The sequence below is a fragment of the Protopterus annectens genome, chromosome 16.part0 (assembly GCF_019279795.1).
Source record: "Protopterus annectens isolate FY-2018-M chromosome 16.part0, PAN1.0, whole genome shotgun sequence".
NCBI lineage: Eukaryota > Metazoa > Chordata > Ceratodontiformes > Protopteridae > Protopterus > Protopterus annectens.
In genome coordinates, this window is record NC_056750.1 from 86225955 (window position 1) to 86298043 (window position 72089).

The following is a 72089-nucleotide window of genomic DNA, read 5'->3' on the forward strand; positions in this document are numbered from 1 at the left end:
TACATATACACACATATTTGTGTATATATATATATATATATATATATATATATATATATATATATATATATATATGGGATCAGTACTAATTACCGAAGGAATTATTAACCAAAGCACAAACGGCCAGGCAGACTTCCGGAAAAGTGCTTTTTACTGAAAAACACTTTCGCTGAAGTATGCCTGCAGCTAGAGGGAGTCATGGGGGAATGACTGTTGCAGAGATCATACTATGGCGCGGATAAGAGAATATTCCCTTTTCCTCAGTGTAGTGCGATCTCATAGTGAGAATATTAAAGTAGGGAGCGTGTGGGGGTTGCAGGGGGCCTTGCCCCCCTGCTTACACTTGGTGGAAAGTGCTATGATTTATGTTGTTTAAACTCAGTATATGTATGATATGTGTTTTCAGTGTTTTGAGTTTCAGTGTTTTAAGTTTTTAAGATTTTGAAGTTTCAGTGTTTTGGTTTCAGTGTTTTAAGTTTCAGTGTTTGGAGTTTTCAGTGTTATGAAGTGAATATATATATATATATATATATATATATATATATATATATATATATATATTTTTTTTTTTTTTTGCATGGTTATACAACTGTGGAGAAAAAAGAAAAGCTGAGAACTCTGAATATCTGCCAGTGACCAATCAGAAAGTCTGCTGTCAGTAGAGATTTACTGTGGGGATGAGCAATCAATGAGTTCCATATCGGGGAACTGAATCTATGGAAATGAAACTTCATCCACTTTGTCAACTAAGGATAGACAAGCCAAGTCCCTCTGTACCCATCTTTGTGGGTAACATTCCCCCATGACCCCTTACTTTCATGTGCTGTTTCCATGATCATAAGACAATGTGGAAAGGGGAACACTCTGGGTGGGTGGAAACTGTAGCCCATGATCTCACAATCAATTCAATTAATAGCAAGAATATTTGCTGAAAGCAAGTTCAAGGAATAATCCTTGCGGAGGGAAAGGTGAACTAATTACTTTTTAATCACACATGTTGGACAACCAGCATAGGTGTTCTTTGGAACAACTTATTAGTTGTAAAATGTAAGCTGTGCTGCTGGAGTATCTTTTCACTTTCAAAGCAGGACTGCATTTACCCTTGTCCTTGTGGGTTGGTTGTAGTTAAAATGAGTCAATAAAGAGCAGCTCACAAAACTGGTTAACAAATTAATAAAAATATAATAATAAACTGAATTAAGAGTGTTTCCATTAAACTTTATTATAAAAAACATAACATTTATAAATATTCACTTAGTAATAGTCAAAACATAAGGAGTGTATCTTTTTACAATCAGCTTTTCTAAATAAAATGTTATGGGACAGTGTCCATCCATCATTACAGGCAGATAATATTTAGCAGTAACATTTCCATGGTGATTAGGTCAAGCTGAAACAGCTGCATCTTAAGGAAAACAAAGTATTGAAATATGAAAAATGAAGACAATAGCAGCGTATACTTGGACTAACTTGAAATGATTAATTAAAAAGTAGGAATTTGAAAATAAGTTACGACTGCTGTGAATGAGCAGTTAGGTTTCCAGAAAAGTATCGAGTGAGACGAGTATCTAGCCAGTCTCAGCAAAGGAAGATATGATATAACGCTCCTGAGGAGGAGTGTCCGTTATCCAACGTGCTTATATGATATAACGCTCCTGAGGAGGAGTGTCCGTTATCCAACGTGCTTATATGATATAACGCTCCTGAGGAGGAGTGTCCGTTATCCAACGTGCTTATATGATATAACGCTCCTGAGGAGGAGTGTCCGTTATCCAACGTGCTTATATGATATAACGCTCCTGATGAGGAGTGTCTGTTATCCAACGTGCTTATATGATATAACGCTCCTGAGGAGGAGTGTCTGTTATCCAACGTGCTTATATGATATAACGCTCCTGAGGAAGAGTGTCTGTTATCCAATGTGCTTATATGATATAACGCTCCTGAGGAGGAGTGTCTGTTATCCAATGTGCTTATATGATATAACGCTCCTGAGGAGGAGTGTCTGTTATCCAACGTGCTTATATGATATAACGCTCCTGAGGAGGAGTGTCCATTATCCAACGTGCTTATATGATATAACGCTCCTGAGGAGGAGTGTCTGTTATCCAACGTGCTTATATGATATAACGCTCCTGAGGAGGAGTGTCCGTTATCCAACGTGCTTATATGATATAACGCTCCTGAGGAGGAGTGTCTGTTATCCAACGTGCTTATATGATATAACGCTCCTGAGGAGGAGTGTCTGTTATCCAACGTGCTTGCCCAAAATTGAACTTTTAGTTTTAAGGACCACATTCTTTCTCAATAGAATTTGCTGTCACAAGGGATGAAATTCATAACAGCTCTGCTGAACCTGCCCTGCTCTATCATTTACTGTTTCATTGTCATGCACTGTCCACTGGATCAACATCTCATTAAGCATGACTTTGTTTGACTATTAATTTGTCATTTAGAGCACTTCTGCAATGCCCTCTAAAGCACCCAATCAATCAGCCAGCTTTCTGTAGCATTGCAGGTTCTAGTAGTAGCAGACTACTTAGATGCACACACACACACACACACACACACACACACACACACACACACACACACACACACACACACACACACACACACACTCACACACACACACACACACACACACACACACACACACACACACACACACACACACACACACACACACACACACACACACGCACACACGCACACACACACAAACACACACATACACACACACACACACACACACACACACACACACACTCATGCACGCACACACGTATTCACACACATGCACACATACTTACATTCACATAATTATTTGGGCAGACACTCACACACCCTTTCATACACACATACAGCCAGAGATTTAGCTCATCTAGGCACCCAGTGCTGTTCCCTAGTCTGACAGTCTTCAGCTCTAAGTTAAGGACAAAAAAGTGAAAAGGTCCGCATTCCCTGATCTGGCACTCCTTGAGCGTCTGTTTTCTGATGGCAGCCTTCAACTTTAAGTTGGGGATTTAAAAAAAAAGACTGTTCCCTTGTGTTGCAAAAAAAGTCTTCTCTCCATCTGTTGATTGCACTCACTAACACCTTGCTCCTGGGGCAGCTGCTCTTTTACCCCACCATAATAATTCTGTGTCTAACACCACTTACCTTCATCAGAAGAGTGAGTCGGGTGAGCCTGCCGTCCTCCATCCTATGCATGCTTGAGTGTCCTAACAAAGCAATACACTGAGGTAGGTAACATTTATCATTAGCATAGACCCCGCCCATTGACTATGGCTAGCATGTGGCTCTGAAAAAACTCGCTCATTAATGACAAGCAGTACTGAAGAGCAGTGACCTGCCTATGTACTGAAGAGCAGTGACCTGCCGCAGTACTAAAGAGCAGTGACCTGCCTATGTACTGAAGAGCAATGACCTGCCACAGTACTAAAGAGCAGTGACCTGCCTATGTACTAAAGAGCAGTGACCTGCCGCAGTACTAAAGAACAATGACCTGCCTATGTACTGAAAAGCAGTGACCTGCCACAGTACTAAAGAGCAGTGACCTGCCTATGTACTGAAGAGCAGTGATCTGCTGCAGTACTAAAGAGGAGTGACCTGCCTATGAACTGAAGAGCAGTGACCTGCCGCAGTACTAAAGAACAGTGACCTGCCTATGTACAAAAGAGCAGTGACCTACCTATATACTAAAGAGCCATGACCTGCCTATGTAGAGAAGAGCAGTGACCTGCCACAGTACTAAAGAGCAATGACCTGCCTATGTACTGAAGAGCAGTGACCTGCAACAGTACTAAAGAGCAGTGACCTAGCTATGTAATAAAGAGCAGTGACCTGCCTATGTACTGAAGAGCAGTGATCTACGTATGTACTGAAGAGTAGTGACCTGCCACAGTACTAAAGAGCAGTGACCTGCCAAGTTACTAAAGAGCAGTGACCTGCCACAGAATTAAAGAGGAGTGACGTGCCTATGTACTGAAAAGCAGTGACCTGCTGCAGTAATAAAGAACAGTGACCTGCCTATGTACTGAAGAACAGTGACCCGCCGCAGTACTAAAGAGCAGTGACATGCCTATGTACTGAAGAGCAGTGACCTGCTGCAGTACTGAAGAGCAGTGACCTGCCGCAGTACTAAAAAGCAGTGACCTGTCTATGTACTGAACAGCAGTGACCTGCCAATGTACTGAAGAGCAGTGACTTGCCTATGTACTGAAGAGCAGTGACCTACCTATGTACTGAAGAGCTGTGACCTGCCGCAGTACTAAAGAGCAGTGACTTGGCCATGTACTAAAGAGCAGTGACCTGCCACAGTACTAAAAAGCAGTGACATGCCTATGTACTGAAGAGCAGTGACCTGCTCATGTACTAAAGAGCAATGACCTGCCTATGTACTAAAGAGCAGTGACCTGCCACAGTACTATAGAGCAGTGACCTACCTATGTACTAAAGAGTAGTGACCTGCTGTAGTACTAAAGAGCAGTGACCTTCCTATGTAGCAAAGAGCAGTGACCTGCCACAGTACTAAAGAGCAGTGCCCTGCTGCAGTACTAAAGAGCAGTGACCTGGCTATGTACTAAAGAGCAGTGACTTGCCTATGTACTGAAGAGCAGTGACAAGCTGCAGTACTAAAGAACAGTGACCTGCCACAGTATTAAAGAGCAGTGACCTGCCTATGTACTAAACAGCAGTGACCTGCCTATGTACGGAACAGCAGTGACCTGCCGCAGTACTAAAGAGCAGTGACCTGCCACAGTACTAACAGCAGTGACCTGCCTATGTACTGATGAGCATTGACCTGCTTATGTACTAAAGAGCAGTGACCTGCCTATGTACTGAATAGCAATGACCTGCTGCAGTACTAAAGAGCAGTGACCTGCCTATGTACTGATGAGCAGTGACCTGCCTATGCACTAAAGAACAGTGACCTGCCTATGTACTGAAGAGCAGTGACCTGCCTATGTATAAAAGCGCAGTGACCTGCCTATGTACTAAAGAGCAAGGACCTGCCTATGTACTGAAGACCAGTGACAAGCCACAGTACTAAAGAACAGTGACCTGCCACAGTACTAAAGAGCAGTGACCTGCCTATGCACTAAAGAACAGTGACCTGCCTATGTACTGAAGAGCAGTGACCTGCCTATGTATAAAAGCGCAGTGACCTGCCTATGTACTAAAGAGCAAGGACCTGCCTATGTAATGAAGACCAGTGACAAGCCACAGTACTAAAGAGCAGTGACCTGCCACAGTACTAAAGAACAGTGACCTGCCGCAGTACTAAAGAGCAGTGACCTGCATATGTACTGAAGAACAGTGACCTGCCTATGTACTAAAGAGCAGTGACCTGCCACAGTACTAAACAGCAGTGACCTGCCTATGTACTAAAGAGCAGTGACCTGCCTATGTACTAAAGAGCAGTGACCTGCTGCAGTACTAAACAGCAGTGACCTGCCTATGTACTGATGAGCAGTGACCTGCCTATGCACTAAAGAGCAGTGACCTGCCTATGTACTAAAGAGCAGTGACCTGCCGCAGTACTAAACAGCAGTGACCTGCTTATGTACTGATGAGCAGTGACCTGCCTATGTTCTAAAGAGCAGTGACCTGCCTATGTACTAAAGAACAGTGACCTGCCTATGTACTAAAGAGCAGTGACCTGTCGCAGTACTAAACAGCAGTGACCTGCCTATGTACTGAAGAGCAATGACCTGCTGCAATACTAAAGAGCAGTGACCTGCCTATGTACTAAAGAGCAGTGACCTGCCCATGTACTGAAGAACAGTGACCTGCCTATGTACTAAAGAGCAGTGACCTGCCTATGTACTGATGAGTGGTGACCTGCCTATGTACTGAAGAGCAGTGACCTGCCTATGTACTGATGAGTAGTGCCCTACCTATGTACTAAAGAGCAGTGACCTGTGTATGTACTGATGAGCAGTGACCTGCCTATGTACTGATGAGTACTGACCTGCCTATGTACTAAAGAGCAGTGACCTGCCTATGTACTGAAGAGCAATGACCTGCTGCAGTACTAAAGAGAAGTGGCCTGCCTATGTACTGATGAGTAGTGACCTGCCTATGCACTAAAGAGCAGCAACCTGCCTATGTACTAAGGAGCAGTGATCTGCCTATGTACTGATGAGCAGTGACCTGCCTATGTACTAAAGAGCAGTGACCTGCCTATGTACTGATGAGCAGTGACCTGCCTATGTACTAAAGAGCAGTGACCTGCCTATGTACTAAAGAGCAGTGACCTGCCTATGTACTAAAGAGCATTGACCTGTTTATGACTTAGAAAAGACTTCCATGATATGCAAGGCACCTTGTCTTCCCATATGTAACATGTAACTTGACTAAGAATCCCTGCCTGCATGCAAAAACTCAGAACAGTAGTTGCGTTGCATGGAAAACCACTCCATGTGTTATCCTGCTCTACTCTTCCAATGTTGATTGAATCTGTTTACAGCAACAGCAGTGTCATCATCATCATCATCAGCCCCCACGCCTCATTTGTCATGCGTTACGGTGTTGTGCAAATGGTGACTTCTTCTTTTGTTTCACTGCTATTCTCCTAAATTCTTTGACAGTCATGTCTGACTGTCACAGGTCTTCTCTCATGAAATCCATGCACCTCTTAGCTGGATGTCCTTGTCTTACCTCACCTTCTTCCGTCTGTTTTAGATTTGCTTTACCAATTTGTCTTCTGCTTTCCTACACATGACCAATCACTGTAATCTATGTGTCTTGACCTACTTGACAACTGGGGCAGCTTTGGCTTCAGCTCTTAATGTCCTCATTTCTTTGTCTGTCCTACAGTGTGCATGCCTCCACCCATCTCAGTCACTTCATTTCCATCAGCTGAAGCTATACTACCTTCACTACCCAGGTTCTGTGCCATATAGAAGCCCTAGATGCACCACTGTTTTGTAAACCTTACTTTTAGCTTCTTCAACATTCTTTTATCACACTCTATCGCTGCCCATTTGTGTCACTTGGCTGTAGCACCCCTGAATCTAGCTTTGGCCTCTTCATTCAGATTTTCCTTTTCTGCAGTCACACTTCCCAGATAACTGAAGTTGCTAACCTGTTCCACCATTTTCCATTCTCTCTCAGTTTTTAGCTGCTTTGGATTTCTCCTATTACTGCCATGACCACTGTCTGTCTGTTCTAAGTTTCAACCTATGCCCCTTTAGTTTTTTATTCAAGTCCCTTATTATTTGCTGAAGTTCCTTTTCTGAGTTTGTCAGATTATTGACATAAAGCAGCTTTGCTATTCTGTCCCCTTTAACCTGATTGCTAATGTATCCCATCAGTAGTATGAACAGCAATGGACACAGAGCTGAATGCTGATGTGCACCCACTCTTACAGGGATCCCCTGTGGGTGTCAGACCACTGTTTGTGCTATTGTCGTTAGGTCCTTCTACATAGGTTGCACTAATTCAACTATTTCTGGGTCTTCATAAAATTGCAGGAAAGGGCAAATCAGCTTTAATTGGGACCTTGTCATATGCTTTCATTATATTTAGGAATGCTTATGTGGGCTCTTAATTTAGCCCTACCATCTTCTTCACCAGGTTTTGTACTTTCCACACCTTCAGATCTGATGGCAACTGTTATGGAGTCACCATATTTGACATGGAACATATTACTTCTAGGCAGATAGATCCCTGGGCACCCACAAACTTCGCTCATTCAACTATGCATCACTCTATATAGGATTAATTATTAACTAATAGCTTATTACAAATCACCTTCATTGTTCCCTGATGACCACATAAGCTCTAATTGATCTCTCTATTAGTAAAAACTCCATTATTTGGGAGGACTTTATCTTCAGTTCAATAAACTGGGACACCTACATCTCCAGTGTAAGATATGACCAAAATTCCTAGACTTAATAACCTTTGAGCAGTCAGTAAACAAACTTACTAGAGGCTACAGTATTCCTGACCTAATTCTTATACATATGGCCAACACTACTCTCTGGTATCTCCTTCCCAACCTTCTTCTTCAAACTCTCACAAATCATTGCAGTAAGGCCCATTGAATTTTACAAATGTGCTAGCCTCAACCTACTGTATGATGAAAGAAATTCACTTATGACTGTATCAAACCTGACTTTGGTACAGCAGCAAAGCTTTATTAAGAAATTCTACTTCAAAAAGGAAAGACGCATAAACTACCTGTCCCTACCAGACCCTGTCATTGGAAACTCAAAATAAACCATTAATAAATTCTACAACAAAATAATACAATTCATTAAATTATACAGCTAATCCAAAATCCATCTTCTCAAGGGAAATATCAAAACATTATAAAACAAAAGTGAAAAACATTATTAGATTCATGAAAGGAGGCCATGAACTTAAGTTTGCATCTGAATCCAAAGAAAATTAGAACTCTTTCTTTGGCTGTGCAAAAAAGAAAACCAGCAATACCCTAAATTGTTCTGAACTTAGTCATAGTAATATCTCTTATTTTGACCCTTTGGATATTTCCAACAACAAATTTAGTGCCTGAGATTTCTGCTTAAAACTCAAAATATATGAATCTCTTAATCCCACAATTATCACAAAGGTCATTTACTTAAAGAGGTACCCATCACCAAAAATACTTCTTCCATGAGATCTAAATATACCTGGCTGCTGAGTTATATATCTTAAGCATGTCCTTGCATACATACCCCTTAAACTGGTTAAACTAAGTTTAGCTACTAGTTTGATCCCTGAATCCCTGATGAGTGGAACAGTACAGTAAGCAATGCCTTTCCATAAGGGTGGTCTTACAACAGACCTAGATATTTACAGATCAAATCTGCAAAGCCATAGAACGTATTATAACTGACCTCATAAACTGCAATATCAAGAATATTATTAGATTTGACCCCTAAGAGTATGGCTTTTTGAAGGTCAGATCCTGTATATTGAATTTGGTAGATTTCCTTGAAAGGGTTGTGGAGACTATAGTTTACAGACCTGTGGTATTAATGGCATATCTTGACTTGGCCAAGGCCTTTATCAGCATTCCCAATACTGGCATCATAAAGAAGTGAAATATTTTAAAAGTATACCCAAAGTAAGATTGGTAGCAAACTGCCTGAAAGACAGAACACACATAATGCAAATTGCAGGCACCTCTTTAGTTTCATAGTTGTACACTAGGCTAACAACCGTTATGGCCCTTAAACACCTAGCCATGCAACCCAAATGTGACCCACAAATTTGATTTATATTTGATTTATATGGGTGATTTACTGACTGCCTTTGTCCATCAGAGACATAAAAGACAGACCACAGATTAACTTTTGATTAACCATCCATTGGTTCATATTATGCTTAAATAGGGATAGAGAGGAACTCTGCTTCATATGGATGGGAGCACGTTCCAGAGAATGGGAATTCTCAGAGAAACATATCTGCCTCTCCAACATGTCCTATTTATATTGCAAGCAAAATTTAGATCTTTTACTTTAGTAGTTCTGATGCCGTTTGTTTGTTGGATGTGCAAAAGATTCATCAAAACTGAGTCAATGGATAAGTTGTATGCCAGGCAAAGATCATCTCTCAGAACTGTTATGATACAGAGTAAAGAGACAGGGCTTTGATGTGATCAGCGTAGGACATTGTATTTACTCCCTGTATTCTTTCTGTAAGGAACCTTTGTGGACATTCCAGTTACAGCATGTGTCTGAACAGGTACATACCAAGGGAGCATTATACTCTATAATCGACCTGATGAGAGCCAAGTACAGTGAAACAATGACCTCTCTGGACAAAGATGCTATGCCCTTACTTATGCGTTGAGCTACACAAAAGGATTTCCTTACTATCGTGGGCACATGTTGATTGAAGGCTAGATTACTATTTACATCAATTGACAGATCCCTGACTAGTGAATTAACTTTTAAGGGTCTTGACAGAATCCCCAAAGGTACTATAATGTATTTCTTGGTACTGAGTTTTAAGCTATAACTTTGGCACCATGAGTTTTTCAGTATTAGACCTTCCTGAAGGATGTTCTCATCCTGTGGGGATTCAATGACTGCTCCCAGTTTGCAATCATCTGCGACTTAGTTAGCCAGAGGCCTTTGAAACTGGCTTTGTCATCTGAGAAATAGATGCCAAAGAGAATGAAAGTGGCCAGAGATGCCTTTCAGGACTCAATACTGGGACGTCTCCTTTTTTGGCCTTTACTTCTCAGCTCTCCAAGTAGAGAACAAGTATCTCTGGCTAACTGTTGGAAGATGACTGTAAAGTCAGAGTTAGTGGCAGCTTAAGTCTATCTTGGACAGATTTCAAGTTACGTACCTCCCACTCCCAAACACTTTTTTGGAGGGGACTGTGCATAAATGCAGATGTTCTCATGGATTTATTTTCCTGATTTATGACCATTCAAACTACTGTCTTTATAATCCACCAATGCCTACACCCATCAATTACAGCCACTTGACGTTTTGTTTCTGAAATGTCTGATTCTGATAAAAGATAGTCACAGTAAATAGTTACAGTAAAGTAATAAGTTCGTAATACGCTCTGGTGGCTTACAAGTTAACGCACACTTGTTCTTGAAAAGAGTAATGTAGCGGTTTATTTGATAAGTGACAGCGGATAAGCTTTCACTACGAATCTACCAACAGCCTAACTGGTTTTCATACCTTAATGTTAATCTTGTTCATAACAATATTTATTTAACAATAATAGTTCATTACACATATATATTATCTAAAACATCTTAAAAACATAATATATATTATCTAAAATATCTTAAAAACATGAATATAGAAGCATATATAGTTTCATATGCAACATGTACACACTTTTCTGTCTTTTCACATATTTTACATATTTATATATTTGTATCTTGAAGCGTAGAAGAGACATATATTGAAAAATACATATACTGATGCATTATTTTCAAGCCATAACATTTAGCCATTTTAACTTGTATATATTTTTAATAATGGCTAGAATATTTGATAGTTATGTTATATATATGAGATATTTGCTTTCATATTCATGTTTTTAAGATGTTTTAGATAGTATATATTATGTTTTTAAGATGTTTTAGATAATATATATGTGTAATGAACCATATATCCACTTTAAATTGTTAATTGAATAATTATTAATTATTAGCTTAATTAGATTAGGTATTTAAAGGATGTATTTGTGAGTTCTTTGTCTTGGATCTGATGAAGCTACGTTAGTGAAAGCGCTTATCCGTCTGTTCTTATCAAATAAACCGCTACTTTAATTTCAAGTAATTTTGATTTATTTGAATCTGCCTGGACTCACTCGAACTTGCTTGGATTTAATTTGAAGACATACCCCGTTTTTGCACTTGTTCTCTACATACACTGTTAATAAGTTACAGTAAAGTATTGCAACCTGCTTTACACAAATGCACACTAGTTCTGAAAAGCGGCACTAATGACTGTTTAACTTGATCATGACAGCAGGATAAGCCATACGTATCTACCAACAGCCTTTATAACTGGTTTTCATAGCCTTACTGTTAACCGTGTGCATCACAGATATTTGATTGGGGTAAAATAATAGTTACAGACACAATAACATATTTTATGTTTGTTTCACAAAAAGCCCAAGTATTCTAACTTATTTTACACAAACACACTCTAGTCTTGCAAAGCCAAACTGTTTAATCTGTCAAATAAGAAGATTTTCTTCTTTCCTTTCAGCTTTTCCTGGTTTAGGGGTTGCCACAGTGGAACAACGGCCCACAAAACGATTGACTGTGGAGTTTTCCGGTGTCGAGTTGCCAGCCCAGTGCCCAACCTTCCACAGACACCACCTTTCTCCACAAACAACACCCACATTCACCTAGCAGGTATAGAAAATGTGCTGTGTACACTTCTTCTGTCTTTGGTAAAAATAATACCTCTCAGCCTCTTAGAGCAAGATTTCAGACAAAGCCAAAAATTAATAAAGAACAAACCAAACATATGAGGAAATATTGGGGCATTCGTTGAACACTGGGAACAGTTATTTAACGTCAACTATGTTTCACATAAACATTAGTCAACCCACAAGTATTCCTGTGAAACCATATTATTAACTGCGTAAACAAACAGAGGACAAGTTATTTTCATCCAGAAACAACTCCAACCTCCACCCAGCAGTCATGGCCACTTTGCTGGTTGAGATAAAAAAAAAAAAAACAAAAGAAAAAGAAAAAAACTGCACCTCCCAACTGCTTAGCACAAGAATCTGGGACAAAGCCAAAAATAATGAGCTGAAGGCCTAAAACAGGGACAGATTTTAATCACTGCATTCAAATACATATACATTTGCATTGGCATGCATTTTCTGAAGGTTATAAAGTCTAAAACTTAAATGTTTAGCATTACTTAGTGACTTCAGCCTTCAATGATTTGTCAGAAGAACCACATATTTTATGAGAAAAAGACAAAAATAAGGCAAATTCATTGATATTATGCAAAACCAGGTAAGTTTCAATTTGTTTTCACAAAAAAACATACCCAAAGAGAAAACTGAGTAAATAACAGAGTAAACCGAATGTTAAGGTTACGACTACTAGGCCATAATATAAATGCACAGTCTTCTTCTTCTTTTGGCTGCTCTTTTTAGGGGTCATCACAGCGGATCAACTGTTTCCATTTCTTCCTGTCCTCTGCATCTTGCTCTGTCACACCAACCACCTGCATGTCCTCTCTCACCACATCCATAAACCTTACCTTAGGCCTTCCTCTTTTCCTGTTACCTGCTAGCTTCATCCTTAGCATCTTTTTCCCAATATACTCTGCATCCCTCCTCAGCACATGTCCAAACCAACGTAATCATGCTTCTCTGGCTTTGTCTCCAAACCTTCCAACCTGGGCTGACCCTCTAATATACTTATTCCTAATCCTGTCCATCCTTGTCACACCCAGTGCAAATCTTAACATCTTCAACTCTGCCATGTCAAGCTCTGACTCCTGCCTTTTTGTCAATGCCACTGTCTCCAACCAATATAACATAGCTGGTCTCACTACCCTCTTGTAGACCTTCCCTTTCACTCTTACTGGTACTCGTCTGTCACAAATCACTCCTGACACTCTTCTCCACCCACTCCATCCTGCCTGTACTCTCTTCTTCACCTCTCTTCCACACTCACTGCTACTCTGAACTATTGACCCCAAGTATTTAAACTCATCCACCTTCGCCACCTCTACTCCTTGCATCCTCACCATTCCTCTATCCTCCCTCTCATTCACACACATATATTCTGTCTTAGTCCTGCTGACCTTCATTCCTCTTCCCTCTAGAGCATATCTCCACCTCTCCAGGGTCTCCTCCACCTGTTCCCTACTCTCACTACAGATCACAATGTCATCTGCAAACATAATAGTCCACAGGGTCTCCTGTCTGGTCTCATTTGTCAACCTGACCATCACCATTGCAAATAAGAAAGGGCTCAGAGCTGATCCTTGATGTAATCCCACCTCCACTTTAAATGCATCCGTCACTCCCACAGCAGACCTCACCACTGTCACTGTATCCTCGTACATATCCTGTACCACTCTTACATACTTCTCTGACACTCCCAACTTCCTCATATAATACCACAACTCCTCTCTAGGCACCCTGTCATATGCATTCTCTAAGTCCACAAAGACACAATGCAACTCCTTCTGACCTTCTCTGTACTTCTCCATCAACACTCTCAGAGCAAACATTGCATCTGTAGTGCTCTTTCCTGGCATAAAACCAAACTGCTGATCACTAATCATCACCTCCCTTCTTAACCTAGCTTCCACTACTCTTTCCTATAACTTCATGCTGTGACTGATTAATTTAATCCCTCTGTAGTTACTACAGCTCTGCACATCACCCTTATTCTTAAGAATCGGTACCAAAACACTTTTTCTCCATTCCTCAGGCATCCTCTCACTTTCCAAGATTTCATTAAACAATCTAGTTAAAAACTCCACTGCCATTTCACCTAAACACCTCCATGCTTTCACAGGTATGTCATCTGGACTAACAGCCTTTCCATTCTTCATCATCTTCATAGCTATCCTTACTTCCTCCTTGCTAATCCACTGCACTTCATGATTCGCTATCCGCACATCATCCAACCTTCTCTCCCTCTCATTCTGTTCATTCATCAACTCCTCAAAGTACTCTTTCTATCTGCTCAACACACTCTCCTCGCTTGTGAGTATGTTTCCCTCATTATCCTTTATCACCTTTACCTGCTGCACATCTTTACTAGCTCGGTCCGTCTGTCTAGCCAAGTCCTTTTCTCCCTCCTTAGTGTCCAACCTTTCATACAACTCTTCATACGCCTTATCCTTAGCCTTCGCCACCTCTCTCTTTGCCATGCACCTCATCTCCTTATACTCCTGTCTACTTTCTTCATTTCTTTGACAATCCCACTTCTTCTTCACCAACCTCTTCCTCTGTATACTCTCCTGTACTTCTTCATTCCACCACCAGGTCTCCTTGTCCTCCTTCCTCTTTCCAGATGTCACACCAAGCACCTTTCTAGCCATCTCTCTTACTAGCTCTGCTGTAGTTACCCAGCTATTCGGTAACTCTTCACTGCCACCCAGTGCCTGTCTTAACTCTTCCCTGAACTCCACCTCACAATTACCCTATTTCAATTTCCACCATTTGATCCTTGGTGCTGCCCTCACACTCATCCTCCTCTTCTTGATCACCAATGTCATCCTACAGACCACCATCCTATGCTGCCTAACTACACTTTCTCTGGCCACCACTTTACAGTCTCCAATCTCCTTCAGATTGGCCCTTCTACATAAGATATAATCCACCTGTGTGCATCTTCCTCCACTCTTGTATGTCACCCTATGCTACTCCCTCTTGTTAAAATACGTATTCACCACAGCCATGACCATCCTTTTCGCAAGCTCCACTACCATCTGACCTTCTGCATTCCTTTGCTTAACACCATACCTACCCCATCACTTCCTCATCCCCTCTGTTCCCTTCACCAACATGCCCACTGAAATCTGCTCCAATCACCACTCTTTCACCCTTGGGTACAGTCATCACCACTTCATCCAACTCACTCCAGAATTTTTCTTTCTCATCCATTGCACACCCAACTTGTGGAGCATATGCACTAACAACATTCATCATTACACCATCAATTTCCAGCTTCATAAACATCACTCTATCTGACACTCTTTTCACCTCCAAAACACTCTTAGCATACTGTTCCTTCAGGATAACTCCTACGCCATGTCTCCTCCCATCCACACCATGATAAAACAATTTGAACCCACCTCCGATACACCTAGCCTTGCTCTCCTTCCATCTGGTCTCTTGCACACACAATATACCAACCTTCCTTCGGTCCATCATATCAACTAGCTCTCTCCCTATACCAGTCATACTGCCAACATTCAAAGTTCTGACCCTCACTACCACAGTCCTAGCCTTTACCTGCCTTTGGGCATGCCTTCCTCCTCTTCTCCTCCTTTGGCCAACAGTAGCCCAATTTCCACCAGCAGCCTGTTGGCCAACAGTACTGGTGGCAGTCGTTGTTAACCCGGACCTCGACCGATCAGGTATGTATATCTGTACTGCTGTCCACATGTATGATTTAGCAAAATTTTATGCCGGATGCCCTTCCTGGCGCAACCCTCCCCATTTATCCGGGCTTGGGACTGGCACAAAGAAATGCACTGGCTTGTGCATCCCCAGTGGCTGGGTGATAATATAAATTCACAATGGTGAGCACAATTCCTTTGTCACCTATCCTAGTAAATCGAATCTTAAAGTTACGACTATTAGACCATAATATGAATGCACAGTGGAGAGCACAGTTCCTTTGTCGCCCATCCTTTGAGATAAATTTCAACAGAATAAACATCAATTTAAAGGGTGAGTACATGCAACTAGTATTAAACCAATGAAATAACAAAAAGAAACGTACATAACTATTTAATGTTTACAAACATTGTTTTTAAATCTGCAACACGGAGATTAACATCATATACTATAATTTTACTTACCTTACTGCAGCTACTTTAAGAAATTTTGGATGGCATCTTACCCTATTAAGGGGGCTGCTGCCTCCTAAACCTCTTGTGCATATTTTTGTTATACAGCTGAAAAAAGCAAAAATGTTTCATAAGCAGAGAGTTAAGGGAGTGGTAGTTCTCCCAGTTCATTAACATACTTAACAATTAATGAGAAACATATACATTTCTTTACAGCAACTAGGGTACATTAGTATTATGGATAATATTTTAACATATAAGAGGGGCTGCTGTCCCCCCCTTATTCTCCTGATTATGATGCACCTTCAGTTGTATAAATAAAACATATGCAGGGGTTTAAGGGGCGACAGCCTTCTTTACATGCTAAAAAGCCTACAGCTAGTGAGAAACACAAATTTCTTTCTTTCTTTTATTAAATACATTTCCTTAATTAACAACATTGGTCCTGTTGCAAGTAAATTTCAAGGAATGGGTTAGGTGAATGACTCAGGAATGACAGCTGTTCTGTGAAACCCAATATCAACGATTAAGGCCTTACTTGTGTATCCAATAAGAGGCAAGACATATAATTACGAATTCTGAATTATTGACATTAAGTTGCTTCATCCACAGTTAGCCATCCCAGGCTTAGTGACTTCAGTCCTCAATGATTTGTCAGAAATCCACACATTTTATGAGACAGAGACCAAGAATATTAGGCAAAGTCAGGCACATCTGCAAAGTTAGGAACAATGCTAACTTAAATGTACAAAACATTACCCAGACAGTAAATATTCCATCTTATTTCCTACACATTCAATCTATTCTTGTAGAGTCAAACTGAAAGCAGAGCAAATGATGAGGGTAAGTTGTTTTCAGGCACAGCCAGCACAACTGCTACTTAGTGACTGAAATCTGCAATGATTTCCAGAAAACTGCAATTTTAAAAGGCACAGACTAATAGCAGGACACCTCATCCTTCACAAGCTGACTAGGAACACCATGCCATGGATTATTAACAGTAACAGCTTCAGCCTCCATAAGTAATTTCTCACTAACTCAGAGTTAACTAGGAACACTGTGCCACGGATTATTAACACTAACAGCTTCGTCCTTTATAAGTAATTTCTCACTAACTCAATTAGGAACATGAATTATTAACAGTAACAGCTTCATCCTTCATAAGTAATTTTTCACTAATTTAGAGTCAACTAAGAACACCATGCCATGGATTAATACAGCTTCATCCTTCATAAGTAATTTCTCATTAACTTAGAGTCGACTAGGAACACTATGCTATGGATTATTAACGGCAACAGCTTCCATCCTTCGCAAGTAATTTCTCACTAACTCAGAGTCGACTAGGAACACCATGTCATGGATTATTAATGTTAACAGCTTCATCCTTTATAAGTAATTTCTCACTAACTCAGAGATGACTAGGAACACCATGCCATGGATTATTAACCGTAGCAGCTTTACTTTAAAAGAATTAAAAACCCAGTCATCATACTGTAGCTTTCAGGGCGCAGCAAAATTTAGCCATTTAAAACTGTGAAACTGTTACTTTAAAAATTTGTCTAACTTACTGGACTCTAGCCATAATAACAAAAGAGTCCAGTCTGGTCTTTAATTATGCAGTCAGTACATGCTGGTGTACCTCACTTACTTACTATCATGTCTGATTTCTGGCTACAGATCTAGTTAACTAAGCCTGAGCAACAATCTCATTGAAATGTCTGCAGTGAAAAATGATGACACAATTCCAGTCTTGCACAAAGAGAAAAAAACTCTTCTGGAATGGCACTGACTGAGTTTCTACTCCATCCAACTATTTTTTGTATTCTAATCTGCAATTGTTTTAAATAAATTGTGTACAGAGAGAGGGAAATAGAAATTCATGAAGGAGGCTGAATGAATATTTAAAAATGAAAGCTGTGGTGCTTTAGATAGGGTGGCTGAGTGCATTTATTTATTCATTCTTTACATTTATTTACATAAAAAATAAATAAATAAATAAATAAATAAAGTGCCTGAGCCAAATATGTTCACTAGACCATGATGCAGATGTGCAAATGGCAAGCAACACAATGCTATAAATTAAATCAAAGCACTTTTTTTAGACTAGAAGAAATATTTAGTGATCAACTGTTATGTTAAACAGTGCTAAAAATAAAAAAATGTTTTAAATGGAATTAGTCTCTTGGCTACCCCCCCCCCCCAGATGTGGGCCCCTGGATGACTGCCCAAATTGCCCCTATTATAATCCACCACTGATGGGCTTTGTTGTTACATCACCCTCTAACACCCAAACCTTGGAGTATGAGCACCCCATAGTATATTAAACTACAAGTGCAGTATCACCACCTTTGATAGACAACCCCCCCCCCATATCGTACTGCACAGACAACACACTACTAAAAAAATGAAAATGTAGTGAGGATATTGGAGTGTGGGCTGAAAATTCCCTCTCTTTGTACCACCACATGACAATGATTTTCAGAAAATCCTTTTATTTATTACAGTTAATTGCTAAAGGTCTTAAAAGAGGTAATTACTGTCTTATACTCATCAGTAATCAGACCAGTTATTGAGTGGAAAGCCCTCATTGAGATGTATCCCACTAGGCATACCAAAGAATTATAAAAACTTCAAAGGCTCCCAACCAAAAAAGAACACAGGTCTAAGGTCCCTGAGCTATCAAAAGAGGTTAGAAGCTCTATCCCATAATTCAACAGAGGTTAGAAGCTCTAGCCCATAATTCAACAGAGGTTAGAAGCTCTATCCCATAATTCAACAGAGGTTAGAAGCTCTAGCCCATAATTCAACAGAGGTTAGAAGCTCTAGCCCATAATTCAACAGAGGTTAGAAGCTCTAGCCCATAATTCAGTGTATTAATGACAATCACAAGTATTTTTATTATTTTCCACTTATCACTACTACAATTATAACTTCACTACAAAATAAATCATGCCTCAATCCACCTTAAAACTATCAGAACAGTTCCTTATTTGTGGTCGTCACACAGATCTTCAAATATTTACCTTCAAATGCATAGTTTTGTAATGCTGATATCATAAATAGTCTTTTTAAAACGTGCTTAGTCAAGTAGGCAAATTCACTCAGTCTCTACCTGTGAAGATGTATAACACCTCCCCGCACCTTCTACCCATTAATGTAAAGAGCTTAAGATTGTCAGTGTTTGGAGAAAATTCAAACACTTATTTCATTAAGAACTAGAATTTGGAATGGCAAAAACTGTGTCTGAGTACGTTTTCTCAGCAGTCAATCATTAAAACGGTTGAATTTCACAAGGAAGTCTGTATCTTATTTGTGTTTGTCTGAGTAGGACTCATATACTTTAAGAGCACTGGACTGTGCATACCTTATATACGTGGCCAATCCCACTTTAATTCTGTGGTCTGTGACAAGATGATCAACATCTGATATTATGTTACATTATATTATATTACATTATATTATGTTACATTATATTATGTTACATTATATTATATTACATTATATTATGTTACATTATATTATGTTACATTATATTATATTACATTATATTATGTTACATTATATTATGTTACATTATATTATATTACATTATATTATGTTACATTATATTATGTTACATTATATTATATTACATTATATTATGTTACATTATATTATGTTACATTATATTATATTACATTATATTATGTTACATTATATTATGTTACATTATATTATATTACATTATATTATGTTACATTATATTATATTATTTTATATTATATTATATCATATCATTTGGTTTAGATTAATTTAATATTAATTATTATTGTTGGTTTGATAAACTGCTTTATTACTACTATATTAAGGTGGCTTTTAATAGTTAGGAAACTGATCTTTCTTTATCATTAATGTGCTGAATATTCTAATACTGTATGGTTTTCTGAAACAAAGTCTTCAGGAAGCAATAAGCCTGGAATTGACACGGAATTCCCAGCTTTAGGAAACCTACTTGAATAGTGTGTACTATCTCATGGGTTCATAGTTTTAGGAAAGAATGAATGACAATTTATTGCAACTGTTTTTTTTCTCCACAATCTTTGTTGTTAGAATGTTCTATATTCTATTATTCAATGTTTTTAAGCTTTACAGATTGCCTCTACTTACTCAAGATTGCCTAACTGTTATGTCACACCAGCTATGGAATATATTTGGAGTGAAAGTGCCTTACCCTCACAGGTTTATTCTCTGTCACATAGACTCGTAGTTTTATTTTCCTTCCATCTTCTGTTATCTCCCAGTTTAGCTGCAAAGTAAAGCACACATATGCAAGTTTGTCACATACAGGCACTCTCTTATGATTCATATTCTTCTCCCTGTTTTGGGTGTCCTGTTCTGAAACACCAAATTAGGTGCTGGTGACAAACAGTGTCATTATCTTCAAACTTGTATGACCTGAAGCATGTGAGCTCATTAAACAGCAAGTCCATGGCAATCAGTAACTTACCTCTACCTCTTCTTAGGACTCTTTCTTTTTGTAATCATTTTTTTATTAATTTAACATAATCACAGTATATACACAGAGAGACATTCAACATCACATATTGTTATACAAAGATAGGAATCCATTGAAGCATCGATATAATCTTCTACAAGCAACAGATTAAGAGTCTTGGTATTTCAATAACAACATTTCAAGGTTATCCAAACCATTAAAAGCCTTAGCATGATTTATAAATCTTAGTCTGACCACTTATGTTTCCCTTTTACATATTATTGCTGTTAAATTTAAAAATTCTATGAATGTAGAAACTGGGTTCCATTTCCAGTTCTTTGTAATAACTTTTCTAGTGACTGCCAAGAGAGCCCAAAACATTTTTTGCTGTTTGGCCTTTACAGATACAGAAAGTAGAACATTAATTATTATTACTGATCCAGTTAAACAACAATTATCAAACTATAACCCTTTAAAAACATACTTATCTCTTTCCAATATATATTTAATTTTTCACGAGCCATAAACACGTGTCCAATCAGCTTTTATATCTTTACTACATTTCCAACAAACTGAAGAAGTCATTTAACTAAAATTAGAGATTTTATAAGGACTCAAACAAATTCCACTGGCAATGACGAATATCCACAGTAAAAAGATTTTTTAAGCACATTCATTCTTTAATTTCATCATAACATCATCGAGAAAAAATCTAAACTGAATCAATACCATTTAAATAACCCTCCAAAACGTAAAGTATACCTGAATATTTAATTAATATTTAAACCCAAAATTTTATTTTTATTTTTTATATTTATTAGTCAATAGTCTTTGTATATTAATATTTAATATATGTTCCTTTAATTTGGTTTAAGTGTGATGTAAGCCATTGCACATTTCTATTGGTCGGATTGGATCCTTTGACCTTGTTGGAGGGTTGTTTAAATGATATTAAGTCAGTTTCATGTCTTCTGATGAAGTTGTAATGAAATTAAAAAATGAAAGCACTTAAAATCAATCTCCTGATTGAGGATATTCACTGTCAGTGACATTTGCTTGAGTCTTCAGTTTTTAGTTTTGATTTGGTGGTACAGTGCTTTTCTCAGATTTTATAGGGAGTAACACACATTCTAAGTAGTTTGATGAACTGATTTAAGTAACAAGGATTTTTCTTACCATCTATTGAATCTCAAAATCCACTACTATATAAAAGTTCCAGAATTTTACAAAATAATAATTATTATTATGCATAATATAACTTGGACAAGCTTCCCTTGTAGCTCAATCTACCTTTGATGATAGCATCTACATATTCATATAATGGGGATAGTGTTCTATTCTTCTTCACTCACATTATCTACAAATTCATTTAATTTCTTACTAATAGATAATATTAACTGGTTAGCAGATTCATCTAACAACAATCTTTCATTAAATATTCTGGTCATTTAACTTTTTCTTTTTCAAATCAATCAGACCATAATACTAATTCATTCCTTTTTAGTAAATTCATTTTAACATTTTTTCTGAATTTCCTTAAATCTAGAGGTGTGTGCAATTTGAAAGCACACACATTTCTATTTTGATATTAATGAGGTTTCAAAAACATATTTTGTAACTGTTTTAAGAATTGATATCATATATGCAGACTCTAAAGACTGAAATTAATTTCCTTCTAAAGTAAATTTTGTAAAAAAGATGAAAGGATTGTCACATATTTCTATTTTATCACATTTAATAAGCTTGTAAGAATTTAGTCTAATCTACTCCTGAATTGTTTTCCACTGACTAGTGTAACCTGAGTCTATCCAGAGTATATAGAGTTAAAATTTTCAGCAATAGACTAAGATTCTACATCTGGGAAGCTAATACCACCATACTCCCATAATCTTAAATTACTTCTACAAGCAATGTTCATATTTTTAAGACACCATAAGAATGAAGTTAATATTTTTTTCAATTTTCTCTAAAAGTTTTTTTGTGTCAGGTATTAAAGCTAATGAATGTAATAATAATAATAATAATATATATATATATATATATATATATATATATATATATATATATATATATATATATATATATATATATATATATATATATATATATATATATATATATATATATATATATATATATGTGTATATATATATATATATATATATATATCTATATAAAGCTATGTATATATATATATATATATCTATATCTATATATATATATATATATATATGTGTGTGTGTGTGTGTGTGGATTTACCTTAAATTGTTGACATGCCAGATAATCGAATCCCATTTCATCTGCACCAGTTTATCAAATCAAATGCCCAGAAGAACAGCAATTCACCCAAGGTAAACAATCACTCAACAACCAGGACAAAACAGTAAACATCAAAACAAGTATCCCCCCAGTGGGGGGGGTTTGCCCCCCACACCCCATAACTAAATATATCACTCTGAGATTTCACTACAGGGGGGAAGGGCAAGGTTCACCATGGTGGCTGAGTGGTTGTTTACTTTGGGTGAATTGCCGTTGTTCCAGACATTTGAAGAAGTGAAGATTCGATAAAGCAGTGTCAAAGAAATAGGATTTGATTATCTGGCACATAGACTATTTGAGGTAGACACACACACACACACACACACACACACACATATATATATATATATATATATATATATATATATATATATATATACATATATTCAATATTTTGGGTAATCTAATCATTTTAATAAGTCCTAACCTATCCTCAAAACTAAGAAAAATACATTCATCCCATTTTTTTATTAAGAAGTAACACTTCTTCAACTATTTTTTCAAAATTACTAATAATAATCTTACTTACATCTTGATACATTTTTATTCCTAAATATTTTAATTATTTTCCTTACCAATTATATTTATATTTATCTTTAAACTTACTATCTAGTAATTGGTTTAACACTAAATTTCAGTTTTATTATTATCAAATTTTGGCAGTAATACATCTTGAAACCTTTCAATTTCCTCATCTATTTCTTCAAATTGAATAATTTAAATCTCCTATGGTTAGTAAAATTTATTTATTTATTTATTTAACATGTGTTAACTGGGACAGTCCGACTTGGAAAGAGCCAATTTTCAGTGGAGGCCCAGGGAGAAACGCTCCAGATGCATGTTCTTGTAATGTGGGAGGAAACTGGAGCACCCAGAGGAAATCCACACGAATGCAGGGAGGACATGCAGACTCCACACAGAAGGCAAGCCAAGCCAAGAATTGAACTGGAGAACCTCTTGCTGTGAGGCGACAATACTAGCGCTGCACCACTGTGCCGTCAAGTAAAATATAATTTGCAAAATGCTGTATTTTAGATGGACAATCTCTGTTTATTGAGAACCTTTCAAATTTTTCATTGATTCTTATACAATTAGCTAAAGGTTTGATAACTAATGCAAATCGCAAATGGGACAAGAGACACCTCTGATTTGTGCCTTTGTTTAAAGTGAATCATTGAAAAATATAAGATCCAGTTTTAATATACGCTTTGGAGTCTCTATGCAGTTTTTAATATTCCAGTGTACAGTTTTGGAAATGCAAATGCTTCTAAAGTTTTAAATAAGTACTTCAAATCTACAGACTAAAAAGCTCTCTTGATATTTAAGCTAATTATGGCCAATTTATTGCATATTCTTTTTGATATATCCAAGATAGTTACTAGTCTTTTATATTATCATATGTTAAACTATTCACTATAAATCCTGTTTGATTTTTATTAATTATCTGCTATATCTCTTAATCTTGTAGTGAAAATGGAAGTAAATATCGTATGGTCTTTTTTTAATAATGAAATAGGTCTATATGAGGAAACTAACTTATTATCCTTTCCTTCTTTAAGTATAGGTAAAATTTCCATGAGGAAGGAATTATTTTGTCACTCTGAATTATCCTGAAAATATCACTTACTAATTCAAAAATATTTAATGGAAGCAGAATATATAATTCCATACTTTTACCATCTAACCCTGGAGCTTTACCATTTTCCCCTTTTTTAAAGCTTCTCTAACTTCTATCAGGGTAAAAGTCTTATTCAACAGAGATATTTGTTGGTCATTAAGTTTATTAGTAATAGTTTTTTTCTTTAAATACTTGTCAATTTTGTAACCAACAAGGCTATTATTTTTATCTTTATTAAGGTATTCATGGAGTTTTAAAAAAAATATTGAGCATTTCCTCTCTGTCTGAAGTAATTTTATTAGTGTGAGGATTTCAGACATTATTGATTTGTGCCTTTTTGCTTAACATCTTAATTCTATTAGCTAATCTACGTAGATATTTTGAAGTCATTGTATAACTGCAATTTTTTTTTCTAAAGCTCTCTCTCCACTTTATGCATTGAAACTGTGTGATATTTTGTAATTAATTTTTAATGACTTCAGTATTATCAAATTTTTGTTTGTTGCTCAAACCTCACTTTGTGTATTTCATCTTCTGTTTCTAACAACTCTTTAGTCCACTCTTTCATTTTATTACTAGCCCATCTTCCCATTCTATCTTTAATATGCATTTTTAAGGAGTCCCATAGTATGACTTTTCTAACCCGACCAGTATCATTACAAGATAAAAAAAACAATTTGTTCCTTAAGGTAACCCTTAAATTCTTTTAATTTCATCACAAATATTCAGATATTATAAATAATCTGAACTTTCTTTATATACATTAACATACTAATACTTAACTGCATTATGATGAGATAAAGGACAAGTAATTGTTTTAAAATAATTAACCTTAAGTAAATCTATAGCAGCATAAATCCTATCAATTATAGTGTGTGTCCCATGAGTATGAGAATAACGAATGAAGAACAGTGATGTATCATCTGCGTTTACTAGTAAATCAACTACATTATTATTATTAATCTATCTGTTTAGTGCTTTAGCTGATGCCAGTATTTCAGCTTTCTTCTGTTCATTGGTATCTTCTCTACTAGATACGCAGTTAAAATCCCCTGCTAAAATTAGGCTACCATTCCAATGACTTTGTAGTAAGTTTAAGGGATCTTTAGCCACTCCTGTATGTATTCCAGGGATCCAGTAAAAATTAGCGAGTGCATACAGTTTGCCATTGTATTTAATTATTACAGATGTATACATTCCTTTGGGGTCATTAACGGATTTCATTCTTTAGGTATTACAGTAGATTTTCTCCAAAGTATATCATATCCGTTCCTCTCATCTTTTTGTTAAAATAAGCAGATAACAGCATTTCATAACCTAACTTATTTAAATATTATATATCTTTATTTTTCAAGTGAGCATCATGCAAGAATATACGATCTCCTCTATTTAATTTTAGATATCTCATTAATGATTTATTTTTGTTGCCATTATTTAATCCATTTACAATAATAGATAATAGATTAAAACTGTCCATACTGTGTATTAAAAAATTTATTTTAAAAGATAATTAGGTACATTTATCCACCATATTAATTAAATTATGTATAAGATTCTAATACATTCCTCCAACACTATCTTAACATTCCATATTTTTCGAATTCTTCCAATTTACAAATTGAATTACTAAAATGTGTAAATAAGAAATATAAAAATTATTCTACAACTATAACTGTATATATTGCTAGTGAAACACAACCTACCAAGGATACTGAAGTTCCTAGTTTGCCTGTCTTATAGACAAACTACTGTACTATCTCTATCTACCGATACTGAAAAAAATCATCAAAAAATAGCCAAAGCTACCATGACTTATAAATGAATATAACATTATATATAGGTCAAAAATAATAATAGTGGTGGTGCAGTGGTGCAGCAGTTAACATTGTTACCTCACACCAAGAGGTTTTTCGGTTTGATTCTCAGCTGGGATGCCTTCTATGCAGAGTTTGCATGTTCTTCCTGTGTTCATGTGAGTTTCTTCTGGGCACTCCGGTTTCCTCCCACATTCTAAAGACATGCGACTGGAGCATTTTTCCCCGAACTTTTGCTGAAAATAGGCTCTGTGGAGCCTAGTTGGACTTTTGCAGTCAACAAATGTTAAATAAATAAAAGAGACTATTAATTTATTTATATATTTTCCCATTTAAAAGCATTCCCCCATTGTTGCATAAATGTTTAGTAATTCTCTTCTAACAAACAGTACACTATGTACTTTTTGTGTAATAGTAGTTAACATTGTCCATTAAATATTCCAAATTATTCACTCATTCAACATTATTATAACTAAATCTTTAAATAAATAAGTAGAACAGAGTGGGACCAGAAGAGATAAAGACATCTGTAAACTTACAGGTGACAGGCAATCTTATCATACTAAACTATAATACAAAAGGGAAATCAATAAATATATATGTTTAGCATGCTAAAAGATACACAAATATTTTATAGATCTAACAAAAGTTAGAATTATTTTTTTTTAAGTACAAGGATCTTATCGCAAAATTGTGTAACACTCTTTACATGACAAATATCAAAGTATTTAAAAATCCTTTAGTTTATTAAACTATTTCATAAAAATATGGACATTACTGAGGATGAAAGAGTCTCTTGCTATTTCTATAGAGTCAAAAAGTATTTGCAGTCCATATTGTATTAAAAACTTACAATTTGTGTAATTCATATCCCATTCTCTTTTATTGGGCTCAAACATATTAAAATCAACTTTATTTTCTATTAAAATGGATGAATGCTGCAATATAATACTGAAATTTGAACTCTGACTTATGGAATTAGTTATTTCAGGTAGTCGTAGTGAATCTAATGACATACAGCATGTGAAAAGCTTCCAGGTTCACATAACCAAGCTTCAAATTTCAGCTTTCAGATTATTTTCCAAAATTTTTATGACTTTCTTTGTAAATTATAGGTGGTCTTGTACATACATTCACATTTCTGACATATGCAGGTATATATATATATATATATATATATATATATATATATATATATATATATATATATATATATATATATATATATATATATATATATATATATATATGAGTCTATATCAGTTTGTTGAGCACTTAATTGAGCAAATCCTAATCATTTGGCCCTAGTCAGTGAAAGCTCAATAAACAGATGATTGTTTCAGTGAAAAATTTCATAGGGAAAGGGCAAGGTTGGCCACCATTGGGGGATTTTCCAATTTCTCCACTGTAGTGCGATCTTGGAGTTTGTATATATAGTTGGGGGTAATGTTTCAAAGCCCACCCCCACATTGCAGGGTTTTAAATGTTGTATTTGTTCCTGTCAGTAGCTGGCCTACTAGTTTTTTTTCCCAAGGAAATGTTTGGCTGGAACAGTCATTTACTTAATTGATTGATTGATGGCAATTCTTTTTACCGGAGGAGGAGAGCCTCCATGATAAAATTAGGGTGAGGCAACATTTTATCCTAAGAAAGTATCCAGTAATAGCAGTACATAGTTTAATGCAGTGACTGCTTGACAATGTTTATTTGTTTGAGAAAAAACTATTGGAACAGAAATGTAACAAGTTACAGAGAGACACTATGGACTTCAGGAACGGACATGTCTTTACTTGGCCCAGAACTAATTTTATTAGAGCTAATGGGCAAGGTAGAAGGGCCAGCAATTTTACACCCTCCGTTAACACCCATAATGATGCTAATACAATGTTGGTTTTAAATAATGAATCTTGTAATACTTGTAGCAGTGTGAATGTCTTGCCAGGTCAAGATAATGCTGCAACTAATGATGTGGTTGATATGCATGCAGTAAATAGTAATGTGGATTTGAATATTGTTACTGGTGAACATTATATTAGCAACACACAGCTGCAGCAGAGTACCGCTGGTGTTGATTCGGTTCAGACGACTGACACCAGGGAAGGTGTGGCTGCATGGGGCTTAGTAGATTTAGATGAGGGTACCTCGGATAGAGCTGAGGGACACAAGATTGGCAACATCACATCTTTGAATACAGATAATAAACATCTAGAGGAATTTAGACCCTCAATTAGAAGAAAGGTAGTGAATCCCCCGCCTCAGGAGGGAGCCATCGGTCATACTCCTTTCCCCATCAACGATACATACAGGGGAGGAAGGAACAGATCAACGAGCTGAGACAGAAACAGAAGGTGTCGGGGGAGGAACATTTGGGTCCAACCCTCAAGAAAATGTGGGAGAAAGTACCCAGACATTAGTATGGAATCTCTCCAGTGGAATTCTAACTGAGGGAGAATTAGAAGTTTTGAACAAAGGGCTTTCTTTTATACCTTCTGTTAGAAGTGATATTACGGATTCAGTCATGGATGTTAAGTTATTTGGTCGCAATGTACAACTTAAATTAGATTATGGCATTCGGCTATTGGCTGCAATAGGTCCTGTATGTAAGAAACCGAGCACTTATGTTCCCATGTTGAATCCTTTATTGAATGTCTTTGTCAAGTTGGTTGAGGATGACTTGCACAAATTGGACACTGAAAATAGGAAGAGAAAGTGGTTTGGCAATCTTTCCCCTAAATTAAGAGCTGCCCTGAATCAACTCAGGAATGATACCATGATAATGATTAGGCCTGTGGATAAGGGAGGACCAGTGGTAGTAATGGATAGAGTGAGGTATCAGGATAGCATGATAGCCATGTTGAGTGATGATAGATTTTATCTCACTATTTCCATGGGAGAGATAGAGGATAGGGTCGTACATATCTATGATACGTTAGATCATCTATCTAGAAGTAAGACAATTAGTTTAGATTTGTTTGATGATAGATTTTATCTGACTATTTCCATGGGAGAGATGGAGGATAGGGTCTTACATATCTATGATACGTTAGATCATCTATGTAGAAGTAAGACAATTAGTTTAGATTTGTTTGATGATAGATTTTATCTGACTATTTCCATGGGAGAGATAGAGGATAGGGTTGTACATATCTATGATACGTTAGATCATCTATCTAGAAGTAAGACAATTAGTTTAGATTTGTTTGATGATAGATTTTATCTGACTATTTCCATGGGTGAGATAGAGGATAGGGTCGTACATATCTATGATATGTTAGATCATCTATCTAGAAGTAAGACAATTAGTTTAGATTTGTTTGATGATAGATTTTATCTGACTATTTCCATGGGAGAGATAGAGGATAGGGTCGTACATATCTATGATACGTTAGATCATCTATCTAGAAGTAAGACAATTAGTTTAGATTTGTTTGATGATAGATTTTATCTCACTATTTCCATGGGAGAGTTAGAGGATAGGGTCGTACATATCTATGATACATTAGATCATCTATGTAGAAGTAAGACAATTAGTTTAGATTTGTTTGATGATAGATTTTATCTCACTATTTCCATGGGAGAGATAGAGGATAGGGTCGTACATATCTATGATACGTTAGATCATCTATGTAGAAGTAAGACAATTAGTTTAGATTTGTTTGATGATAGATTTTATCTGACTATTTCCATGGGAGAGATAGAGGATAGGGTCGTACATATCTATGATACATTAGATCATCTATCTAGAAGTAAGACAATTAGTTTAGATTTGTTTGATGATAGATTTTATCTGACTATTTCCATGGGAGAGATAGAGGATAGGGTCATACATATCTATGATACATTAGATCATCTATGTAGAAGTAAGACAATTAGTTTAGATTTGTTTCAATTATTTCGTGTACAGAACCTGTTGATTACCATTATCCAGGGTTTACCCAAGATCCACAACGACCCTGTTTCTCCCCCCATGAGACCGATTGTGGCAGGAAGAGGGTGGGTTACTGAACCCATGTCTCTATATTTAGAGAAGAATCTGAGACCAGTAGTTGAGAAATTCCCCTAGATTTTAAAAGATACCAAACAATTCCTACTTATGTTATATAGTAAAACGGCTACGTTACCACAAAATTCTGTTTATAAGCTTGTTACCTTGGATGTACAATCCCGGTTTACTGTCATACCTAATGGTGAAGGCATAGAGAGCATACATAGATGCTGTATGGAGGTGACAGATTACACGATAGTACAGATAGCTCTAATGTGTGCTTTATTGGAGATTATTCTTAAGAATAATGTGTTTCTGTTTGGTGAGGTTCCATACATTCAAAAAGATGGCGTGGTTATGAGCACTTTTTGTGCCAATAGCTACGCCAACCTATTCATGGCAGTTTGGTAGAAGGAGAAATTGTTCTCCCTAGAGAGCTTCAAGGGACATGTTATATTTTATACATGGTTTGTGGATGACCTCTTCCTGCTTTGGACAGGAACAGATATAGAGTTACAATGATTTTTGGATGAGGTGAATTCACTTACAAGTTTTTTGAAGTTCACTATGGAAGAATCAGACAGATGGATTTCTTATCTAGATGTGTTTGAAGAATGTCTCCCTAGTGGATTGCTCAACACAGGAGTATTTAGGAAATCCTGTTATAAAAATACACTTTTACACAGGAGTAGTATGCACCCTAGGTATGTTTTTAGAAACATTGTGAGAGGACAGGCAATTCGTGCATCCAGATTGAACCCTACAGATGATGGTTTTACAAAGGAACTGTTGGGTTTACAGAATAGACTAGTAGAAAGATATTACAGTCCAAATGAAGTTACAGCAGGCTTTGAAGGGGTGAACTTGCTTAGAGGGGATGTTGCCACCCCTTATTTTGCGGACAGGAGTGGAGTTAAAAATGCAATGGAGTCCAGGATTGAAATCAAGAGGAATTATGATCCAGTGGTTAGGGTGTCCCTTAGTTATACACAGGACATTAATGATATCAGGGAAATCTTTACCAAGAACTGGGGAGTCCTCATGGTAGATCCATACTTGAAAGAGATTGTAAATGATAGACCCTATTTCCAGTTCAGGAATAGGAAGAACCTGCAAAGAATGCTATGTTATAACAGGGCCAGTAACATGGATCCAAGAGGCATGCCTCTTTTGGGTACCACTCCATGTAATAGTTGTAACTACTGTATTTATTTAAGTAGTGACCCCAACTTTGTGCACCCAGTTACAGGGAGAACTTTTAGGTTCAACTCCACAGCTACCTGTACAACTGAGCATGTAGTATACCTCACCCAGTGTACAGCTTGCCCTGCATTTTATGTAGGGAAAATGGATATAGAAGGCTCTGAGACAGGATTAGGGAACATCTATATCATATCCGCATTAAATCTACTAAGAATGCTCTTTCGAAGCATGTTCAGGGAACTGACTCAAAACATTCCTTTAGATTCCAAGTGCTGCAAGTTAACACTACTAGTATTGGGGGGGTACAAGGAATTACACTGAGAGAACAGACATCAAGTGGATCATTAGGTTACAGGAAGAGCAGGAGCCTGGTTTGAATGATAACATCTCTGTTAAACCAGCCTTGAAAAGCAGGAAGCTAGTAGTAAAGTTTTAAATGTTTTTCTGATGCTTTTTATGGATTGCACTTTTTGAATCAACATATTGCTTATTTTATATATGCTTCTCTATATACATTTTTTTGTAATAAGGTTTTGATTGTCCATTATACATGCCAAGTGATTTTTTAATAATGTTAGAAGAGAATGATTTTTAGTAGAGTTTTTTGTTATTTACCTTATTAGTTTTATCAGTACTAGTTTTATGAATAGATTTCTTAAACTTGATTTTTTATGGTGCACATGTTGATATAGATGTTAGGTAAGAGGTTGCACTGAGATGTGCTGATACTTTAAGAATAGCAATGTAGCTGGATATGATGCAATAATTGTTGTGATTAATGTGTGTATAAATTAGTTCTGTTTTAAGAGTGCTTTTTGGCTTGAAGAAACCCACATGGGTGAAAGCGCTTGGCACTATCTGCAATAAACACTTGGATTTTAGTCTGTACGTGGGCTTGTTTTTTGGCTTCCTGCCTTACTGAAACTCATTTGTTCATACATTTCATTAGATGCTGATGTACTTTATCTAATGCTGATACAGCTGAACAGTCCTGGTCTGCTCCTCAGCGTTTTGACTTGTGCTTAGTGATTTACTTAATTGAGCTTTCACTGATTTCAGTTTGATGATTAGTGATTTGCTTAATTAAGCTTCCAATGACATAATATAGACCCATATATACTACATATCATTCTTATAAGTGGTTTGTTATTTAAATATATTTTTTCAGTCTTCTTTTCTCACTGATATTCTACCTTATTCTATATATCTTTTATTTCTAAAATCTCTCATCAAAAAGCTACTGAATCATTAGCTATTAACGGTTATATTATGTATATATTTCTTAGTTTACTGATACTGCTCTTTTATTAATCATGCACATTAGACATGTTGTTCCTTGTGCATCTGCATATTATTCATAAGATACTCACTATTCTTATTGATTCAAGTATCACAAGCAATCTTAACTATATGCAAAATAATTCCTGCTTCTTTCATTTGAATTTGTGTTTTACACATTGTGAAGTGCTGTTCTGATCTAATTTTCACACCCTGACATTAGAATTTGAATACTGCACATGAAAATGACAACTCAAAACACACAGCAGCTGCTAATTTCCAATATAAATTTCTCATTCTTCTTATTTTTTTTAACTGCGCTAATCAGTAACAAACATCTAACTTTACTTCATTCCATTAATATGTGTAGTTAGAGTTAATAACACTGCAATATAAGCTATTAACATTCAACAAAATGTATGCAAATTATGTGTTGGCAACAGTTCAGTATAAACCATTGCTATAGCTTTTGTTTTACCAATTTTCACTTCTAAGAAAAGAAAAAAAAGATGTTATTTTGTGTAGATTTCTCACATATATATTTGAAAAAAGAAAGAAAATGATTGTTTCTGTTTTCACAGACATCAGTGATGAGCTTTGGCCTAGATTTTCTTCAGTACAGCTCAAGGTGAGAAGTCAGCATTTTAACACAAATGGAACATTCATTTTTTCTCAACCCTTTTTTTAAATGCTACTCGCTTCACTTGTGAAATGAATATGATACGCAGAACAAAGAAAACAAAATCATTAATACTTTAACACTTCTAATTACAATATTACTTAGGTATGACATTTGTTAATCTAGCAATGCATATACTAAACAAAGTTGAGTAAAAACTACAGTTCTTAACTTGCATAGTTTTAAAGTTAAAGCCATAATACACAAAACTAATTTAATGTAAGTGCTTTCGGAACAGACAATACTCTTCCTTCATCAGACAAAAAAAAACAATTAGTTGGGCGTAGGTTTATAATAAGGTTATGTCCCAATTTTCCAATTAATACAAAATGTATAATACTTCAAACTTAAAAAACAATCATCTTAGCTAAACCATGTATAGTAATAGAATTAAGATAAAACATGCATGGATAATATTAAAATAATACATTGACCAACTCAGAATTCTTTTGGTTTGCCCATGCAGACATAATAATGAAAGTAATAGGTTCATAGGTTCATACTAGGCTATCTGCCCTAGGGCATTTATAAGCCTAGCCCAGAGTTTTGTGGCTTTCACCACCCCTTTAGTTTGAAGGATACTATGCCCATTATTTTGCTGTGCCTCTGTCAAGCAGTGACACTGAGGTTATCACTGGGGTATACCTGTGATCTCCCATCCATTGGTCAAGATTTCTCTTGAACAAAGCCAGCGAGGTGCTCTGCCTCACATGTACCGGGATTTTGTTCCACAGCATAGGGAGTCTCTGGGTGATGAATCTGTCCCTCCAGCATGTCCTATTAATAGCCGTGTTGAGGTTTAAGTCTCTTGCCCTTGTAGTTCTGATGGATTTAGATCTTTTGAGGTGAAGCATGTTCATTAATTCCGGGTTGGACATGGCCTTGTATGTCAGGCATAGGTCACCTCTGAGCAGATGGTAAGCGACTGAATGGAGCTGGAGTTCCTTCAGTCGGGCAGCATAAGACATATTTTTGAGACCCTTTATCCTTTTGGTGAGGAACTTTTGGGGCCTTTCCAATTGCTGCAGGTGTCGGGTCAGATACATTCCGAATGGGGCATTGTACTCAATCATTGGTCTGAAGAGTGATGAGTACAGGGGAACGATGACCTCCCTTGATCTAGATGTGAATCCCTTCATGATCAGGTGGGCAATGTAGAAGGTCTTCCTAACTACTTTGGCAACGTGAGTGTCAAACAAAAGGTTACTGTCAACCTGGGTCCCCAGATCCCTGATAACCTCTTCTGTGCTTAGTGGATTGCCACCTATATGGTAACTAGGGGTAACCTTGTTTTTCCCGAAGAGTATGACTATGCATTTTTTGGTGTTTAACTTTAGGCCATGGCTCTGGCACCAGTTATCCATTTTTATGAGACCCTTCTGAAGGATGTCTGTGTCAGATGGGTTTTCAACTATGGTGCCCAGTTTGCAGTCATCTGCAAACTTTGTCAGCCATAATCCTCCTGTGTTTGCTTGTACTTCTGAAAAGTAGATGCCGAACAAAAGTGGGCCCAGGACTGAGCCCTGTGGGACACCACTTGTGACAGGCTTGGAGTCTGACATGGTGCCAGCAAATCTGACCCTATGGGTTCTGTCGCTTAGCCAGTTTGCAACCCATCTTGTGACGTATGGGTTTACATTTAAGCTGGTGAGTTTTTCAATGATACCCGAGTGGGGCATTGTGTCAAAAGCCTTTGCCAGGTCAAGGTAGGCTGTGTGGACTGCCTTGCCCTCGTCAATGGCCTTGGTGACTGTTTCGAAAAAGTCAACCAAGTTTAAAAGGCATGATCTGCCCTTGACAAAGCCAAACTGGGTTGGATCCAAAGTCTGAAAGTCCCCTATGTCTTTATTTATGAGTTCCATTATGATCCTCTCCATAGCTTTGCAGACCAGGCTTGTCAAGCTGATGGGACGGTAGTTTCCGAGGTCGGTGGAGGCACCTCCCTTGTGAAGTGGGACCACTGTTGCCGTACGCCACTCCTTGGGTACATATCCTGAGGTGAGGCTAAGATTAAACAGCTGCCCTAACTGCGGGTTTAATTCCTCATTGAGTTCGTGGAGCACACAACCGGGGACACCATCTGGTCCCATGGATGCTGTGTTTTTCACCTTGGAGAGAGCAGTTCTCACCTGAGCCTTTGAGATGTTTGGGGGCTACAATCCTCTGTTATAGATATCTCTCCTTTTGGGGGGAAGGGGGGGGGAATTTGCACTGAACCTGTCAGCCAGTATGTTGGCAATGTCTGTAGGTTCAGTGATTTTTACATCATTTTGAACTAATTCTGAGCATATCTGGGAGTTTCCTCCCAGGTTTCTAACATAGCTAAAAAAGGCCTTATGATTGTCTTTTGAGTCCTTAGCGATTTTTCTCTCAAAATTTGCCTTGGATGATTTTATGAGAGATCTCAGTTTTTTTACTTATGATGATCAAGGGCGTCTTCCCTTTTATGGATTTTGCTCTATCTTGTAGTAGCTTCCTCCTTTTGTTGTAGAGCTTGTTTATGGCTGGTGTCCACCAGACTGGACACTTGCCTTTGGTACAAAGAGTCTTTGTTTTGTTTGGGATTGCCTGATCCATGCAGTCCTGGAGGTGCTGGTAGAAGGCATTTGTAAGCGATTCCGCGGTTTGAGTAATGGTTTCCGCTGGCTCGGGGGCCTTGAAAGAGACCACACCAGTCTTTAGAAGTGTGAAGTCGGCTTTTGAGAAGTTCTTCACTGTGGTCTTTTTTATCTGGGGTGGGGGCGGGATGTGGACTTCCAGTGAGATTAGTTTATGATCTGATCTCACCAATGATGGGTATACTTCTGGTGTTGAACATTGTGACCCCATGTTCGTGATGATGAGATCTAGTATGTTTTCTCCTCTTGTGGGGATGGTGACTAGTTGTTCCATGGCATTTGAGTTTATGAACTCTAGGAACCTTTGGGCTAGAGTGTTGGGGCTTGAGTAGTGATCCCAGTCTATATTTGGATAGTTGAAATCACCCAGTATGATGGTGTTTGGAGATACATTTATCCCCTCCAGTGTTTTCAGGAAAGCTGTGTGAGGTTCCTGAGTTTCAGAGGGTGGCCTGTAACATGCTACAAACTGCAGAGCAGTCTTGCCTATGGTTAACTTCACCTGGATGGTCTCTGATGCATCATGCGTTGCCACCAACCTTGAGGTGAGGGTGTCCTTGATGAATATGGACACCCCCCCTCCTTTCTTGGTGTTGTCCGGATTTTGGGCCGGAACGCATGATATGAGTTAAAACCTGATAGTGCCGGGGTGCTCTCAGGAGCCTTGAACCAGGTTTCAGTCACAGCACAGACATCGATGTTCTCCATACTGAGAAGGGCTTCGAGTGTGTGCATCTTGAGGTTGAGACTTCTGGCATTGAGCAGCATTACCCTTAGTTTTTTTTCCTTTTAAATAGTTAAATAGTTAATTAAATAAATACTAAATATTGTGTTCTAAATGCAGTGTAAAACATAAAGCATAATAAATGCACTCCAAAACCAATATTCCCCAATGCACATAAAAATAAAAATAAATAATATTTGATATCATCTAAGTGCTACCTTTTCAAAGCTAAAAGTTTAAGGAAATACTTTCATTAAGGCCTGGTGGCAAATATGCTGCTGTCTTGATTTGCCAAAATAATTCTTCTTTAAACTTTAAATGGATTCAAATATTATGGTTAGAGGGTTTAAGCACACCATTTTAGTTATATTTATTTTTATTTTTATGTGCATTGGGGAATATTGGTTTTGGAGTGCATTTATTATGTTTTATGTTTTACACTGCATTTAGAACACAATATTTAGTATTTATTACTTTCATTATTATATTTGCATGGGCAAACCAAAAGAATTCTGAGTTGGTCAATGTATTATTTTAATATTATAATATTATTTTAATACTATTTCCATGAATGTTTTATCTTAATTGCTATTCCTATACATGGTTTTAGCTAAGATTATTGTTTTTTAAGTTTGAAGTATTATATGTTTTGTATTAATTTGGAAAATTGGGACGTAACCTTGTTATAAAACTACGCCCAACTAATTGTTTTTTTTTGTCTGATGAAGGAAGAGTATTGTCTGTTCCGAAAGCGCTTACATTAAATTTGTTTTGTGTATTACGGCTCCAGCTTGATTCATTTTTTTTGTTTTTAATAGTTTGTAATTTGTACAGTTTGGATAGTTTTAAAGTTACCAACTTTATTGCTTATAACTCAGTGACATTCTCTAACAAAAAATATTTGTTTAACATATGGAAACACACTAAAAAGGTTAGTTAAATGAAATTTATAAAGTATTTCACTGTAAATGCAGTAAAACAGTAACATAAACAATTTATATTCTTCATCAAGAAAAATGTTGTAACTTAAAATATAAACACATACTTGCATATGTTTTCAAGCTTAACGTCCAGTACAAACCTTTTACTTGAAGGGCAAATCAATTGGTTCAGAAAATAAAAGTCCTGTAATCAGAGAAAGTCACTTGTTTTAAAGCTTTTTAACTTTAGAAGCAGTTTTCCAGGAATTCAGATCATTGTGTCTCTTAAATGATATACTATCCCACTCCATTTCTTCAGTATTATCAAGGTTTTTATTGCTATTAGCAAAAGTGGATATTTCCTCCAGTATGCCAACTATTTTGGTTTCTTCAGAAGGAATTAATTTGATCTTTGCAGGAAACACCAAAGTGGCTTTATCATTGTTCTTTTAAGTTCCTTAATCAGTGGTAAACATGATTTTCTTTTGCTTATTACTTTATTGTCAAATCTGAGTACATGTTCATCTGTTTAATAGATGGGTTGGACCCTGCTGTTTTTAATATTTGATATTTTTCTAAGCTAGATATAAACTTAATTATAATTGAATGTGGTAGTAAGTTTTCCTTCTTAGATGGTGCACTCAGGCATCTATGTGCCCTTTCAATTCCATGAGATAAAGCTTCAAGTAAATTCAATGTTTTTATGTAGCCAGGTTGTTAAGAAGTTTATTATATTGTCTCCCTTTTCAGGTATGCCATAAATTCTAATGTTATTTCATCTCAGCCTATTTTCCTAAATCATTGACTTTTTCTATGGCCAGTTATTTTGCTTTAAACAAAATTCCATCTGAGACTCACCTTTAGTTATTTCCCCTTCTTGATAATTTAAAGCTCCTTCCATAGTGCTGATTTGTGAACTTTGTTTTTTTCATAAGAGTTTCAACATTTTCCATCCTCTTTCTGCTCTGTTCTTTGAAACTTTCTAGTTTGGTATCCAATGTGTCTATTTTCAGTAATGCATTGTGCATACTAAACATTAGTGACTGTATGTCCTTTTTAACACAAGAATCTTAAGTACCATTGCTTGGGTCACTCATGTTGAAGACTTTTCTCTCTTAAGTAAGCAGTAAAATTCTGACAGGAAAATTACAGCTTTTGAAGAACTTGAAGCTGTAAATATATTTATATGGCTATTAGTTAATAAAATTAGCTAACAAGTATCTCCAAATTTTTATTTTCCTGTCAGAGAAAAGTTTTGAGTCACAGAGCTTTCACCGGTTGCTGCTCTCAGTTAGACATCTTTGCCATGTTCTCTTATGACTCTAACTAAAGAATTGATTCCACTGCAGTTTTAGAACTTTTTAATTCCTAAGCAAGAACATTTCATGCCTGTACCACTCTCTGTGTGTGAAAAAGTACCTCTCAGTGGCTGCAAGATGTTCCTCCAGAAATTATTTTCTTGTCCTGTCTCATTTCAGTAAATTTTATATCACATATGTGCTGCAAAAATACAAATTTTGATTTTCTATCATCACTTTTGTGCAGCTGGAACACATGAAGTTTAATACACATAAGTCAAACACACTAATAAAGGGGACATAAAGCTACTGTAAGGTTCTTCCACATTTTTCATGAATGTGCAGAATTCCAGTTAATTGTATGTGGTTCAGGGGCTATATAAGTAAATAGTCCCCAAATAAGGCTATGAAGATTTTTTAGCTAATCCCTTATAAAAAATATGTGTGGTTTATTTCTGAACTTCCTTAAACATAATCAGTATCTCTTGACAATCAGAAATTTTAATAAAAAATGACGGTGTCATTTTTCACTGAATTCTATTTTGCAACAATAATAAAACATTGAGACAGAAGCACATTCATCCATCCATCCATCCATCCATCCATCCATCCATCCATCCATCTATCCGTTCATCCATCTATTCATCCATCCAGCCATTTATTCATTCTACAAATGCCTGTGAAATCAAATTTCAGGTCACAGGGGGAACAGAGCCTATCCTAGCACTTACCGGGAACAAGGCAGATAAAACTAATCTTGGGTGGGTTATCAGTTGCTTGCAGGATGTGTAGATTCACTTACTCTTGGCATGCACATCTATGCACAATTTAAAGGATTACTGCAGCACTTACCAGGAACAAGGCAGATAAACTAATCTTGGATGGGTTATCAGTTGCTTGCAGGATGTGTAGTCTCACTTACTCTTGGCATGCACATCTATGCACAGTTTAAAGGATTACTGCAGCACTTACTGGGAGCAAGGCAGATAAACTAATCTTGGATGGGTTATCAGTTGCTTGCAGGATGCATAGACTCACTTACTCTTGGCATGCAATGTAAAGGGTTACTGCAGCACTTACTGGGAGCAAGGCAGATAAACTAATCTTGGATGGGTTATCAGTTGCTTGCAGGATGTGTAGACTCACTCTTGACATGCAATTTAAAGGGTTACTGCAGTTCATCTACAGCACATATTTGAGCTGTAGTGGGACAGGAAGCACTCAACAAAATGTCACCCAGCATACAGGGAGGATATGCACAAGAGACAGCTCAGATGAGAAATGAACTGAAGGATCAAGTGTTGTGAGGCAGTAATGCTAACTATTTTGGCATTGTGATAAATGCAATATTTGCATCTATTATGCATGAAGGTTCATGACTTCATCAAATAATAAATAAAAGATTTAAAATGTATTATAATGGTAAGTAATATGGGATATGAAAAAGTCCTCAAATTGCTCATTATTGTTTTGGGAAAAATATTGCCTTTTACAGTCTGTTGAAGACATAACTATTGTCCACATGGGATTATGACTATAACAATTACATCCACAAAACCATTTAAATGCCATCATAGCTCAAATGAATATATTCTGATGTGATCTGATTTTCAATGCATATATTACTGTAAGCAGTTTTGTAACAAATACTACTGTATTTTAAGTATTTTATAACAATTAAAACTATGGGCAGGATTCACGAAGGCTTGCACAGAGTGTAAGAGACATGTAACACTCCATGCAAGCCTCGCGATCCAGGAACAGCCCTACACTCCGTGTAAGAGACCAGCTAAAACGTCTCTTACACGGACTGGGCGTGGATATGCTAAATACCTCACTTGCAGCTGAAAGGTATGCAAATGAGGTATATTAGTGATCCACGAAGCAGAAATCAGCCCGTGTAAGAGACGTTTTAGCTGCAGAAATGTACTCAGTTGACAACTGAGTACGTTTCTGCAAAAATCACAACGGAGCCATGTCAGCTCCAAATAAAGGGTGCATATGTGTCAGGCAGCATGCCACTGGCCAAATATGTGGCCACTGGCAAGGTAACCTGATGCAAAATTTATAAAAATATAATTTTTTTTTCGGCGATCACCGATGTTTAAACGCAGCGCAGCCCCACGCAAACGGGCTGCGCTATATAAAACATAAAAATGAAGGTAATAAACCCACAAATGTGGGTTTTATGCAATACATGGAATGACAATGCAGGGACCAGCAGACCAAAAACAACATGGCCACCATGTAGTGGTTGCTAAGGGGGGAAGCTGAGTGTAAAACATGTAACTAAGCATTAGTAGGCAATCTCATGTAAATGAGAGTTAGGATACTGAATCCCACAGTCACATAGCAAATGAGCACAGTCTGAGTAGTGTAAGAGATACATAAGAGGGAGGAATAGAGTAGGAAATAGGTGACATCACAGGGGGGAATGGTAGAAAGAAATGCAGTTCATTGGAGGTCAGTGTAACATGACAGATGACAGACACAGATCAGGGAAAGAGGAGTGCCGCAAGATAAGCATGGGAAAGTCAAGAAATGGAAGGTGTACACTGTACTTATACACAGATCAGGGAAAGAGGAGTGCCGCAAGATAAGCATGGGAAAGTCAAGAAATGGAAGGTGTACACTGTTACTTATACACAGATCAGGGAAAGAGGAGTGCCATAAGATAAGCATGGGAAAGTCAAGAAATGGAAGGTGTACACTGTTACTTATACACAGATCAGGGAAAGAGGAGTGCCGCAAGATAAGCATGAGAAAGTCAAGAAATGGAAGGTGTACACTGTTACTTATACACAGATCAGGGAAAGAGGAGTGCACTTAAGATAAGCATGGGAAAGTCAAGAAATGGAAGGTGTACACTGTTACTTATACACAGATCAGGGAAAGAGGAGTGCCGCAAGATAAGCATGGGAAAGTCAAGAAATGGAAGGTGTACACTGTTACTTATACACAGATCAGGGAAAGAGGAGTGCCGCAAGATAAGCATGGGAAAGTCAAGAAATGGAAGGTGTACACTGTTACTTATACACAGATCAGGGAAAGAGGAGTGCCACAAGATAAGCATGGGAAAGTCAAGAAATGGAAGGTGTACACTGTTACTTATACACAGATCAGGGAAAGAGGAGTGCCACAAGATAAGCATGGGAAAGTCAAGAAATGGAAGGTGTACACTGTTACTTATACAGATCAGGGAAAGAGGAGTGCCACAAGATAAGCATGGGAAAGTCAAGAAATGGAAGGTGTACACTGTTACTTATACACAGATCAGGGAAAGAGGAGTGCCACAAGATAAGCATGGGAAAGTCAAGAAATGGAAGGTGTACACTGTTACTTATACACAGATCAGGGAAAGAGGAGTGCCGCAAGATAAGCATGGGAAAGTCAAGAAATGGAAGGTGTACACTGTTACTTATACACAGATCAGGGAAAGAGGAGTGCCACAAGATAAGCATGGGAAAGTCAAGAAATGGAAGGTGTACACTGTTACTTATACACAGATCAGGGAAAGAGGAGTGCCACAAGATAAGCATGGGAAAGTCAAGAAATGGAAGGTGTACACTGTTACTTATACACAGATCAGGGAAAGAGGAGTGCCGCAAGATAAGCATGGGAAAGTCAAGAAATGGAAGGTGTACACTGTTACTTATACACAGATCAGGGAAAGAGGAGTGCCACAAGATAAGCATGGGAAAGTCAAGAAATGGAAGGTGTACACTGTTACTTATACACAGATCAGGGAAAGAGGAGTGCCACAAGATAAGCATGGGAAAGTCAAGAAATGGAAGGTGTACACTGTTACTTATACACAGATCAGGGAAAGAGGAGTGCCACAAGATAAGCATGGGATAGGCAGGAAATGGAAGGTGTACACTGTTACTTATACACAGATCAGGGAAAGAGGAGTGCCGCAAGATAAGCATGGGAAAGTCAAGAAATGGAAGGTGTACACTGTTACTTATACACAGATCAGGGAAAGAGGAGTGCCGCAAGATAAGCATGGGAAAGTCACGAAATGGAAGGTGTACACTGTTACTTACACCAAAGTTTCTTGCTGGGCGTGCATGCTCACGTGAGCATGCCATGAAGTGCGAGTAGGGCAGTGTGCACGCGTGTAAGGCAGACTGAGCATGTGGGAGCATGTTGGTAGACTTTGAAGACTGTCTACGCTAGTGTGCGTGCGTGTAGGGCAGACTGAGCATGTAGGAGCCTGTTGACAGACTTGTAAGACTGTTTGCGCTGGTGTGTGCACGTTTTAACCCGAATAGGCAGATCCAGAACCATGTAAGCATGTGTGCGCGTGTGTAAGCCACTGTGAGTGCGTTTCTGCTGGTATGCATGCTGCTCCCCCCTGAGGAAACAGAAAGGAAAAAGGAAGCAACAGAATTAGTAGGAAACTAGCAGGGAATACTGCTGGAGCTAGCAGGTGAAAACAATTAGAAGCAGGCAATTACACAGGCAGAATAGTAGCCCAGCCCAGCACTTAAAACTCTGCAAACAGCAGTGCAGGATGTTTCTCTCAAGAGACACTGCAGGACAGGAGTAAGCTATTAGAAGTGAAAACTGAAAAAGCTGAACTCAGAGCAGTAATGTTAGGGGCTGCCATAGCTGTCATAATGAGACATAGGCGACTTGCTGAGGGTGGTGACAATGCAGATGGTGCCAGACAATCCACAGTGAGGAGACGGAGAAGAGTGTACAGGCCCAGGGTCACCTACCACGGGTTACATGAGCTGGAGATAGTAGAGTGCTATAGAGTGGACAGAAAGCTCCTGCAGCAAATAGTTGAGCTGTGCAGGCCACGCCTCACACAGAACCAACAGAGGGGAACCCATCCCATTGGAAACCAAGGTATGTGTTGGCCTAAGAATACTAGCAACAGGTACCTTCCAAAGACCAACTGGTGATATGATGGGGATATCACAGGCATCAGCCTCCAGGGTACTGCACCAGTTCCTGGATGCCATGTCAGCACATGTCGGTGATCATGTATATTTCCCCAATGCCCGTGAGGTATTGGCCAGCAATATGCATCTCTTCCAGCAAATAGTGGAATACCCTGAGGTAGTGGGTGCAATAGACTGCACGCACATACGCATCAAAGCACCAGCCGGTGAGCGGGGTAGGGCCTACATTAACCGCAAGGGCTTCCCCTCCATCAACTGCCAGGTCATGTGTGATGCCCAGGGCATAATAATGAATGTGTGTGCTGGCTGCCCTGGGAGCTATCATGATTCCCACATCTGGCATTTGACGCAGCTGTACCAGACATTTGCCAATGGGGACATCCCACATGGACACCTGGTGGGGGATGCAGGTTATGCACTGGAGCCGTGTCTGATGACACCCATCAGAAACGCACACACACCTGAACAGGAACGCCATAATGAGGCACATGCACAAACACGTAATGTAATAGAGCGTGTGTTTGGGCTGCTCAAGTCACGGTTCCGTGTCTGGACACAGCTGGTGGAGCCTTGCAGGACATACCAACTACATGTACCCAAATTGTCATGGTATGTGCTATGCTACATAATATGATCTTGCGAAACAGCTGCAGCAGGACCAGCATAGGGCTGGGCCAAACAGCACCCCACCATTGCCAAGGCCATCACAGGCAGAGCGTGACTCGGAGGAGGAACAACCTGAGCCTGCCCCAGTAGGCAGAAGGAGGTGTGCCCAGTATGCCCTGGCCTTGGCAAAGAGGCAACGCATAGCACATACACTGGCTCAGTAGGAACCCTGGGAATGATACCCCCTCTAACTCACTCAAATAATAACAGGGATGCCTAAAATGACACGACCTGCTCACAAACATGTACAGGGAGTGTAATATGCGCATCCGACAGAGGCAGCCCTGCAGCACCACCTGAGGCATGAATGCCATGTGTTAAGTAATGTAACACCATGTACTATATGCACACCTGAGGACCCTGACTAACATCCACCCTCACCAAGCATGAAGCCACAAAATGACGATGGGATGATCAATTGCAATAACTGGCTGAAGTAATGCAGTTAGTCAAAGGGGAGCCAATGTGTTTCAGCCTGGGAAGACATGCGGAGCATGACATGATGCACCACCTGCCAGGGTGGCATGCACCTATCAGTCCAGGCCCCATGGATACTGGCAAAGGCTGTCAGTACCCACAGCATGCCCTGAATAGGTAAGTCTCAAAACACAAACCCACCTTCATAGGTACCACAAGGGATAGGAACCTAGATGTAATGCTACCCAATGCCAGAAGTCTAAACAGCAAGATGTGTGCAGTGTAAACGCACAGTATGGAGAATGTTGATATCAGTCCTGTAATAGCAAACTGGGTCAAGGCTCACATCAGCACCCTAACTCTACCAGGTTACACCTCATACTGTGCTGTACAGCCGCAAAACATGGAACAAGCTACAAAAGGAGGGTGACTAGCAATAAATGTCAAGGATAACCACACCCCCATGGTGGTACCACAACAAGAAGCAGCATGGATTAGCCATGGTCAAATACCAATGGCTAAAACCGCCTCCCAGTATATAGCCTGCTGCAGACTACTGTCCTAATACCAGGAACTGCACCTGGCCTATGTTGGAATACATGAATATATCAAGCCCCCCAAACCACATTATATTGCTTGAATGAAAATACCCAGACATACACTGGGAGCATTATACTAGCACCAACACAGTAGGAGAAATGTTCCCAGAATCCATAAACCAAAATGCCCAGGAACAACGTACCACTCCCACAAGAGGGGCAAGCATACTGGATGTGTACTGGATGGCAAGATGAGAAGTGTATCCCTCACTGGTAAGACCAGACCATAGAGTAATCACACTGGATATACACATCCTGACCACAGTTCCTGGCCAGAAAACCACAGTGAAAAACATGTGTAAAGCATAGGTTGCACCCCTCCAAACCGATGTGGAATCCATGAAAGGCCCTGTGCAAGTGCAGAATATGGGACACACCGCAGAACATGTTATACAGGCATTCCATGAACACAGCCAGGAATGCTTGGAGTATGCAATCACAAATAACAACAAGACACAATGCCATACATGCAGGCATCTGGCATGCTGGACTCCAGCCATTATCAAACCATGCAAGAGAATGAGGAAGCTACTACATGATAGAGCAGACATAAAAAGGGAAGTAATCACTGATCAGTAGTATGGCAATAAAATATGTCCACACATGCAATCCACTAAGGCCAGCCACAACAAGTAGAATCTGTGAATCCAGAGGCAATGTGACACCTGGCCCAAGTACACAGACAACCCACAACTCCCCCTAATAAATACAAATATATGTGAGAGATGCAACCATGTATCCAAACCGGAGGCTGAGCTCCCCCAACTCAGTACTGTCAAAACTAGTCAGGAGGAGAAGGTAACCACATACACCACAAACCCAGTCCCACATAGACCAATCACAACTGTAAACCAAACACATAAACACAGAAAAACATTCCCAGAGGCCCTAATTACAAACCCACCACACCAACAGAAGCCTCCAAAGCAGATCCCAAGCAACCACAACCTCCAAATACATGCAACACATAGTACACAAAGCTGGTGTGCCAGTCACAGGCCAGAAGGAGAAAAAACATGCCTGATACAGTTGTAATAGGTGTATGTATAGGCAGACACACTGCTGTCCCACTCACCAGACTGAACAAGGGAAAGGGTACAGTACGCTGCCTGTAGGCTGCCACAATATGCCACATTACACAAGTACGCAGGTCACCCCAAAGCAAGCAGAAATGTGATGCACTCATTGTCCATGCTGGTGTGAATGACCTGAGATGTACCTCCCTGGACTACATGAAAAAAGACATGGATGAGCTCTCTGAGCATGTACCCCAGGCCGGTATGACACTGGCCGTTTGCAGCATCCAACCCTCACCAAGAATGATGCCACAGTACAAACACAGAATGATCAGCTTTAACAGGTGGCACAGTTACAGCTGTCAGTCCAAGAGGGTCTAATGTCGGTCTGCTTGAGATGTCATGCATGACAAGCCATGCTGCTGTTCCAGGGATGGCTTGCACCTGTTACCCCTGGGCATCTGGATACTGGATAAGGCCTTTGGTAAGAAACATAAGGGTAATGCTGACCAATGCCAGATGTGTAAACTGCAATATGCATGCCCCTGAGGCACATCCCAGTATGGAGAACATTGATGTCTGTGCAGTGACAGAAGCCTGCTGCAAGCCTACTGATAGCACACCAGCACTACCAGGTTATACCACATATCATGCGTTATGGCCCCAACACCTAGACCAAAACATCAAAGGAGGGGGAGTATCCATATACAGCACAGACACCCATACGGCCAGGTAACTGACAATGCACGAAGCAGCGGGAACCACCCATGTGCACCTAAGTGTAGTCAAAACTGCTGTACAGTCTGTAGCATGAGACAGACCACACTCTCACACACAAGATCCCCACCCAGACATCCTGAAGACACTGGACAGTATGAATGTCCCACCAAATACCAGCCAAGGAACTCACAAATTACCACACAGGTGGTAAACCATTATGTATGCAAGGAGTAATCAGGGACCTAGGGACACAAGTCGACAGTAACCTGTCATGTGACACTCACAATGCCAATGTGGCTAGGAAGACTGTCAATATTGGACACTGTATCATGAAAGGATTCACATCTACATCAACAGAGGTCACTGTGCCCCTGTACTATTCCCTTATCAGACCCATAATCTAGTATAATGACTCATATGGGATGTACCGTACCTGACACCTGCAGTGGTTCTGAAGACCTCAAAGGTACCCCACCAAGAGGATAAAGGGTGTCAGATATATGTCATATGCTGCCTGGCTGTAGACACCCCAGCTGAATGCAGTCACAGACTGCCTACACAGAGGCATTGTATGTCTGTTGTACAAGGCCATGTCCAACACAGGAGTAATGGACATGCTCCACCACAGGAAATCAAAGCCATTGGAGCTGTGAGAGTGACAGATGTCAGCCTCAACACATAATGAAATAGGATATGCTGGAGGGACAGATACATAACCCAGAGGCTCCCCACACCCAGAAACAGGATCCCAATCCATGTTAGGCAGAGCCCCTCACTGACACCCCTTAACAGGAATATTGCCAAGTGGATGGATGGTCGTACATGTACACAGGAGGTCTTCAGTGTGTCACGTCCAAACAGAGGCACAGTAAAGAAAATCATAAATGGCCATAATAGTCACATAGCAAGGGGCGGCGAAAGACACACACACTCTGGCTTGGCTTACTAATGCCCTAGGGTGGATAGCCTAGTATGAACCCATGAACCTATGAAGATACAAATTGTACAGGACACTAAGGATAATCACAAGGCTTACTTAACTGATGGTAGGAACCATGTTGGGAATCCACAGATATGCTCTGAATCACACAGATATTACAAACAACATACCAAACACACACACATATTGCCAACATACAACCTGACAGGTGCAGTGCAAACTCCCCCCCCCCAGAATGCAAAATATCTATCCCAGCAGAACGCTGGTCCCCTGACATTGCAGATGCCATCATCTGCAAAGCAAAACACACAGCAGCAAAGGTATGTGATGGTGTCCTGGGCTGAGGCCAACATGAACTCCAAGAATAATGGAATGCCAAATCACACTACTGCCCAATGTCAGCCTTACCACAGGATATGTACCCAAAGAGCAGTGTACAACAACAGTGGTCCTTCCCAACAAAGATGTTGCATGAATGGATACTGCAAACTACCACCCCAGAATCCTGACAAGCTTGGTCTGCACAGCTATGGAAAGGATCAGTATGTACCGCAGACATAAAGCTATCGTGGACCTACTGATACCGGACCCTACACAGTGTGGCTGTCGTAAGTGCAGATCCTGCCCCTAAACATGTTTGACCCATTTGAAACAGTCATTAAGGTCATTGATGAGGGCAATGTGGTTCACACAGCGTAGTTGGACCGTGCATATGCTTCCAGACAATACCCTACGAGTTCAGTATGGATATGTTCACCAGCTTAAATATATACCACTTTGTCAGTAGAGGGGTTGCAAACCAGACCAAGGACAGAACTGACATGGTCAGACATGCTGCATCCATGTCAGACTACAAAGCAGATATGAGTGGCATCGCACAAGACTTGGTCATGGGACCCCCCCCCGTTCCGTATATATGTCCCATCGGTACAGGCCAACATGGAAGGACTGTGACTGAACATGTATGCAGATGAGTACAAACAGCCCATCATATCCGACCCCCAGCTGACACAAGCAACCCACAAAAGGGCCACCTAGAAACAGACAACTGGAGGCATAGCCATGTCAGCAAGCTAATTGCATAACTGTGTATAGACAACCACTGTGGATATACAGTAAGTGCCCACAAATTACCACACAGGTATTAACCCATTACATACCTAACATGTAATGAGAGACCTGGGGACACAAGGTGATAGATATCCTGCACTGGACAAATATGTGGCTGTAGTGTTCGCAGAAACATACCATATACCCACCCAATCATGTAGGTTGTCAGATGTAGATAAGGGGTGGTCACTGTGGCTCTGCAGTCATCCTTCATCAGCGTCACAATTGACTACAATAGCCCCTGTGGGATATACCTCAGCAAACACCTCCATCAACTGTAAAGTCCACAACAGTACCCCACCAGGAGTAGCAAAGAGCATGAACAGATGCCATGTGTTGCCTGAGTAAACAAACTGCAGCTCCACACACTGCCATACTGCCCAGCCAGAGGCAAGCTGTGCCTGATGCATGAAGCCATGTCCAAGCTGGAATCAATGAACATGCTGCACCTTGTACAATCTGAATGGCAGTGAGCTATGCACATGAGAGACCTGAACCCCAGCACTGACATACATAGGACAAGCTGGACAGAATGATCCATAACACAGAAGGCACCCCCACTCTTGAGTAAACTCCCAGTACAGGTTAGCCAGAGAGTCACCTATCGACACCCCTCAAGAGGAATCCCAATGAGTGGATGGGAGATGGTAGGTTAACCCTGGGTATCACTGTTATGTCAGAGGTAGACGGAGGCACAGTATACTAACCATGACATATGTCATGGCAAACTCCAGTTACAATGTGTGTCGAAGGACAAACACACCCTGTGACTAGCATCAGAAATGGCCTAGGGAACATTGCTAGTGTTTGCCAATGTCCACCTATGTTGTGGAATACACTACCAATGTTGGACAAGCCTGGTGTAAGTAGTCCATATCTGAACATAATGCAACATGGTCATATGTGTACAACTGGCCCCTACACAGTCTGTTGTGCTCACTATGAAGATGTCAAGCAGTGATAGGACTAGAGCCCAGGATACTGTCCACCACAGTGAAAGTACTGAACCAGTACATTATACGGTACTACAGTGTTAGGTCATTATGAAAGGATGTTGACAACTGTATGCAAAGTATCCCATGCAATCCCTGCAGGCACAGTATAATCCCTGTTGTGGCAGACACGAAGCAGTTGGCCAGTTAGTACACAACATGACACCCGACACACAACCATAAACGTGAGATATTGTTGAAGTTCACACACACCCAAATATGTGGTGGACTTCAGAGTTCAACATATGGAAAGCTCACACTGGGCATGCTCGCACACTTTGATAAATGAGGCATATGTCAGACAACATGCCATAGAAAGGCTGAACTGGGCATGCTCACACACTTAGGTCATATCTCCGTTTAGCAGTTGGCCACACACATCTGGTATTTGTACGTGTCATTCCAGGAACCAACCACAACACAGCAATCTGCCCAGTGCACACAGTAAATGACTACAGAGACATAAGTGATATAGTGGATCACCCTCATATTCAAACATCTTCCACAGATACACAAGTTGTTCATAGGAACAGGGAATGCTATGGCAATAAAGACCTGCAAACAGTATAACAGCATAACAAATATTGTGCATCTGACAATTGAACATATGGGTGTAGAGGTCAATACTAGGCTTGTTGCCCTAGGGAATGACAGCTTAGCCAGAGTGTGCTTGGCATCTGCATCCCCAGTACAGTAGGCTACTGTGCCACTGTAAAGTAGGTCACATAAGGCAACGTGTGAGGCTAGTGAGCTGTGCCTCTGTCAAGCAGGGGCACAGTGGAGATCCCAGGGTTTGAATGTGCTAAGCCACAGCCATGTTGTTGGTGTGTGCTGGAAGAGGGTTGCTGAGGACCTCTAACAGTAAGTGGCCATCAATAACAGACTGAGGGGAGCCCTATCTGCATTGTCTGGACAATTCCACTGTCAACACTGTGTTGTAATGATTATGTGGGAATGAAGTGTCGTGCCGGAACTGTTTACAGATGTCCTCCCTCTGTGGGCTACAGCTCTGCAATGTATTAGCTCACTCTGTCTGTTGGACGGCTCATATATGGCTGGTGTACACCTGACAGGTGTCTTGTTGTGGAGCAGTCATGGGTATATGTGGGATAGCATGATCAATGCAAACCTTACACATGCTCATAGAATGCAATTGTCAAGGATTATGCAGAGTGGCCAGTATAGTCCCCCAGCATGGGTCCTTTGAAGTAGTCCACCCCAGTTTTCACAAGTTTAGAGTCTGCTTGTGCTAAATACAGTTTGTGTGCAGTGACAACATTGCCTGGGGGTGGGGATGGGATATGGATGTCCAGGGAAAGGTGGGTATGGTCAGATATCAACAATGGTGGTCTACCTCTGGTGTGGAACAGTGAGTACCCATGTTGCAGATGGACAGGTGCAATATGTATTCCCCCATGTGGCTGTGGTGAGTGGTTCTGCCATAGCACATGGACCCACAAATTGTAGTGGCTGTAGGGTAAAGTGGTAAAGGCCTGAGTAGTTCTCACACACAATATGCCTGTACCTGATGTTAACAACTGGAATGGTGTATGTGAACACCTGCATATCCCGGCACTGTTCCCAGCGAAGCAAAGTGTGTGTCCTGGATGTGGGAGTGGTGTTCTGGACTTGTTGTGTTGTGTGTTACAGGTCCTGTGGTCACGAAGCATGGTATAGAACATAACCTGCCAGTGCGATGTGCATATCTGACCCTGACGTAGGTGGCTGCAAATGCATATATATGCTATCCCCCACCTGACAGATAGTACTAGATGTACATACCTCTGTAGAAATAAAGATGTCAGCACCCTATAAATACTGCAGGTGCAGACCAGATGCCCAGTAATTCGGTTAGCGTGCTCTGCTAATGCATCTCCCTCAAGTGTCATAATATAGGTAGGTAGGAGTTCGAACCATGCAAATGCTCAGTGTGTGTGTGTGTGTGTGTGTGTGTGTGTGTGTGTGTGTGTGTGTGTGTGTGTGTGTGTGTGTGTGTGTGTGTGTGTGTGTGTGTGTGGGTGAGTGCGGTTGATGTGTGTGCAAGTCTGTGTGAGGAGATGTCGCTTTTGCAACTGTGAAAGTACTCTACAGGATGCACATTCCCCTATCTAAGCACGGATGATGTCAGCACCCTATAAGTATAGCAGGAGAAGGGAAACCTCCCAATAATTCAAATAGCGTGCTCTGCTAATGCGTCTGTCACGAGTGTCATAACATAGTTAGGTAGGGGTTTGAATCCTGCAACTGCCCAGTGTGTGTGGAGGGGGATTAGTGTGTGTGCAAGTCCGTGTGAGGGAGATGTCCCTTTTGGCAACTGTGAAAGCACTCTACAGGATGCACATTCCCCTATCTAAGTACGGATGATGTCAGCACCCTATAAGTACAGCAGGAGAAGGGAAACCTCCCAGTAATTCGAATAGCGTGCTCTGCTAATGCGCCTGTCATAACATAGTTAGGTAGGGGTTTGAATTCTGCAACTGCCCAGTGTGTGTGGAGGGGGATTAGTGTGTGTGCAAGTCTGTTTGAGGGAGATGTCCCTTTTGGCAACTGTGAAAGCACTCTACAGGATGCACATTCCCCTATCTAAGCATGGATGATGTCAGCACCCTATAAGTACAGCAGGAGAAGGGAAACTTCCCAGTAATTCGAATAGCGCACTCTGCTAATGCGTCTCTCTCAAGTGTCATAACATAGTTAGGTAGGAGTTTGAAACCTGCAAATGGCAAGTGTGTGTGTTTGGATGTGGGGAGTTTGTGTGTGTGCAATTCTGTATGAAAAACATGTTAGTTTTGGCAATCAGGAGATCACACTACATGATGCACATTACCCTTTCCAAACACTGATGATGTCAGCACCCTACAAGTACAGCCAGAGAAGAGGAACCTCCTAGTAATCTGAATAGTGCGCTTCGCTAATGCGTCTCTCTCACGTGTCGTGACATAGTTAGGTAGGGATATGAATCCTGAAAATGGCAAGTGTCTGTGTGTGGGGGTAATAGGGTGCGTGTAAATGCAAGTGTGAGAGAACAGATCTTTTTGGCAAATACTACAATACACCAGATGCTGCATATTACCCCAGTAAACACAGGGGATGTCACCACACTATCAGCACAGCCAAACATGGCTAGTTGGCCAGTAATGCCAATAGTGCGCTCCGCTACTGGGTCTATTACCATTGTCAGAGTACAGATAGGTATGTTTTATAAACCCACAACTGCCACGTGTGGTTGTGTCACACATTATGACCTTGTGTGGGTCTTTGTGATAACAATGCATGCCATTGCCTAAACCAGGAATGGCAATGCACACATGATGTATGTGTGTGACACATACACATAAATACCTGTGACCTGCAGTAGTTACTATGTCTGACACGTGCCTCGAGTGGATAAATGGTATTTGCAATGCATAACAATATGACTGTGTCTTACTGTGCAGGGGCCGCACACGGTATGTGTCTATACAGTGTGGGTGTATATGGTAAAATATCTACAGCAGGGGATACACATCTGGTCTGGGCCATATAGTCTACATGTAGTCGATGTACAGGTGCTGCATGTTCCCACCTGTTGTGGGAGTGGTAACATGTTATTCCACTGCAATTCAGTGACCACATGCTGGGAACCTTTCAACTAGTGTGTTGTAGCTACAGTAATGCTCACACACAATGTTTGGCTGGATGCAGTCCAGCCATATAAAGACAGTTCTTGAGACTGTCATATTGCCAGTGTTGTTATGGAGGATAGGTGGGTTTCCTGTGTATGGGAGGGTTGTGTGTGCCAGGCTATGAACCAGAAGGCAGTCTGACACACTGTTAGCTGCACATGAATAGGCCCTGATGCTTTGTGCTGTGCCAACAACCTGGAGGTGTGTGTATCTGTGATACCTTGGGATACCACCCCCCTGTCCATGTGTGTTACATGTGTAGGGGACGACAGGCATGGTATGAGGTATAACCTGGCAGTGATGGGTTGCACCTGTGAGCCGTGAATCAGGACTCTGGTACTGCACAGACATTGCAGTTCACCGTGCTGAGGACAGTGTACAGTGCATGCATCTTGCAGTGTACACTGCTGGTGTTGTGTAACATAATTGTTAGTGTCCTATCCTGTGTGATACCTGAGGAGGTGGCTATGTAATCCATGCCCTGCAGCATAAGGTACTATGTGTGTATCAAGGGGCTTCGCCAATATACATTGGCCCATGGGTGTCACCTGCAAGCTGCCCCTCACAAATCATTGTGGCTTCCCTAGCATGTAAGCACACGTTGATAGCCAGTGGATACCCTATGAATGACATTGGAGATTGAGCAGAATGTAGACATAGAACACCCTTCCTACATACAGTGGTAGCATACCTGGTGAGGGTATGATGGCAACCAAGATCAGGCTCATACTGGCCCATGCCACATGCTGAGAGATCCCTTCTATGTTCCCCATCATGTAGTCCAGGGAGGTATGTCTCAGGTCATCCATAGTGGCATGGTCAATGACTGAGTCATATGTGTCCATGCCTCTGACTGACCTGTATGCATGTGTTTTGTGGTGGACCATAGTGCCCCACAGGCATATCACTGTGACCTTCACCATGTACAGCCTGTTGAGCAGGACCCCACTGCAGCGGCTAAGAGAAGTACCTGACACATCTGTAGCAGGTGTGTTGTGTAGCCCTACAGACTGTGAGTGTGCGGCACATGGGATGTGTGTGCCATGTGTGGCATGTGCTCTGTTCCGATGTAATGTATGCCTGTGTGCCAGCTGCAGAGGTGTGTGACACTCAGGCAGGATGCTATTCTGCATCTTCAGATTGCTGTCAGTCTGACTGTTATTGTAGTCACTGTAGTATGTCATGCCACCTGACAGGGTATGGCATTACTGGGTTCAGAGTGCTCAGTCCCCAGATTGGCTATGTGGTGGCATCCCACACATGTGTTGTACGTTCCTGGCCAGGGGTGAGGGTTGACTGCATACATGTGGCAGCTGTGACATTGCCACATGACTCACATAAACCACAACTGGACCATAGAGGTGATTCACAGGTTACCTTTGCACATGCTACCATAGTAGTGTGATTGCCATGGTGATTACCAACACATAGGGCCAATGGGGAACAACATACTGAAGGTGTGTATGTGTGGGTGTACTGCTACTGATTTCATAGCACTGGCATATATGACTGCACACGTGGGTAAATGCCAGGTAAGACATGTGCAATGTGTCACAGGCAACGTACATGCGAACAGGACAGACAGTGATGTTCTCTCATGTGTAAACTTGACATACGTATCGTATGCTATGCAGATGTCACTAGGAGTCCACAGAAGCACTGTAACTCTGCATTGCAGGTGGAAGCAGTGTTCCAGGGAACCCCAAGTGAACATGCATGCAAACAAAGCTACAGTAAGCAGGGCTTGAAGTAGTCCATTGTACAACAAAGAAGGGGTAACACTAACAGTAGGTAACAGTGCAAATATGTAGGCACTATCAACATGTACCCAGGAATGCACAGCACAGATGTCCATGGTAGAACTGATATTATGTCATAGTTAATTGTGATTTGGATTACATTGGTACTGCACACATATCAACATGCACAAACATCCACATTGCAAAGTCGTTGTGGGCAACTTGCCACCATTACTGTACATGTCCATCATTGCGTATCACTACTTGCATTAGCTTCCCCCCTGTGCTACCCATGTACGTGGCTATCTGTTGACATCCTTACCACCAGTATGCAATAATGTGCAGCTGTTACACTTTGGTACATACTATGGGTGTAGATATCAGGACAGTCATACGGTTATTGCATCAGGCATGCTGGGATATACACACAGTCATATCAGCACACTGTACTGTTACCAACATGATACTACTAATACACTTCTATGTAGTCACCCTGTGCATCAGCAACGTATTTACCTGTTCCTGCACTGATGTTGGAGATTGCAGGAGGTGGCACAGTTTCATCATATGCACAGGGTGTGAATTAGGTATGCCTGAGTCTGCCACTGATACCACCAATTGACATGTGTGTGTATGCGTGTTGGTGAGGGACAGCAGTACAGGGTGGGGCACTGTTGGTGCAGTGTGTGCGTGTATGTGGTAGCCCTAGGTGTTAACATTTCGCATGTGTGTATGCACACACACAGTTCCACCTCATGGCTGCCATATACAGGGGTTTGTGGACAGCCACAGACTGCACCTGGCAGGTCATACAGATCAGTGTCTGTGGGCACGGACACGGTACCTGTGCCTGGTAGGGGTGCTACGGACCGTATCCGGTACTAAGCCTGACTGGGTACTGTCATCAGAAGTGTGAGTGTGTTGACTGGACACAAGTCCCTGCTGGGACTGTCCAGAGCCACGTGCACGTGGTCTCCTGGGGTGTTCCGATGACAGCACAGACCCAGCATTGCTGGGGCTGCTGCTGGCACTATGGGGGCGTCCGCGGGCCTGTTGTCATCTGCACCGACTGCCAGCTGCTGCTATTGCTGGCATACGGCCACGTCGACGCCGCAACCGCCCACCATTGCCCTGGCTCATGGACATGTGGTTGTGGAACTGCTGTAATATGTCCCCACAACGTCTGTCTATGACATCGGTGAAATTATGGATAGCATCCGCCATGTCACGCATACTGTCAGTCATGGCTGTGCGACATGCTCTCAGCTCCCTCAGACCCTGTCTGGTGTACCTTTCCATACGCGACTGTGCCTGCATGACAGCCCGAAACATAGCTGAGGTTGACAGACCTCTTTGGGCACGTCTGCCAGAGGCAGTACACCCACGGATGCTCCCACGAAAACCCATGGGCAACTGTCTGTGTGGTACCATCGCAGGACCCTGCCCATGGCTGCTGTGTGGGGAAGCATGTGCCACAGATACCACATTACCCTGGTCAATGCCCACTATATCCTGCCCATCACCTAGGGACAATGGTGACATTGGATGTACTGGCAGGATGACTGTGCGCAATGATGGGGTTGACAGCTGTGTACTGTCAATTGGCTGACCAATGGCGGACCCTGCCACACCTTCCTGTGCCATTACACAGATATCATCATTACCAGTACCTGTGGCACCAGATTCAGGTTCCCTGCTGCAGGACACCAGAGCAGCACCAAAACCTGTGGGAGGAAGACAGGGAACACAGTTTACAGTGTCCACACAATGTCACCAGTGATGCACTTATGCACACATGGACACATGCACACATGCACACATGGACACAGGCACACATGGACACAGGCACACATGCACACATGCACACTTGCACACATGCACACATGCGCACATGGACACAGGCACACGTGCACACATGCACACATGCACATGTGGACACGTGTGCACATGCACGCATGCACATGTGGACATATGCACACATGCACACGTGGACACAGGCACACATGCACACGTGGACACAGGCACACATGCACACATGCACACGTGGACACAGGCACGCATGCACACATGGACACACGCACACATGCACACCCCGCAGTATACACACAGAGCACTACTGAGTTACACTAGTATTACTAGCACTATCAGGACTATTATAGGTATTGTTAAAACACACTCATCAGCATGGATGGCCTGCCTTGCTGTAACACTGGAGGGACCAGCAGAAATGAGGAGATTAATGTCGGTGGGCACAACTGTGCCATAGATACTGCATATGATACAGTGCAGTAGTACACCAGTTGCCTTTCACACGTCAGCTGCTGATATTGCCAATATCACACCTGCACAATTACATACTATGTTGACAGCTACATACCACGGACACACCTTACACATGCATAAACTAACAGTGTACAGAACAGTCAAGTGTACATATGGCATATTACCTGCACGCTCCATGTCGTGCTGCTGTGTGGATCCAGCCTCCATCATGATGCAGGTGTATTGTTGTTGCTGTTCCAGGGCTGAAGCCACAACACTTAGGAGTAGCCCCTCCAGTCTGGTGAGGGGGGGATGTGTGGCCACCCCACCTCCTGTGGCAACCTGTTGCCTGTGGATATCCGACGCACACTGACGGACATTTCTGATTAAATCACTGCAGTGATGTCGTACCTGCTTATATGTTCTATTATGCGTGTCAATGTCATTTACCCTACGGACAAGGTCTTGCCACAGTGCAGCCCTCCCCTGCTGATTCTGGCTGGTGCGGGAAAACAGTATGTCATAATCCTGCACCAGGCACTGGTGTATCTCCTCATCTTCTGCTGCAGAGTAGGTGGGATTACGCTGACGCACCATGTCCCTGGAAGAGAACATAAACAGCATATCAGCAGACTATGTCAGCAATATATGGCACACATACTATACATGATACTCAACTGTAGTGATATACTACTACTCCCATATGTAGCATGTGTGTGTCTCTTTGTGGATACACAAGTACATGGCCAGATATCAGTGCTCAGCCAATACCTGTGCAACAATACCTGCCACATTCCATACAACATAGTAGCATGCCCCATCGGTCAGCACACTGCAACAGGTCCAATGCACAACCTCACTCTGGGGTTCATACCAAGGTACTGTATGTGGAACACCATCCACTAGTGTGATCTGGACACAAGTTACTCGGCCTGGATATACATAACCCACCACCACCACCACCAGCACAGTAGACTACTTTGATATGTATGTGATTAGACAGTTATTCACTTGTTAGGACTGAGATGGTATCCATGCAGCCCACTGGGCCAGTGGAAGCCACAACCCACACTGCTGACCCCTTTGCGAATGCTTCCCACGGACATCCCAAAGATTGCATGGAACATGCACACACATTTCTAACCCAGACCCTATGCACAAAGGTTAGGCATCCTGTCCAGTGGACCCCAGCCAAAGGCAGATTGTATAACAATAGAAGGAGGCTACTGCAGGACAGAGCAGATTCACATTAAGGAAAGGCATCTGTGGTCAGCACTGGTAATAAGCTATGGTCTCTCATAACAACATCCATGGCCTACTCTGGGAGGGAAATGGCCACAAACACTATAGATAACGACAAGGCCTTCTTCAGTTATGTTACACATAAGGACCAAACACCTCAGATATGCTCTGAGTTAATACACACCTACTTAACATTCACAGAACACACAGATATTGGCAACATTCTTGCAGACAGGTTCGGTGCACGTATCCCCCCTCCTTCTCCCCCACAAGTGGAAATACTTATCTATCATCTCACATGTCCAGGTGAGGGCCGCCCTCAGCAAAGCAGAACACACAGCATCAATGTGACCTGATGGTATCCCTGGATGTGTGCTACGTGAACTCCAAGAGGACATACAACCGCATATAAGACTGATACTTAACCTTGGCCATACTACAGGATATGTACCTGAACACTGGCATACAGCAACAGTGGTCCCACTCCACTAAGGAGGCACCTCTACTGACCCTGGGAACTACCGCACCATAAGCTTAACCAGCCTGGTCTGCTAAGCTATGGAATGATTCAGTGTGGGACACATATACAGCGATATTGGGTACCTGCAGACACTTGTTCCCGGCCAGTTTGCCTTTGTGATGGGCTGATCCTGCCTTTTGAACCTGGTTGACCTTTCAAAATGGTCACTACAGCCATTGATGAGGGCAACGCAATCCATACAGCCTACCTGGACTTGCCTAAGGCCTTCAACACAGTACTCCACTCAGGCATCATAGACAAGCTCATTAGCTTACATGTTACTACATATGTCACATGATGGGTTGCACACTGGTTGACATACAGAATCCATAATATCGATATTGTAGTAGCCATGTCAGACTCAATGCCAGTCACATGTGGTATCCCACAGGCCTCTGTCCTAGGACCTCTCTTGTTTGGCATTTATTTCTCAGATGTAAAAGCAAACATGTGCGGGTTGTGGATGACAAAGTTCCCAGATGACTGCTAACTAAGCGCCATAGTTGTTACACCAGCTGACACACACATCCTACAGACAGGCCTCACTGCAACAGAAAACTGCTGCCAGGATCATGGCCTAACAATGACTGACATGTAATGTATAGTCATCCCCTTTTGGTGGAACTACGTGCACACAACATATCACATGGACATACCTATAGATACAGACCTATGACACATATGGAGGGTTCACAGTATGCAGACTATTAACCTGCTACTTTACATTACCTGTGTTTGTCGCAGCTGGTTGCATTACCACTACTACTGCTTCCTGCTGCTGCTGGCACGGCTTGCTACTGTCACTGCTGACAGCTTAGACTCAGTGTGTGTACTGTGTGTTGGGGTTTGTGTTTTTTTTTCTCTCTCTCTCTCTGTCTCTGTCTGTCTCTCTCTCTCTCTCTGCCTCCAGACAGTGCAATGAACGTATTGCATGTGTGGAGTGTGAGTACGGGATGCTTTTGTAGGTATCTGCATAAGTCCATGTGATGGCCTCTGCACCAGTTGTAAGCCAGCATTTGCTAATTGCATGCAGCCAGTTGTGTACTGATTGCAGTTCTCACTGTGATTCCAGGACAGTGCTATAAAAGGGAATGTGAGATAGGCATTGCCCTTTCAGATTGTAAGGGTGGGGACCATGCTGGTATGCTGTGGACACTGTTCTGTGAGTGTAAAGGTTAGTATCTCTGTCATGATTCAGGCTGTGATGTAGATTCACATTTCTCCATTCCTCTCTCCTGTTTCCTGTAGTAAGTGTGTATGCACACTGACACCTACAACTATATATATATATATATATATATATATATATATATATATATATATATATATTTATATGTAGATATACATACATTTATATATGTACATTAACTGACATTATTACCTACTAGCTACCAACTAGCATGGCTGTTTCTATTCACACACTACTATTATGGAGATCCACTAGTTTTGACAGTAAGTATAAATGACATGCTTTGTGTACTACACATCCTATATTCCCTTTACATTCATTCCTACTATTACATGCTATATCTATTTTAGCACAATGCTCTTGTATAAGAGTCATGGCTTAGTGGTAGGTCATGCAGACTAGTGTTTCCAAGGTCCTGGGTTCGGGACTGACAGTGGGATTTTATTTTGCTTTTGAACTGACTACAGGACCTGTCAATCAGAGTGACTAAGGCACTTTTAAGCAGTTGTAACTGGGTTAGCGCTGGTTTGCACGGAGCTCACGCATGCGCACTGGCGTTTAGCTCTGCGCACACACGTGCACACCCGCTTACAACCGCTTAACAGTGCTTACTCTGGCGCACACCCGCACTATTTTCTTTTTAAGAAATGAAAATGGAGAGACAGGAAAGTGGTGAAAAAGGGGTCACAAAGAGGGTAAGACAGTAGGGAAACAAGCTTGGGATTTGCAGGAGGGATGTAGGTAAGGCCCATAGCTGCCCATTTCTTCATCAGCAACAGCTGTGCATATGTATGTAATTTGGTGTGACATTTGAAACCTTCCACCCTTGAGAGAGGTGTCAGGACAACAATAATACTTGTACAGCCAATTGTAATTGATAGTTTCCATGTCCAGCAGACATGTGTGCAGAATGGGCAGCTATGTATGGGGCGTAATTTTTTTCTGGGTACAGAGTGCCCTTTTTTTTTTCAGGTGAGAATGGTATGTCAGGTGAAGGAAGTCAGTATAGCTGGGGAGGTAGGTTGGGTAGGTCAACAGAAAAGACAAACAAGACGCATACAGGGGCGGTGTATGACACGTGTGGGGGGGGTTACACAATTGACGGGGATGGATGTTTGGATATCCAGAGCCCATGAGCCCACAGATGGCAACAGTGGAACTGATATCCCCACCCATGGGCAGTTGCCACTGTTCCTTCACTGCCCAGGACGGGGCTGTGCTGGGGGCTGTGTAGGCCGGGCAACAGGCATGCCCGTAAGTTGTGCCACCTGTGCCTCAAGCTGGCGTAGGGGCCCTAGAACAGAGTCCCGGATCTCCCTACGCACCACAGTCCAGACGCTATGGAGGGTGAGTGGTGGTTCTCTTCCGGCCACGCTTGCAGAGGGGGGACGAGCCCCATCCCCTGCAGCGCTTCCACTCACAGGTGGCACAGGGCCACCGGAGGAGGGTCCAGACTGGGCACTAGTGCCAGGCGCACTCGCCAACTGAGGTGGGAGAGGTGGGTCTGCTGGAACCCGCCTTCCCTGTCGTCCTATGTTTTGCATTATGTCATGACAGTTTGGGTTAGTAACATACAATAACATTCGAAATTAGTTGTAACAGCATGCATTAGTATTCCCATTAACCAAACACCCAGATATTCACACCATTGAACAGCGAGCATAACACATGCATAATTTGAACAGCAATACACAGTCCAACAACATGCAGGGTTGATTGATGGCAACAGGCCATCAGGTTTGGATGTATGAACAGGGCAGATGCATCAACAGACATGCAAATATTTATGACCCAACAGAACAAATGTCCAGGGGTGTTAATTGTGATTGCACATACCATTTTCACGTGGAATGGGTTATATGTGGTTATAGGGTGGGGTGAAGAAAATAATATTAACACCTTCGAATACCAATACATATGCTGTACATTTCTAATAGCTGCACATATATACACACTACTGTTCTAACTACAGTTTCCTATATGATAACTACTTCAATTTGGTGATAGGACTGTTACTGCTACATCAATATACATTTTATTGTTCTTCATACACATTCATATCTGGCTTTGTTCAGCTACATCATCCTGCTACATTTGCTTTATATAGCTATAGACAACTGTGGATGTTTGGTATGTCAGACAATCATACTATCTGCATATTGCAGACTGAAAGCAACATATCCAGATTTTCGGATACACATTCCAGCTGCAACAACACTTTGAAAAGATTTCGCTGTTTGGTTCTGTTTCTCACATTCATTTCATTCTGTACTGACTGCAGTATACTTTATTCAGGGGTTATTACTACTTTATTGGTGGATTCATAACTCTTTCTCACACTGTCTCACTTGTTTTCATTTTACTATTCAGGATGGTACTTACTTCTAGGCTTTATTGACATGTTTTACCTGTAGTTATTACAATCCTTTCCAGCAGTCTCACTTCTGTCATGTTTCAGTATTTCAACAGGGGTATATTTCACACATGTGATTTGCTCATCTTCTGCAGCTGTACTTTTCAGCCTGCTGCAGGTTGTGTACTATTATATTACAGGTGGGGAATCTTTATTTCAGACTTTATTTCAGACATTTTCATTTTTCTGTTTGGATTACAGACTACAACATACTTTTGTAATCAAGTAATACTTGCAAACACTCTTACACTGTTACTTGCACATTTTATTACTTAGTGACTACACTGCACTCTTTTGCTAACTGTCATACTTTTATATTTCTTTACAGTTACTGGGAGAGGATTACTGACCTGCCTGGTGGCGCAACCGCACCAGCCTATCGCCATAGGCTCTGCGGTTCGCAGAACGGACACCTGCAGCTGTAATATAAATGAAGTAATATTGGAATACACATCTCCATAATATCAGCTAGTTTAATTTCTTACATATGTAATTAAATGTAACTTACTCAGTAGTGGGGCGTTGGGCATTTGCCGGGCCTCCTGGATCCAAAGGTTCAATTAGTCCTGCTTGCGTCTCTTCAGGTCTGCATGGTGGTGACGGACCTGCTCACCAGTCCTTGGAATCCCTGTGGCACTGGTGAGATCATGAGCCAACCGGTCCCACACCTCAGCCCTATATGCTCCCCACAGGACCTGGCCCTGCATGAGTTGGGCCTCATGATTGTGGACTAGGAGCCAGACCATGTATCTGGACTCCTCAACACCCCACCTCTGTGCTCGAAAGCAATTACCCTCACCTACTCCTGACATTCTGGCTGCAAGTTAATTCTACAATCGTTTATGCTGTGTATTCCCGCCTATGGGGCTTATATATGCCGTTTTTCCCGCACATATCTCTGATTGGCCATTTTGGAATTGTATCAACTTCACAAAACCTGCTTTGTCATGCTCCACTTTGTATTCATTCCTATATATTTGCTATTATTGCATTTTTAGGTACTGCTGTCATGGCTTAGTGGTTCAGTACCTTGACTATGGTGCATGGTATCCTGGGTTCGAACCTGGCCACTGCTTTTTATTTTTTATGACTGTCTAGACAGGCTAGGGGGTGTGTCTGTGTAAAGGCAGTTTTGATACAGCTTGATCAATGTTGCCCGTCAGTTAGCTTGTTGGCACGGTGCGCAGCTCCGCACAAACAGGTTACGCTGGTTTACGCTTCATTTGGCTGTCAGCACGCATATTACACTCAGCTCAGCTAGGGGCACACAGTTTCAGCGTGTTAAACCACAGCTCACCTACGGGCACTCATTTTGCACCTGTTGAACCATTGCTCACCTACGGGCAGATGCACTCACCTTGTTAAACTGTAGCTCAGCTATAGGCACATCTCACATTTTTTATTGTTTTATCTCACATTTCTTCAAAATAAATGGACTATTTCATTACATTTTACATAAACTATGATTTTATATGTGTACATATTTGTCAGGGACTTGTTTCATGCTTATTTTACTAAAAATAAAAATTGATGTTGTGGGGGCTCAAACCACGAATGTCTGCTCTTCAGCTGACGTCTCTACTGCTATGCTATTGCTTCTTGGCTTACTTTGCATATTTAATTTTTATATCCTTTTCCACTGACTGCTGACTGTGGCTGAGCGACGGGCACTCCCGCGCAAACGAGCGCACTCACGGGCAAACATCTTTACAATTTAAAAAAAATGTATAACATGTTCATTTATATATTTTATGTTCATAGTCTGTGGGGGCATGTGTTGTGTTGTGTTTATTCACATTTCCATGTACTCTGTCGTGGGTGATTACTTTGGGCAATTTTACTCTTCTGGGGGCGTGTCCGCTTGCAGGGCTCAGCCTACGGACATGCCCCCTACTGTCTTCCACGGACCGTGTAAGCCTTAGGTGTGATTCAGCATGCCCTCATGCATATGCATGACATGCTGACGTCACACCGTTTAACTGCAGCCTCCGTGTAAGCCATGTATCTCTTACATGGAGATCCTGTCCATTATTTTGTTTTAAAAGGATGAAAGTAAATAAATGCTATCAATATGATACTGGGGGAGCCATCTAGTGGGGAGGTACTGGGTAAGAGAAGAGTGTCATACAGTAGACATTAGATCTCTATCCTCTGGGAAAGGGTGCAGCTTTTTGTTGCCACTTGGCATCTTCTAGTAAAGATTTGGGAATGGGTTGTCAAATAACTGATGTGCAAGCAACTCAAATGTTAGAATGAAGGGACAGACACTTAGGGGGTCTCACACTTAGGTACAACAGTATTAGGAGGCATGGGGAGACACTTAGGGGTCTCACACTGAGGTACAACAATATTAGGAGGCATGGGGAGACACTTAGGGGTCTTGCACTCAGGTGCAACTGTATTAGGAGGGATGGTCAGACACACAGGGGTCTCATGTTGAGTTACAGCAATATTAGATGGGATGGACAGAAACTCAGGAGGCTCCCAGTGAGCTATGACAGTATTAAGAGGGATGAGGGGACACTCTGTGGGCTTGTTCCAAGTCATGACAGTATTAGAGAGGATAGGCAGACACTTAGGGGGTCTCACTGAACAAAAACAGTAGTAGGAGGGATGGTAAGAAATTTAGTGGTCTCATGCTGTGGCACAACAGTATTAGGGAGGGATGGACAAACACTTAGAGGTTTCACACTCAGGTCCAAAGTATTAGGACGAGTGGACAGATACTCAAGGATGTCATGCTGAGGTACAAGGGTATTATGAGGGCTGAGCAAACTCAGGGTTAATGTAGGGATTACGTTTGTGAGGTGCAGTTCCTGTGGTACAGGGTTTTGATTCCCTCAACTTGTTTCCTATTGTTTGACCTTGAGAAAGTCATTTAACCAGACACTGCTCCTATGTTGCCCCTGAAAAGAGGCTATTTGCTCTGTGGAACTACCTGGTTAAATAATAAATATTATAAGTGATGGGCAGGCACTCAAGGGAGTCATACTGAGTTATAATAGTATTATGGAGGATGGGCAGAAACTCAGGGGTTCCTCACTGAACCATATGCGTATTAAAAGGGATGGACAGACACTCAGGGGGTCTCACAATGAGCTACAACATTACTAAAAGGAATGGACAGATACTTGATGGTCTCATAATGAACTGCAACTAAATTAAAAGGGATGGGTAGAAAATCAAGGATGTCGTACTGAGCAGCAGCATAATTACAAGGGATGGATATAACTCAGGGATCTCACGTGGAGGTACAAAAGTATTAGGAGGGTTGGTCAGACATTCAAGGGTGTCATGCTGAAGTACAACACTATTATGAGGGGTGGACAGACACTCATTGGTCTCACAATGCATTATAACTGCATTAAAATGGATGAAAAGACACTCTGGGTTCTCACACTGAGTGACAACAATAGTAGAAGGGATGGGCAGATACTCCGGGGCCTCACAATAAGCTGCAACAGTATTAGAAGAAACTGACAGACCCTCAGCAGTGACACATTGATGTAAAACAGTATCAGGAGGAAGGGGTAGACATATGAGGGTGGTCTCACACTGAGCTACATTAACATTAGGAGGGATGGACAGATATTCTGTGATTTCACACAGAGGGTCATGGGCACTTAATGCACCAATGCACAATCTTCACCTCACCTTCACCTGGGAATAAGGCAATCCTTCCTCTCTACAAGCTGTAATTCTCTCACATTAAAAAAGAAAAAAAAGTCTCCCCCTCTGGATTCTGTATAAAATCCACTTTCAACTTTCAAAGAGTTTTATGGGAAAGGAGTGAATGTCAGTGCTGAAGATGGCAATAAAAATACCAAAATGAATTATATTTTACATCAAATTTTTAAATGTGAATCTTTGATTTTTTTAATTCTTAACTCGCAAAGCTAGCTTGAAAGTAGTTCACATGTTATGTTGGAATACTCAATTTATCTGAAACTTCATTTTCCACTCAGAACCAAATTTCTAAAGTTTCACTCAAGACATTGCATGCCTGTCTATCCTGTGTTATTCTGTACTTGAAACTCTAAAAAGCTTAGCTCTTTACTTGTATCAGTTCTTTGTTTGTCTCAACTGGGCTGCCTTCTGTGCAGAGTCTGCATGTCCTCCCTGTGTTTGTGTGGGTTTTCTCCAGGTGGTCCAGTTTCCTCCCACATTCCAAATACCTGCAGTAGGTGGACTGAGTAGTCTAAATTAACTATAACTATGACTGTGTGTGAGTGAGTGGCATGAAAGAACAGCCACGGTAAGGCTAACTTCCCGGGGATGGGAACCTTGGCTCTAGATGATTGTCACTGTTGAATTGACACCCCAACTCCATGTGTAAAATAGGAAAAGGACCTGCATCTATCTCCCATGGGTTTCAGGCTTGTGGCAAAGGCTCTTGCTTTCCCCATAGTGCCTTTTTAGACAATGCCATGAGGTCAAAACTACCAACACGAACATTTCATCAAAACATAAATTAAAGGTTTTGCTGCTAAATGCTAGGAGTCTAAACATGAAACTGCACTCATTGCAAGCATTCGTAACCCTGGAAGAAGCTGACATTTGTGTAGTCACAGAAACCAGGTTCAAAAGCTGTGGAGAGCACTCCACCCATACCAGGTTACTCATCCTATCACTTAAAAAAAAGCAGGTAACAGTGGAATAAAATTAACAGGTTTACTGGTGCATACGGTACCTCGGCTTATGCCTTCAAAGGAATAACAATTTCACCACATAGCTTACTTTTATACAATTCCTTGATAGAGCTTGAGAGGGGGAAAGATTTGGTTTTCTTTCTGCTTCAGATGTTAAAAATATACATATTAAGAATCCCAAAGAGTCAAGATTTGTAGTCATACCCAAATTTTACAAAAGTCTTATTAATCCCCCAGGTAGACCAATTGTATCGGGGAAGGGGCGTATTTGCAAAATGTGGGCATTTTCCTGGATTCTCAGCTCAAGGGCTGTTTAGCCAGGATCATGTCATATAGTAAAATGGCAAAGAGCTCTCTGACCAGACTGGAGGTATGGAATGGGGGGAGGATTTTTATTGGGCAAGTGTTGACGTTAAATCTTTGTATACTAGCATTGGGAATTTGTGGGGTATGGAAGCAGTCAGAAAAATGTTGGGTGAGGGTCCACATACAGATTTTTTACTTCATCTTTTGGAATTCTCATTAACGCATAATTGCTTTGAATTTGAAAACAAGCATTATCTGCAGAAGGAGGGAACAGCAATGGGGGCATCTTATGCCCCGCTTATGCCATCATTTTTATGAATTATTTTTAAAACTCTTATAACACAGTTTTTTTTTTTTTTGTCAGAGAGGAATCATTTATAAAAGGTTTCTAGATGATTTGATCTTTCTATGCAAAGGTAACATTGGGGAATGCCATAATTTTATGGCAGATGCAGAAAGAAATCAGTTTGGACTTGAATTTACTTTTCAGATACATAGGGAGATCATACAATACTTGGACCTGGAATTCTTTGTGGGGGATGACTGTAGGGTACAGTATAGGCCATTTGTCAAGGAGACAGTGGTAAACAATTTTTTAAAGGCAGGTAGTATGCATGCCCCCCATCTTTTCGCATCTTTACCATATGGGGAATATTTGCAAATTGCCACTAATATATATGATAAATCTAAGCTGGAGGAGGAGTTTGCAAGGTTAGGTCAAAGTTAGCCATCAGGGGATATTCTGAGGATGCTTTGAACAAAGCAGAAAGTAAGGTTAGAAATAAAGTGGGAAGAAATGGAACAACACACAGGGGGATGGGGTTATATGGAAGATTTAGTACCAGTACATGGACAAAGGACAATGAAGATAGAATTTTTTGTGAATAGGTATTCGCCTTTTTCTGATGTACTCAAAAGGTTGGGGGATAGATTTTGGCCCATTATTTGTAATGATGATAGCTTGGATGGGTTGTTCCCCAAAAGGGCCACCTTTTCATATATTAGGTTTATGAACTTGAAGGAACTTCTCAATAAGGGAAAGGCACAGAAAGCTGGTACTTGGAAGAGTAGTTTCCCATGTGGCAGATGTAGGTAAGATCAGAAACCTAGATGGGGTTAATATTAATGGTAGAATTTACAGGGTGCAAGATGAATTTCAATGCGATCCCTGTGGGGTGGTCTACATTAATAGATGTAGTTGTTCACCTATCAAATGATATGTGGGAAAGAGGATCTATATTACATGATCGAAACCCCAGATTGTCGAACAAGCAATGATCGACCCCAATTGAGCGAAATGGCAGAATGTCGAACACGTAAACAGAAATCTCCGTAAGGGGAGATTTCCATTTACTGCAATGTAGTGCGGCCTTGGAGTTGGTATATTTAAGTAGCAGGGGGTGTGGTGTGCAGCCCCACACATGGGGGGGCAGGGGGGCTTGCCCCTCTGCAGAAAGCAGTTTAATGTTTTTTGGGGGGTTTTGTTATTTTTTTTCAGGCAGTTCGACATTTTGCTGGTTGGCTCTATTGGGGTCTATCATTACATGTTCGACAATCTGAATTTTCGATCGTGTAATATAAACCCAACAGAGTGATCGAAACTCCAGATTGATGAACACATAATGATCTACCCCAATTGAGTGAAATGGCAGAATGTCGAACACGTAAATGGAAATCTCCATAAGGGGAGATTTCCATTTACTGCAATGTAGTGTGGTCTTGGAGTTGGTATATTTAAGTAGCGAGGGGTGTGGGGGTGCAGGGGGGCTTGCCCCCCTGCATAAAGCAGTTTAGTGGTTTGTTTGGGTTTTTGTTATTTTTTTCAGGCCGTTCAACATTTTGCTGGTTCGTTCTATTGGGGTCGATCATTACTTGTTCGACAATCTAAATTTCCGATCACGTAATATCCCGGTAATGTTCCAGGACAGGATGGGACAGACCAGGAGAAAGGTGACAGAATGCATAGCAGAACATTTGGACGACATCAAGAACAGTAGACTAGGGAGCCCAGTAGCATATAATTTTTACAATGTACATGGCAATTCTGATATTAACCTGTTCTTTGGTGTGTTGGCCAAGCCCCACTTTTGTCAAGGTGAAGAATTTTTGGGTAAATTATTGGCATTAGAAACAAAATTAATAATTAATTTTGGAACCTTACACCCTAGGGGGTTAAATCAAGAAGTGAATTTCAATATTATTTAATTATTATAATTGTTCATAGAAGTTTATGGAACAATTTTGTATTTAATCTGTTAGCTTTTTCTGGAGATAAGATGTTACTTTAATTAGTCTTGCTGATGGGTACAATCTTAATTGAATTCAATCAAGGAATTGTATAAAAGTAAGCCATGTGATGGAACTGTTATTCCTTTGAAGATGTAAGCCGAGGTACCAGATGCACCAGAAAACCTGTTCATTTTATTCCACTGTGTTTCCTGTTTTTTTTTTTTTTTTTTTGATCTTTTGGCTTTGGACTTGTGTGTTTTTGTAACATTAAAATCATTCATTCAGACCCCAAACCGTGGGCAGCAACGACACCTATTCAAATCATTGCTAGCTACAGGCCTCCAACTCTAACTCAAGATCCCCACTCCACCCATCTGGACCTCTTGAAATCTATCAAGATTCAACCCTTTATCCTGATCCTGGGTGACTTTAACTATCCAACCATTGATTGGAAGAAATACCCATGCCAAAACACAAATGCCCAGAGAATCCTTGATTTTGTTAGTGCAAATGCCTTGGAGCAGTTGGCTGACACCCCCACAAGAGGTGAAAATATCTTGGACTTGGTATTAACCAAAATGAGTAACCACTGCAGCATCCCTACAGTGTCATCCTCCCTGGTAAGATCCAACCACAAAGCAGTTACTTTCAAAGTCACAATCTTCCCCGACCCCATCCAGCTAGGGTCAAACAAAAACACTTCTGCAAAGCTGATTACAACCTCCTGAGGGAAGGCATACATAGCTTTGCAACCCCCACACCCTCCACAGAAACTGGCACATATGTCCAAACTTATACCAAAGTACTCTATGAGCATTTATATAGCTGCATGGAATCAAGAATACCTGACCGGACGAAATCCTCCTCCTCGAGGAAGAGTAAACCTGTCTGGTGGACATCTAGAATAAATAAACTCTATAATAAAAGGAAAAAATTACTGTCCAGGACCAAGAAGGAACAGGTGTCTAATTGGAAGCAATATCTCTTTATTCTGAACAAGCAAATAAGAGCACTAGTGAAATCTTCCAAAGCAAACTTCAAGTCCAAACTGGCCACATTTAATAAAGACAATCATAAGGCTTCTTCACATATGTCCACAATCTCAAGGGAAGCACTCAGATCTGCTCAGAACTGGTGGATAAGAACACCATATTTACAAACTCTGTAGATATAGCCAGCCAGCTGGAAGACAGTTTCAGTGAAAACTTCACTTCTCTGTCCATCCCATCAGTAAAACAGGACACCCCTAGTATCTGCCCCCTCCCCTTATCTCTAGGGAGCAAGTCATCACTGCCCTCTCTAAGGCAAAAAAATATAGCCTCCATGGGACCCAATAACATCCCGGGCTGCATCCTACATGAACTCAGGCAGGAACTTGCAGCATCATTAAGCACCCATTAAGCTGAGTACTGGCTTCATCCCAGCTGAGTAGAGGACAGCTACTATCATCCCTGTGCACAAAGGAGGAGCGTCCACCGAACCAGGAAATTATAGACCCATCAGCCTAACTAGCCTGATCTGCAAGGCCATGGAGCGGATTATCATGGACGTCATAAACAAGGACATTAGCA